This window comes from Trachypithecus francoisi, unplaced genomic scaffold, assembly GCF_009764315.1.
Source record: "Trachypithecus francoisi isolate TF-2019V2 unplaced genomic scaffold, Tfra_2.0 Lachesis_group19, whole genome shotgun sequence".
Classification (NCBI taxonomy): Eukaryota; Metazoa; Chordata; class Mammalia; order Primates; family Cercopithecidae; genus Trachypithecus; species Trachypithecus francoisi.
The window spans coordinates 50340019-50412107 of record NW_022681464.1 but is presented as its reverse complement, the minus strand read 5'-3'; the positions used below and the strand labels follow the sequence as shown (position 1 = coordinate 50412107).

At 39.3% G+C, this 72089-nt stretch overlaps 1 long non-coding RNA gene across 1 annotated transcript; it reads left to right on the top strand.

Moving 5' to 3' along the window:
• Window positions 1-34448: 34448 nt before the first annotated feature.
• LOC117064223 lies at window positions 34449-43363 on the top strand. The gene is made up of 2 exons (XR_004429332.1): window positions 34449-37703; window positions 41619-43363. It is a non-coding gene; the product is annotated as an uncharacterized LOC117064223 (long non-coding RNA).
• Window positions 43364-72089: the final 28726 nt, after the last annotated feature.

Here is a 72089-nt window from a genome sequence, read left to right as displayed (position 1 = left end):
ATTACCATGTCTAAAATAAGTCTTTAAAACCTCCCCTAAATTTAGCCACAATCCAGTCTCTCACTACTCTATCTACCTACCTAAGTCTCTGTATATCTTCCTTTAAATAAGCATAGAAAGACAGCAATCCATCCACCCACCCACCCATTCATCCATCCATCTATTCACCCATCCATCCATCCACCCATCCACCCAGCGACCCATCCCCACTACCCATCCACCCACCCATCCTCCATCCCCCCACCCATCCGTCTATCCATCCATTCACCCGCCCACCCACCTACCTATCCACCCACCTATCCATCTTTCCCTTCCTCCCTCCCTCCACCCATCCATCTATTCATCCATCCATCCCTCCACATATCCATACACCCACCCACCCATGCATTCATCCATCCACCCATCCATTCGTCCACCCACCCATTCATCTATCCATCCATCCATCTGCCTGCCCACTCATCCATTTATCCATCCAACCATCCATCCATTTACTCATCATCCATCCATCCATCCATTCATGTATCCATTCATGCATCCATCCATTCATCCGTCATACATCCACCATCCATCCATCCACCAGCACACCTACCCATCCATTCATCCACCCATTCATCCATTTACTCATCATCCATCCATCCACCCACCCATTCACTCATCCATCCATCCATCATACATCCACCATCCGTCCATCCACCAACCCACCTACCCATCCATCCATCCATCCACGCATCCATTCACTCATCCATCCACTCATCCATCATACATCCACCATCCATCCATCCACCAACCTAGCTACCCCTCCATCTATCCACCCACCCATCCATCCATTTATCCGTCCATCTATCCATCCATCCATCCATCCGTCCATCCATCCATCCGTCCATCCATCCATCCACGCATCCATTCACTCATCCATCCACTCATCCATCATACATCCACCATCCATCCATCCACCAACCTAGCTACCCCTCCATCTATCCACCCACCCATCCATCCATTATCCGTCCATCTATCCATCCATCCATCCATCCGTCCATCCATCCATCCGTCCATCCATCCATCCACGCATCCATTCACTCATCCATCCACTCATCCATCATACATCCACCATCCATCCATCCATCCATCCTCATCTTTACATAGAGACACATGTATATATCAATATCTCCATACAGAGAAAGAGATAAACCTTTCTTTGCAAATTAACCGCCGTACTTTCCTTTCCAACGTTTCTGTGGAGAGCACAGGGTTCCTGCGTCAGGATCCTGCAGGACACGGGCTGAGGCTTCCAGCTGCCGGTCACGGCCTGGGCTCCTCTCCCGACACGCGCCAGCACTGCCCCCTGCTGGCCGCCCGGGAGCACTGCCCGCTGCCGCGGCGGAAGGAGACCCGGGAAAAAACCGGGACCGCGAGCAGCTGGACGCTTTCTCCCTGGGGCTCAGCCACACATTTCAGTCACAGTTACAGACTACGGGGGATTTGAATCCTTCGCTTTAGTTTTTATTAAGAAATATTGAAAATTCCATGGCTTGCATTTGATTTGTTGTTTCTTCTTCTTCTTCTTTTTAAAATATATGTAGAAATTGGTTGCAAGGAGCAACCGTAGTGAGGAGCATGGTGACGAGCATGGGTTTGGCGCCAGGTGCACCTGGTTTGATGCATTGCTGCATCATTGAAAGCTTAGACGAGTTTCAAACCCCCTCCCAGCCTTGTTGCTCTCATCTGTGAAATAGAGATAATAATAATGCTTGTCTTACAGGGTTTTGTGGGGATTAAATGTGATCAGAAACTCAAACCTCCTAGACATCATCCATAATCAATAACTATTAGCTACGACTTACTATTAATGCCTTTAGTTGTTAGTGTAAGTCATCATCCAGCCAAGCCGGGTGACCTAGGTGGGGAAGGAGGGAGAAACCCCTGGGTGTGCCCTGCATGCTGCCCACCCGAGGATATTCCCAGGCCTGCCTGCCCCACTTACCAGGCCCCTGCTGCTCCCTGACCAGGCAGAGGCAGAGGCAGACGTGGGGAGGCGGAGGGAGAGGCTCGTCCTGAGCCAGCTGAGACCATCTGTTGCCCCCTTGGGTGAGGACACGCAGGAAGGGTGAACACATGAGGCTGTTCTTCAGAGAGAGCTCTTGATGTAGTCTGGAAAAATCCACAAGTGGGTCTACACCAGCAACACAAAACAAAACAAAACAAAAGGTTAATGCTGCCGAGGCTTCAGGTTCTGTTTATAGACACCATGAAATAGACCTGGCTCTTACTGGAATTTCTCCACCCACAAGAAGGTCACACGAATGTGTCAACTGAAGCACTTCATACATAAAAGAGATACACAAATAAGTAGTATACTCAGAGATCTGACATGTTAAATATGTATATTTAATTAATAAACCTACTTGCTCATCATCATCCCGTCTGTAACCTCTGGGTGTTGAATGGATATTAGAAGTTCTGTAATCCACTGTCTAGGTATAACTCGAACATTTTTTCCTCTGAAAAGGTAATAGGAATATACATGGAGAATGCCAAGTCCAAACTGATATACTCCTAAAATATCATAGCACAAGGACAACATTATAGCACAAGGATAACATCATAGCACAAGGATAAGCTATATAACACAAGTTAAGAGAGGCCTCAAGAATGTCTTTAAGTAGTTACCGTAAGCTTGTGAGGCTGTGCTGGGAGTGCCTCAGCTTTTCGTAGACCAGTCCTGGTGCAGCTGTGGTATGCAGAGGTGACACTGACCAGCCAGTTGAACTCCCTGAAATCCCACATCAGTCAATTGGAGGTAATAATATTTACTTAAATCCGGCAGACCACTGGTAGAACCTTATGTAACCATTACACTGACGTGTGTAAGGATTATTTCATCCCTTGGAAATGCTGATGACATACTTTAAGTGAAACAAAAGTAAAGATTTATAAATATGATATCATTACAGCAGTGTAAAGTAAAATAAAGAAGGGAAATGAAGCAGTAGTGAATTCAGCCATGGGATTATTAATAATAATCTTTTCTTCTACATTTTATGAAGTGTATTTGCCATGTTTCTGATGTAAAACATTAATTTATTATAAATGTAACATTACCGTTGGTTTAAAGTGAGCATCTTTGATTACAGAAAGAATAATCCTTTATCTCTAAACAACAGGCTTATTTTAGAAATAATACAGAACTTTATCAAATATCTTTAGATTGTCTACTCATATAGATATTATTTTTGATCAAGAGATATATTCTATTAGGCTATCAAGTCAGTCTTACATTCCTGAAATTAAGATATTTAATGTTATTATTTTAATATACTATGAGGCTCATTCAATATTTTATTCATAATTGTTACAGATCTACTCATAATTAATATTGGTCTTGTCAGAACTTAGATATCAAGACTTCAATCGTTTTATAAATAGGATTGATTTTCAGATTTTCATCATTATGTGTTTTGAACCAATTATTATAATTTTATTTAAAACTGTAACATTTTGCAATTTTTTTTGTAACAAGTAAAATTTGTTCCTTGATAGAACTCAGATAAAACAACTTTAGGTAAAGTAACCTAAAACTTTAGTGGAAATAAACTGTGATTACTTCTTCACCACCACCCCCAACCAGATGTACACATATTGGCTTTATATTTCTTTTTGATGCAATTTACAGTTTCACAGAAAATAGTTTATTTATGAATATTTAAGATGAAGAGACTCAAATCCTGTATGTTTTCACATCCTGCCATTTTTCATGATCTAACATAGCAATGAAGAGATTAGTTTGTAATAATGTATTAGCTAAGAACACATTACACCTATAAAATATATTCAGATTTCTGGAATCATTCTCAACAAGCTTGGGTATCATGTCAGTCAGGGAGCAGGAAGGCCATCACATCAGACATATAACAACCTCACTCACATACACGTGTTGTTGTTGTTGTTTTAACTGAACAACATGCCATGGGTTCCAGGGACAGTGATGTGGCTTCCGTCTCTGTTCCCTGTGTCTCCTGGTCCCACACCCCCATGTGTGCTGGCTACATCCAAAGACTGGTAGCCCGTTAGATGCAGCCTGTCTAAGAGCCACATCCAGAAGAGAAAATATCCAGATGCAAAGAAGAGTCTCCGTTTTTTCTTGGACGTGAGAAACGCTTCCCCGAAGCTCCTGATCAGATTTCTGCTCCCACCTCACTGGCTCCATGCCCCCCTTGACGCACTTGGCCTGAGGGTGGGGCTACCATGATTTGTCCCTGGAATCTGAAAGGGATCATGTGTTGGGGTCATCCCAGCACCCAGGACCTTCCAAGGCTGGGCGATGTGCCCAGGTTCACAGGGAGCACTGAGAGGTTATTCTCGGTGCTCTGAAGCTGAGGGGCACAAACCCCACTGCTACCCAGGCAGAGACAGGTGCTTTGCACAGTGAGGCGTGGATGGAGAAGCATCGCCCTCCTAAACACGGGCCCCATCGAAGTCTCTGGGTCTTACATGGTGGGCCGCCTATCAGAAGGCCACGGTGTGGGATGCACTGTAGACAAGGATCAGCCGAATCCTGATACATCAATTTAAAAGCTCTAAGTAAATTGCCCGATCCCAATGCTGCATTGGGAATCTGTGCTTCCATATTGGCCCCCAAACTTGATTGTATTCTGAGTAAACCTCCCTAGAGTCCCTTCTTTCTCCTCCAACCCTAAGATGAATTAGCACTAAATTCTCCCACCAGGTGGCAAGAGGCAAGGGCAAGAAGAGGGCCCTCCTGTCCGGTTGTGCCACTGGCACGTACAGATGATGCTGCCTCCTGGCTCCGGATGCCTTGGTACCTTTTGGAGTGGCCCCACTGCTTCATGAGTTTGGCTGAACCTGTGGGTTGATGAAGAGGCTTCCCTGGCTTTCCTTTTTTCACAGCGAGCCGCTCTCCCTCTCATCACAGAGGGGAAACTGTGGATACTCCCTGGTCGCCACCAGTTCAGCCCCATTTCCTGACTATCTTACAGTGGCTGGCAGAATAATGCTTCTCCTTCTCTCACCAAAAATGCCCACAACGTCATCCCCAGAAACAATGAATATGAAGATGTCAGCTTGCAAAAGAGATAGAATTAATGATGCTAATCGGCTAATGTTAATTTAGGGGGATTATCCACGTGGAGCCAATATACCATGGAGCCCTTTAAACATGAGAAAGAGGCTGAAAGCTGCAGGCAAAGAGAGATTGAAGCTGCCAATCCATCGCGTTGACTGTGCTTCTGGCCAAGGAGTCCAGGTGGCCTCCAGGAGTTGGAGAAGGGGAGGGGCTGGGGGCTCTGCTGAGCCCCCAGAAGGAGCAGCCTGCCGACATCTGAGTAGCAACCCATGAGTTCCATTTCAGACTTCTGGCCTCCATCACGGGAGATCATGCATTTGTGTTTCAGGCCAGCAGGGGTTGGTCTTGTAACGGTGTGATAAATATTGTGTAAAACCTATATGCACACACTTTGCTCCCTGACATTGGAGCTTTAACGCAGTTCAAGTACAATAAGTTGCCATTTATTTAATTCCATGTGCCAATTGACTTGCATAAATTTTTTCTAACAAAACCACAAATAAACCAAACATCACTGAGAAGATATTGATACCCAGGAAAGAACTGAAAGAATTTCATGAGGAAAAAAATAGAAAGAAATTATTAAGAATCAAAACAGACCATTTCTTGTTAATTCTGGGATCTTGTAAGGTTAATTGTAAGGACCTTGCAAGATTCCAGAATTAACAAGAAATTCAGGAAGACTTATTCAGAAATACTTACTTGTATGAGGTGTTTTGAGGTCAAGGCCAATTCTTGAAATAATAACCTTGAACATAGTATATTAAGTGGTAATGTATTCTAAAATGTTCATTAAAAGTAGAATCAGAAGTTAGACATCAGGCCAAAAAGCCTCTAAAGTTAGAGGGAAAGAAAACTGTTAATCAGATTAAATTACTGTGAAATGTGCAGCCTATCTGCAGCCTCTGAGGCTCTTCAAGAGGCCAATATTGGGTCTGATATTGAAGCTGATGGAAAAGTTGGAGCTTAGGTCACGCTTATAAAATTTCCATGAGAATCAACTGAAGGATGAATGGACAATGAACAATGATGGACGACCTTTCCGAGGATTCTTGTCCACAGGGAAACAGGAGATTTTCAGGAATGGACAGGGTGCAATCATAAGGAATTGATTGGGATGGGCACAGAACACCAGAGGCAGCACTGACAAAGGTGGTGTTTTATTGTTTGGAAGTAGCAGCAAATGAGGCTAACAGAAGTCTAGTTAAATGTCTGATGTTAAAGGAGAAAATATTTTATTTTTGCAAGTCTAGATGGCGATTTTAAATCCCTTCAAGTAAAAAATATGCAAATACTCTTTTAGTAAAAGCTATAAGAGTATGTCCCCTTTTGGGGAATAACATTTTAACTGACATTTAATAGCAACTAGTTTTTCTAATCAACATTAACGTTGCTGTGATTTTTATTTTATTTAGTTAAAAAAAGTCATTTTATATGTGGAATTGTTACATTATTGTAGCTCTGCAATGAAGATACAACACTCTATGGAAATTATTCTTTTAACATTTTCTTGCCAAATGTGTTAGCACTGAATGTATTGTCGATGGGACAACACTGCATGCAGCCACATTCTGCTGGGGTAATGGAGTTAACTATCCGTGTGTAAATGCATGGCTAAAGAAGACAAGGGGGCCGGGCACGGGGGCTCACGCCTGGAATCCCAGCACTTTGGGAGGCCGAGGTGGGTGGATCACAGGGTCAGGAGATTGAGACTATCCCGGCAAACGTGGTGAAACCCCGGCTCTACTAAAAATACAAATAAATTAGGTGGATGAGGTGGCGGGCACCTGTAATCCCACTACTCAGGAGGCTGAGGCAGGAGAATGGCGTGAACCCGGGAGGCGGAGCTTGCAGTGAGTGAGCCAAGATCGCGCCACTGCACTCCAGCCTGGCAACATAGAGAAACTCTGTCTCAAAAAAAAAAAAAAAAAAAAAAAACAAGACAAGGGAAGATTATGCAGTATGACATTCAGAAACTAACTGGATGAAACATTTTGAGATCAAAAATGTTTGAGTGTTATATGATGTAAATAATGAGTGTGCTGCATTCTACTTGCTTTAATTGAACTTGTTTGAAATATTTTCCCTCCTCTTTTGGCTGGGCTCCTTTGCATCAGACGTTCTGACTTTGTTCTGTGGCCCCGGGTGGGCTGAATGTTCTGAACATTGTTTGTATGTCTGTCAAGTGGGAATGGATAAGGGCCACTTGCTTAAAGAGTTTCCTCTGAGGCTCCTAGGGAAGACGCGGTCACACCAGCCCAGCATGACCTTCAGTGCCCCGCCTGTCCACATTTCTTCCATGATTTGTGCAGCAAGCCTCACGCTTATCCACAAGGAACTATTTTTGTTTCTGGGATTGCAGATCGGAGCTTGCTCTTAGGTGCTTTTTCATAACCACTAATTGAGCTATAATGATTAATTAATTCACCAAACATTTTTAATGGATCTTCTGCATGTGAGTTGGCATAGTTGGTCCTGAGAGGTCTATTAAGAGAATTAAGAAATAGCTGTTGACCCCAAGGACATAGTCCTTGTCCTGTAGTGGTGGGAATCAAGCTTGGGCTCACATGAACGTGAAGAAACAACCATTTTTGTTATTATCTCTTCACGACAATCTTGTAAATTGAGCATAATGTGCTATATTATAGCCTCTGTTTCAGAATGATGTGGAAACTCCTTTACTTATACACATAAATGTTCATAAGAATTTGGAGCTAAGCAACATTTAGGCAAACACATTGTAGTGCAAAGGGAAATTCACAGAGAAACCGGATTCCAGAACACTCCTTAACCATCTATCATTAAAAAGATAATAGGGGTAATTTTGTATGTAAAGATTATTAGTCTGCTCAATTACAACGTAGAGTTGGCACTGCCAAATCCTGAGGCAAACAATCATTTTCTTTTTATGTTTTCTTTTTTTAATTTGTGATGACTATGAGCCACTTCTTGGAAAAGAAACTGCATAACAGGTTTTGGGTCTAGCATTGCTGTGTCTGGGGCACTAAGTTTATTCTGAGGGAATAAATTATTTGCATCTATAAGACCTCATTCAGATACTACCTTTCCTTTGCTTCATCCAGTGACACATAATTCTTTTTTACCTGAGATTCACCCAAAAGTAATTTATGTTTTGCTTATGAATCTTTTTTTTTTTTTACAAATTCATGAGATTATGATCATTGTAAACTTTTATTTGTAGTAAAAATCAGACACTGTAACTGGACTGAAGTTTAATGATAATTAGAAACATCGGTATGAATGAATTTACCTAGGAACAAAACGATGGTTTGTCTTTATAACAAATTATACAGATGAGAGCAACACGCATGGTTTTACAGCCTTTGACGAAGTGCTTGTAATGAGCGGCAGTTTTGAACAGCTAACAGGTGCTGCTGATGTGCTGGCAGCTCCCTCATCTCCCAGCCAGGACTAGTCTCAGGAAGAGAGGCACTGTGGGCCAGTTACACCTAATAGAGCAACTTAGAAAACACACGTAACCTCAGGCTAGGGGAAGAGTCATAAATAGGAAATGTATCTCAACAAAGTGAAAGAAGGAATGAGCTGTAGGAGCCAATAGGACTGTCGTTCTTCTTAAGCAGCAAACCCTTGGCATCTGATCATTGATTTTCATGGTGTTCAACACGGGGCTTGCTAGAGCATGTGCCAGCTTTGTGAAGGGGAAGGTTGCTGGCTCCTGGGAAGGGGACTGGAGGAAACATCTCCAGCACATCCCATTGAGTAGAGAAAGTGACACAGAAAGATACAAGGAGTACAATAATTTTTGGAGACAGAACTATCGAAGCTGCTACTGAACCAAAGACAAAATGGAGAAAACAGATGATACCACAGAGCATAGTTAGAATTTCAGAACCATAATACGTGGCCTCAGATTGGTAACCTCATTGGCATGAGGTTATTATCTACTGGCATTTACATGATAGAGAAAATGCCCATAGATAAAGAAAGAATAAAAACTCAAAAGCCTAACTGGCCTAAGCAAGACAAGAACACTAGTTAATATGATAAAAGAACTAAGGTTAGCCGTTGAAAAGAAAACAATGCGAGCACAATGCTGTATTTCATGCAAGAAAAAGATGGCTCAAGAAGTAACTCAAAAAGTTACAAGATAAACTAAAGATGTGGACTTTATGTCTGCAGAACAAATGAACCCGAAGGTGCACCGTTGTTCGGGGGTGTTCTGCAAATGTCACGGAGGTGCCACGGAGGGGAAGTCAGGGCAGTGGGAGGGGGTGCACTACAAGAGATCCAGCTCACAAGGGCAGAATTTCTGTAGGGAAATATGCTATGCATTTGCATGGGGCTGAAGCCTATGGAAGCGCAACTAGCAACTAACAAGCATCTCAGAGCAAATGAAGTGGAGGGAAACGTAAATGGCGGCATCGCTGAGTTTTGCTGCTTAAATGAGACAGAAATTGCACCACATTGTTGTTTTGTCTATCTTATTTTCTAGGCTTGGAGCTCCTTGGGGAAAGAAGTTGCTCTGTTGGATTTGGTGTTTTCTGCATGTAACACAGCTCCTGGCAGACACCAGGTGCTTTAATGAATCTTTCGTGCTTTCGGGGCCGTTTTTCAACTGTCTGAATGTTCCCAATTGCATCGCTTTGAGGAGCTTGGTAATTTAGCTAAAATTGCAGCTCTGTCCTGAGAAAGCATCAGATAGCAAACATATCTCCATGGAGAAGAATTATAACCAGGCCCAAGGCATGTTAGTGTGGAAGCAATTAAGTACATGGACCAAAAAAAAAAAAAAATAGTGGAAGTATAATGCAAACACGAAGGGCAGCCGAGCAAGACCCCCAGGTCTGAAGTTTCCACCTCTGTGCTGTGAGCAGGACCCAGAAAGGCTGCCGTCCTGAAGAGATGGTTCAGAGGTCGCCCTCTGAGCTGCTCATGTAAGGGTGGGTCCTCCAGGTAGCCTCATTTCCCTGCTATAGGAGCCACGGTATCAGAGGGGAGTTTATCAATGAAAAAGCCATACAAATAAATTTTAGAAACAACAATGAAGACCAGAACTCTTCATCCATCATCTTCCAGTGTGTTTCACAATCCTTGTTTTTTGCAGAGTTCAGCAGAATCTCGCTATTAGCACTGCAGCCTCTCTGTGAGGAAGCTGTTTCATGCCGTCACCTGCATCAGGTCCTCTGCCCATCTCTCTCTCTCGCTGGGTGCAGAGGATCCAATGGAGAGTGCTGGGGCTGCCTGGTGCATGGTGAAGTCACTGAGGAAAGGAGCTTGGGGCCCTGAATGACTGGGTGGAGTCCTCTTTTGCCCCCTGCCATCAGCTCTGTTGGACTGGATAAGAGAAATGGAAACTGTGTTGGATTTCACCACTGAGATTTGGGAAATTGCTTTTTATAGTAGAGTGCCTATGCTAATGAATATACAAACAATTCTAACTACTCTCCAAATATTTTCATCATTATACATGGTCCTGCCAATGGGCCAAAATGATTGACTGCCTCCCACTGTTGCCAGTGCTGTCCATTAGCAATCTTCTTAAAAAGTTTGCCACCATTGTCAAGAAATGAATCTCAATTGATTTAATGTGGACCTAGTTAAGAATCGTATTGAAAACCATTTCATGTGTTTATCAGCTTTTCTTGTGTGAATTGTCTGTCTCCCCTCCCCTCTTCTTTTCTCTCTTTTTTTTTTTTTTTTTGAGACAGAGTCTCGCTCTGTCGCTCAGGCTGGAGTGCAGTGGTGCGATCTCAGCTCACTGCAAGCTCTGCCTCCTGGGTTCACGCCATTCTCCTGCCTCAGTCTCCCGAGTAGCTGGGACTACAGACATCTGCCATCATGCCTGACTACTTTTTTTGTATTTTTAGTAGAGACGGGTTTGCACCATGTTAGCCAGGATGGTCTCGATCTCCTGACCTCGTGATCCTCCCATCTCGGCCTCCCAAAGTGATGGGAGTACAGGTGTGAGCCACCGAGCCCAGCCCATTCTCTTCTCTTTTTTTGTGAGACAGAGTCTCACTCTGCTGCCCTGGCAGGAGTGGGGTGATCTCGGCTCACTGCAGCCTCTGCCTCCCAGGTTCAAGCAGTTCTCCTGCCTCAGCCTCCTGAGTAGGTGTGTCCCAACACATCCGGCTATTTGTGTGTGTATGTGCGTGTGTGTGTGTGTATTTTTAGGAGAGAGAGGGTTTCGCCATGTTGGTCAGGCTGGGCTTGAACTCCTAACCTCAATTGATCTACCTGCCTTGGCCTCCCAAAATGCTGGGATTACAGGCGTGAGCCACCACACCTGGCCTTGTTTGTATTTTCAAGGTGTAGGCTGCCTGGGACCTGCTGAACTGGGAGGGAGCCACTGTTTGGGGTTTCCTGCACCCTGATTCTGATTTCTCTCTGTCGAGAAGTTGTTCTTGCAGACGCTGGGCTTGGATCAAGAACCAGGAAAAACAGTCTTTAAGCAGAAATTAAGTGATAGCTAGTATTGGTTCTCCCAAGGTTGTCATGAAATCCTAAGAAAACAGAGATGGGGACTTCCTCTATCCTGGCAGAACCCTCCTTGGGTGACCACTACCATCGGCAGCTTTTCCAGGTAGAGCACCTCAGGCTGAGCAAGAGGCAGCCCCACAGCACCCTGCCTGTCCTCATCCCTGCAACAGCTGTAAGCATAGGGTCTGCCTCCTCCCTAGAGTCAGGGACTTCGGGCAAGTCTGTCTGTGGGTGTATTTTCTTCCCAACATGGCTGGGTTTTTGTTATTTTTTCAATCGTATTGTTCATCTCTTGTTACTGATTATCCAGCACATATTTATTCATTTAATGCACATATAAATGTAGTATGTAAATATATAATCTCTATTTATATATGACCTGTTACAACATGGCACAAATATGAAGATATAAACTTCATATACTTTCACTCATGATCCCCTTTGTCTGCCCGGTATATTGAATATAATTTCACATTTGTCATTTATCTTTTGAATGTTTTCAGTGCAGATATTTTCACGTTTCTGTCAATGAATTGCCGACTTTTCTGGTGAAGCACCACACCCAGAAAACACTCGTTTCTGAAAATTTCAACATTTCCTGTGTGTCTTGTGTGTGAGGAGTCAGGGGGCAGGACCCGGCCTCCTTCTCCAGGCTGGCCTGTGAGTCCTGGGGAGCAGATGCTCCTTCTGCGGGATCCCCAGGCCGGCCGACCAACGGCACCGCAGGCCAGCGCTGGGCACCCCGGGAGCGGCCTGGCCTGGCCCATCTCGCGCACTCGGGAATGAGCACTCCGAAGTGGGGGGGTCAGCTTTGCTCCTCAGGGCTGCAGGCGGATCCTGCCGCACGGGGCTGATTCCACCTGCGACTGAGGCCACGGTTTCCCACGCGCCACAGGGCAGATGCGCTCCCAGGAGGATGCCCTGGAGCGCTCCCAGGAAGATTCCACTCACCTGGTGCAACCCACTCCGCTGCCGCAGTTTTGTTTACAAAATCGCTTCACACAGGGAAATGAAGCTGGCCTCACATGGGGGTCACGTGGTTCATGTGGTTTTAAAACACGTCTGACAATTCCAACACCGCTCCATGAAGCTGCAGAGACTAAGTGCCCGCCCTTGAACTTGGGCAGTGATTGAATAAGCATTAGGCGGGGAAAGGGAAGGGCTGGTTGGAACCGAGTGTGTGATTGTGCAGGTTTCTCTTGGGAAACTGTCTCCGGAGCCTTTCGGGCCATCTGAGAACTCGGGCTTCCTTGAGCCTATTGGAGGGAAACTACATGGAAAGAGGAGAGGGGGATGGAGCTTGGCAATGACTTCACGCTCAGCATGTCTGCTGCACCTGCCAGAGACTCTCAGATGGAAGGTGTTAGCTGAGCCCAGTCACCCCCCAGAGCCGGAAGAGATAATAATCAGCATCGAGGTTGTTTTGCTTCATTCATTTTGGAGCAGTTTGTTATACAGAAACGAATGACCCAAACAGTTCTTATGCAACTTTTACCAGCACGACCAGGACAAACTTTCCCACAAACAGACCATGCAAGAAGACGTTTAGACAACAGCCATAACTCCACAGACTTCTTTCCGATGAAGGGACCATACATCCTGTTTTCTCCGGGGTATCCTGGTTTACATCCTTTGTCTTTTTGATGTCTTTTTGCACTCGAAAAAGTTTGTATAAAAAAGTGCATGCTCTTCCTATTTCATGCAGGTACTGGCTGCTCCTGTGGCTTCACGAAACCACTATTGGCGCTATGCTAAGCCAGCTAGTGAAGATCCCGGTGCAGAAACAGATGTAGTGTGTTGGGTAGAGCCATGTTCCTCTGAAAGGCACATTCATGTGCTTGTGAATGGGACCTGACTGGGAATAGGGTCTATGCAGCTGTGATCAAGATGAGGTTAGACTTGAGTAGGATGGGGCATAATGCAGGGACTGGTGTCCTCATAAAGGGTAACTTTGGACACAGAGACACTGACACACAGGAAGAAGGCTGTGCGGTGACAGGGGCAGAGACTGGTGTGGGGCAGCCCCAAGCCAGGGAAACTGAGGCTTGCTGGGAGCCACCAGGAGCTGGAAGACACTCAAAGGATCTCCCGTAGAGACATCGGAGGGAGCCTGGTCCTGCCAACATCTTGATTTTGAACTTCTGGCCTTCAGAACTGTGAGAGAATAATTCTCTGTGGTTTGCAGCCACCCGCGATTTGTAATTTTTTAAGGCACAAAGACAAATTAGAAAATGAACACAAGCAGCAAACACATCTTCCGCTGACTAAGGCGATGGATTAAAGAAGAAAGTGCAGCCAGGATCAGAATTTTAATTCTGGTGACAACCGTCTGTCTCAGAAACAGATGCTGTCCAGAAGGGGGCCAACCCGGCCACGCTGAGCCCATGCTGAGGCCTCACGGTGGGCATCTTTCTCGCAGGCGTGTCTGTGTGAGCACCGAAGCCTGCGCCCCACCCTCCTCCCCGACGTCCCCTCCTCCCCGACGTCCTCCCCTCCTCCCCACGTCCCACCCCCCCTCCCCTACGTCCTGTTATTCTTCACTGCGAGATTTTGCAGAAAGTGTCGTGCTCTTTCCTCACTTGTGGAAGATGTGGTCCTGGATCCCTTACTCAGCAATGGAAAGGAAGATTGTTTACAACTATTGTGCTTTCCCCTACATTTAAAAAAAGTGTTTATTTTTAAATTGTTTTTAGAGATGGGGTCTTGCTCTGTTGCCAAGGCTGGAGTACAGTGGTGTGACTCTAGCTGTCTGCAGCCTTCAGCTACTGGGCTCAAGCCATCCTCCCGCCTTGCTACCGGAAGGAGGGCCTTGAGTGTAAGTTGTGCAGATTCTGGGTGTTTTGAACAAAGAATTGGACAAAATGCACAAAGTAACAAAGGAGTGGAACACAGGAAGGAAGCAACCAGTGCAGGGGTTGATTAAAGTGAGAAAGCACTCCTCAGGGTGGGAGTGGGCCTGACTGAGCAAGCAGCTCAAGGGCCCAGATACAAAGCTTTCTGGGTTTTAAGTATTTCTTTTGAGTTTATTATTGGTCACCCCTGATCTGGATGAAGGATTTGGACGGTGGCTAATTAAAGGCTGAGGTGAACTGGCACCCTATGCCAATGAAGGGATGGCCATGCTTGGCTCTCGCCCACTCCAAGGCACTCTCCCTTTCTGAAACAAGGTGGAAGGGGAGTGCTGTAGGGAGAGCAGCCTTTGATCGTTTGCTACTGGGCCTGGGGAGACAGCGGAGTGGGGTCCCTTTTGGTTTAGCTTTAGGAAGTTTGCGGTAATTGGCCTTAGGCTCCCTGCCTCCAGACACAGGTATTTTCCTTTTGATCTAGGTTTGGGAAGTCAGCATGACTTGGCCTCAGATTCCCTGCCCCCAAACCTTGGTGTTTTTCCTTGATTCAGCGTGAATTGGCCTTAAGTTTCCTTCCTCCAGACCCAATTCTCCCACCTCAGTCTCAGCTTCCCAAGTAACTGAGACCACAGATGTGTGCCACTATGCCTGGCTAATCTTTATTTTTATTTTGTAAAGGTGAGGTCTTGCTATGTTGCCCAAGTCAGTCTTGAGTTCCTGTCCTTAATCAGTCCTCTTACCTGGGCCTCCCAAAGTGCTGGGATTACAGGCATGAGCCACTGTGCCCAGCCATTTCTCATGTGTTTAAGGCCGCTCCTGTGGGCACCTGCGCAATGGATATTGATCTCCATTGACCCAGCTCACATAAGGAGCTGGGATTTGTTATAGGCCATTCATTTGGGGTTTGTAAAAATGACCTTCAACTAAACTTGGGAGATTGACAGTTGACTACTTGCTTTCCCATTCTTCAGAAGAATTCAGGGATTCACCTGTCAGTTTCCATGGAAACAACCATGTAATTATTTTTAGCAGAAGTCCTATGTCCATTTCCTGTCCCCTAACACAACTAGAGGTGAAATCTCAATAAGATTCACAGCCATTGTGCTGTTCATGAACATAGTCAGTATCCAGGCAAGCACCTGCCATAGCAGATGCCCAAATCCAGCAGGTGCTGGTGCTGGTCCTCTTATATCAGCCGTGATTGATCGACATGCTTCTCATTTTAGTTATGAAATATAATTAAACTCTGAAAATGATTGATATTCAACTCTTAAGTCTGAAGTATCTTCCTCAAGGACATTAATAGGAAACAATCTGATTATTAATATTTTCTGCTCTGTCAGTGGGTCAATGTCTGTGGCTCAGAGCTTGCAAGTGTCTTGGAAATATACTTAAAAAATGTTTCCATTAACTTTCTTTCCAAACCATTTATAAGATGGATTGGTTTTGGGTGGTTTTTCCAGTGGCTTCTCCTGTGTCTCACTCTGATGCTCTTCGTCTGTGCACAGTCCCTGACTATGGGGAGCTTGGAGAGCATTTGCTCTGCCTCTTACACTGACAACTCTTTATGAGGCTTTCCCACAAACACCAGCTTACACAAAGGCTCAGGTTGGTACCCAAGCGCTGGCCAGAAATACAGCATATCTTTTTCATGGCATATCTCCCCTCAGATGGAGGCCAGGGCACCATGGTCGGGTGGGAGGCTGAGGTGGGCAGATCACTTGAGGTCAGGAGTTCAAGACCAGCCTGGCCAACATGGTGAAACCCTGTCTCCACTAAAAAATACAAAATTAGCCAGGCATGGTGGCGGGCAGTGTAATCCCAGCTACTTGGGAGGCTGAGGTAGGAGAATCGCTTGAACCCGGGAGGCGGAGGTTGCAGTGCAGTGAGCCAAGATCGTGCCACTGTACTCCAGCCAGGGTGACAAGAGCAAAACTCCATCCGCCCCCTCCCCCCAAAAAAATATATAAGGGTTTAGTGCCTCATTAAGGAGGCATAAAAATGAAAACATAGAATATTATTTTTGAAGCATAAGTTTATTTGATTATACTTATGGATAAGGTTGGATTTTTACTTACGTATAAACACTGTAAAAAACTGTAGACCTGCAAGGAATTCAGACTAATCTTCCAGTTTTAACAATTACAAACATTTTGGCAATCATGTTCATCTACTTTACACTTGTTTATTATGCTTTGCCAAGCAAACCTAAGGGACTGTCTCGACCAGCCCTAAATAGTTCTCCATTATACATTTCTAATGAATAAGAACTTTTAAAGTTGAATCACCATGTCACTATATCTAACACAATTAAGTCCTTTATCTTATACTGAGCTATTAGTCATTTAAAAACACTTTCTAGTGAAACTATAAATATTCATGATACACTAAATGAAAAACATGATTCACTTTCTCTGAGAATTATAGTAAATATAGGTACCTATTTGCACTGAAAAATGAGACAGAAATGCAGAAAAATGTTAATAACGTTTAATTGGTAGTGGGATTTTTGTATTTTTCTTCTTGATGATTTTCTTAGTTTTCTGAATTTTCTGAAATAAGCATGTCCTTATTTATGTCTAAAATGTTATTTATACATAGGAGTTACAGAACATTTCTCTTAGCACAGAAACGTATTTAAAAATATTTAATGAAACATCAACATGAATAGCCTTATAGCATCCATAATTTGTACGATATTTCTCAAACACTTTTGCTCCATTAAAGGCTTTGTTTTGATTTTGTGTATACATCTGCAACCTATTGTATTCGACACTGGTGCATTAGAGACATAAAAGTTTCACGTGTATCCAATTACATCAATTTAGCCTTTGTTTAGTGAGTGACAAGTCTACCAAAGCAACCAGCTCAATGTCATCTAAAAGGTAAGTAGAGAGAAAATATGAGGAGGTTTGTATCTGTTCTATGATTGCTTAGAAGAGAATGAATGTTAATTCGGAGCTCGCTGCAGAGCAGATTTACTGGAAGTGGCTTTGGAAATAATCAAAATAATGAACTAGCTGGAGGAAGAGCAACTTACCAATTTAACACTTGCTCATAAACTTCACTTTGCCGGAGGGAATTGAAATGTTTACCAGAGATGCATGTCCAGGCCTTCCAGAGCTCATGCTGAGGTCTCCTCATTCACCGTCAGCCTTCAGGTGTTGTTACCTATGCCAGGCATAAAGTGTCCAAGTAGCTGATTTGGGAGACTTCCTGAACAAGCTTCCAATCAATTTAGATTTGTAGCTGATTTTGTTTAATCTGAAGACTGCTACACCTGACTTTGCTTCTGGCTTGGTAATTTTCCCATTGCTACTGAAAATCCATATTTAATTTTGAAAAAAAAAATCACTTCAATTTTCTTGAGAACATTTATTCCTATTTAATTTTTGGCTTACAGGTCAGAGAAAATAATTTTTTAACTTCTTCTAAAAATGTAATACAGTCACAGAACAGCTTACAAGTCTGCATAAAATGTAACAGGACCGTCAGGTTTAAGTAATCCAATATGCCTTTCAAATATTTTAATTTACAGCATTGTGGAAAATGATTATTTCTTAAAACCATAATCGTTTCTTTGGTAGTTTTTATTCAGATTGCAAAGAAAGTCTTCTGAAGATAATTTATCTATAAATTTTATAATTTGGTTTCTTCATGTCCTGTGATGTTAACTTAATCTGCTTAACATTTATTATGTACTTAAGACCTTCCTTAGCATTTCAGACAGACTCTAACCTATAAACTCTTATTTTAACTATGACTACTGATCATAACAGCAGTGTCTATTTAGGATAATGACCTTGTGGCTGGGTTTCATTAACTCACACTCTGAGTGATTATGCAATAGCACAATATTGCACTTTAGGGAACTTGTATTCATCTAACTTGCTGAGCTTCATAGCATACCAGTACTTTTGAAGCTGTCTTGTTAGGAGGACAGGCTTTTAAACACATACACATATAAAATGGACTTTTAAAAATGAGACAAACAGGCCAGGCATGGTGGCTCACACCTGTAACCCCAGCACTTTGGGAGGCTGAGGCGGGCAGATCACTGAAGGTCAGGAGTTCGAGACCAGCCTGGCCAATATGGCAATACCCCATCTCTACTAAAAACATAATTAACTGGGCATGCTGGTGGGTGCCTGTAATCCCAGCTTCTCTGGAGGCTGAGGCAGGAGAATCACTTGAACCCGGGAGGTGGAGATTGCAGTGAGCCAAGATCATGCCACTGCACTCCAGCCTGGGTGACAGAGCAAGACTTTGTCTCAAAAATAAAATAAAATAAATAAAAATGAGACAGACAAAGAAGTCGTCTATTCGGAGAAACCCTGGAATTATTTCCCAGGTGTAGAGGAGAGCTTGCTAATGGGTAGGGGGGAAGTTGCAGTAAAAATTAAGCGACAATGGTAGCTCCTTTTCACTGTGCTAGTATTCAGCGTGGTGAATAATCAGTCTTCACCAAAGCAAAAACACAATATATATCATTATTTAATGTTTTTAGCCTTTCAAAAAAGAGTGCTGTAGAAGAATTTTAAAACTTCTTTTAAAAACATTTAGGCCAGAATTCTGGCATTTAAGATAGAAAGAAGGCAACTTGTGATTATCCCTGGATCCTTGTGAAATGAAATGAAGCAGAGTAGCAAAAGCCCAGAGTTTTGCGAATGTCCACCAAGTCATGCGTGCCATTGACAATGAGCTACCGCTTTAACACGGGAACTCTCCAGTTATCTTGCTGATATTTGCACGTTCTTAAACATGGCTTCATTCCCAACAATGTGTATTGTAATTTAATATTAATTTTATTCCTCAAAATATATAAAATAGCTTTAAAATATATTACCAACATTACTATAACAAAGAGAACTGCTATATGAATTTTAAGCTTATGTGAACCTCTATTTGACTTTAGAATATATCCCACTATGGGAGTGCGCTCAAAATACTGTGTTCTAAACTCCCTGGAAATGCCTCCTCTGCTGTGGCTGTTGTCGTTGATTGTGTGACCAACTTGATAGACTGGTTCATGTTTTCTAGGTTTCATTTTAACTTTAGAACTTGCTCAGTTGAATTTGGATTTTATTATAGTTTTTACAAATGTGAACGATTTTTTATTATAAATACTAAAATATATAAATGTTTTTATTCTTGTCTACTGTTTCTTCTTTTTCTCTAAAGGTAAACATTTGTATAGTTTTGGTTATTCTTCCAAGTGCTATTTTTTCAGATTAAAATAAATACGTGTAACTCGACAGATAATTAGGATTCGCTCTGTCTCCCTTTTATTTTTTCTTTGTCTCTTGATTTACCAATTTATCTAGGTAAATACTTTTACGTGGATAAACGTAGACATACAGAGGTAGATGTGACCTTTCAGCTGCTTACTTTTCTTACTTAGCAACATACCCTGGAGGTCATTTCCAATTAGGGAGATTCCCCCCTTCCTTTTGGCAGCTGCGTAGTACTTCATTGACTGTTTTTGAACATTTGGGTTTCCAAAACTTTGTTACAATAAAACCACTTGGCAATTAGTAGCTTTCTGCATAAGTCAGTTTCTATTTTTTCTATTGCAACTTTTGGATAGATTTATGAAAGTGAGTTTGTCAGGAGAAAGGTTAAATATACTTGTAGTTTTGGATAGGTAATGAAAGTGTCAGGAGGAAGGTTAAATATACTTGCACTTCCTCTCTATGTGGGCAAATTGAACTCCGTAGAGAATGCTACTGAGCATTCTCTGAAGTCAAAGATGAAAGGGTCTCTTGGGCCAACAGAATGTTCTGCTAATGTTTTGGGGTCTTGACAGTAAACTAATAATGGTGTACAAATGAAAATTTTAATTTGTATGTATTGTACAATTTAGCTTTCAATTGGCTTAAGGGAAATTTCCATTTATTTTCTGTGAACTGCCCATTCATATCTTTGGTACATTTTTCTAACAGGTTGTTAGTTTTCCAAAATTATCAATATTTAGGAGAATTGTCAACTTTATTCTGACCATAGTTACTTCAGTTTTACAAATGAATTTTAGAACAATTTGTAAAATAGAGGAAAACAGTTATGATCATTGGGATCAAGATAAATTTTAAATGGACTTAAATGAAACCTGATAATATCCAGTTTTCCTTTCCAAAAACATGGTTTGTCTTTCTATTTATTTACATTTCTTTTGTTTAAGTATATGTGAAAGTTTTCTTCATATAAGGTTCACAAAATTCATTAAGCTTATATTTAGCTATTAATTTGAGTCAGTATTGGAAATATACTCTTTTCATCAGTGTTCCAAATAGAAGCCTGCTTTTCTGTTAATTTACTATGTTTCTGCTTTGCCACATTTCTAATTACTTGTGATCATTTTTATCGATGATTTTTCCTAAATATTTACTGATGCGATATTTGTTTTTTGTTTTCCAATTCACATCCTTTTGTCTTAGTGTTGCTTTAAAGGAATACCTGAGGCTGGATAATTTATAGAGAAAAGAGGTTTGTGTGTTTGACTCATGGTTCTTCAGGCTGCACAGAAAGCACAGTGCTGGTATCTTCTTCTGATGAGGGCCTTAGGCTGCTTCACTTATGGTGGCAGGTGGAGAGGAGCTGGTGTGTGCAGAGATGACATGGCAGAGAGGAAGCAAGGGTGGAGAGGAGGTGCCAGGCTCTTTTTCACAATCTGCTCTTCTATTAAACAAGTATTTCTTGAATACCTACACATGCCAGGTATTGTTCTAGGGTCTATGATACATCAATGAATACAACAGGACAAGATCTTGGCCCAAAACATGAAAGTTGAACTGAAACTTAAGAGGAGGAGTTAGCCAAACAAGTATTTGAGCAATGAGTGCTTCAGAAAGAGGATTTCATTGGAGGAAGGTGCTAAGATGGACCGTGCCTGGTATGCTTGAGAAATGGAAAGGAATCCATTCTGTCAGGAGCAGACTAGACAGAGGGAGCAAGGAAAGAATGTTGGACAGGTGGGACCAGATCTGACGGGTGCCTGTTCTACAAGGAGTTTATTGTTTCTCTGAGATGGAGAGTGGAGGATCTCCCTATTGTGGCCTACAATCTAAAGGAATCTTTCTGGTTCTTTTTTTGAGATTGAACAGCAGGAGAGTCATAGTTGAAGCAGAGAAATGATCAGGAATAGTTACAATAACCCAGCAGAGATGACCATAACTATGTGCACTTTGTAGCAGTGGAAATTTTAAAAAGTGGTCATATTCTGAGTATTGTTTGAAGGTGAGGCAACAAGATTTCCTGATGGCTTGGATATAAAGTGCAAGAAAAAATTCCAAATGTTTATGGAGATGATTATCTTGTACAGATAAATGACAATGATAGGTTGGGCCTCTGGGTTTAGCGGGGTTCACACACTTCCTGATAAATTCAAATATTTATTTCTTCAGATTTTGAGATTTTAGATGAATGAATATATAAGTCATTTACATGTTTTTAAAATACACTGTTTGATGCAATAGAGGAGAAATAATCTTAGTCTATAACAAATTGGAAAAGAAAAATTTTTGATTTGTGTTTGCATACAGTTTTTTTTCTAACAAACATACCCCTAAATCCTTTGAAATCTTTGCAACACTTGAATTCACAGTCATGAACATTGCAGAGAAATAGGCCACTTTTGTTCATGTCATCAATTTTGGATCATATTTTGGAAAACAAGTATGTAATACACTTTTTTATTTTATTAAAATTATTTTAAAATAATTTTAAAAATTGAGGTGACAGAGTTTTGATGTTATTATCCAAGTATAAGTGGGTTCTCATACTTGGAACATCCAAAATACACTTAGTAAAATCAGTTTTTTACTGGAGAATTGCTTATACTTTCTACCCATGACATCCTTTTTGGCAACTACAGTATTAATTACTCTCTCTGCTAGAGGCGAGATATGAAAGAGAATAGAAATTGGAGCTTTGTTATACATTGGCACACTGACCATGTAGAGCTGACATTTATATAACATATTATTTTTGTGGAATGCATACGTGTCACGGTAGAATGAACTTGGAGAGCTAGAAGACTAAAGAACTGAGTTTCAATTGTGCAGTGATTTTATTGTGTTGATACGAATCTGTTCTCCTTTTAACCCTGAACACTGAACCTTGATTGATACGGAGACAAAGAGTTTCAACCCCTACTCTATTTCTAAAGTATCAGCACTGCAGAGTTTTGCTGCATTTTGAAGGGAACTGAAAATTTCTAAACCATTAAACATTGTAATTTTTTTCTCATCAAAACTTTAAATTCTTTCTTAAATGAAGAACATTTTGAGATGATTAGATGAAAGCACGAAAATGGGTCGTCAACTTGACATGATCTTCTCTGAGAGACCATGAGGAAAACGAGACTCAAGCTGATCACTTTCTTAACACAGAATCCCGCAAATCACCCTGCTCATGTCTCCAAGCTACAGATTTGACTAAGCATAAGAATTTGAATATATTCTTGAACCAATTCGAAGAACTCTAATGTGCATTCTTCTGTTTCCCACAATACAGACGTCGCTTCTCTGACAAGCGGGTATGTGCTCTTTGAGACTCTAGTTCTGGTTCGGTTTGTGACCTTAGGCAAATCACATTTTTTTCTATCATAGATTTCTCATCTGTAAAATGATAATGCCATGTTCCCTCACATCGAGACACAAATGACTGTTTAATAGCTGTAAGGCACCATTACACTAAACAGCCTAAAATACTAAAGAGAAACAAAAATACAACAAAACTGAAGGCTCATCCACCGTTACGCTTTGGTAGGATTGCTGACTTCTGTCACTTCCTTCCTAAAATTGCCAAGCTGAATATGTTTGTGAAGAGATGGACTAAGATGAAATACGTCCATGTAACATTTTGTTTCCCTTCTGCCTTTCATGTATGCATGGATACCAACCGATACCATGTTCACCTGCCGTTCCCAGAGACACTGGACCTCTCTGACCTCTAGGCTCTAATCTCTGTGCCTAGGGTATCAAAAAGCTAAGTTTCCTCTCCTGAAAATCCTGCATATTTGGATAAAGTGTTTCTTTATGAAGGTAGCCAAAATGTTTACCTTTGTTCCTAGGCATAATTACACAATGGTGTAGAATATGCAAACATTGTGTAGCTATCAATATATTGGCTATTGTTTCTTCCCCATTGTGGCTTTGGAGAGGCAAAGTCACTTAATGGATATACAGAAACGTTGGGTCATGCAACGTAGCTGGCAGGAAAATTCCCACCTGTCCCCAGACTCATTCTCCACTCCTTGGCTGACGTCCATTTCCATGGCCTCAGAAGTTACCATAATTCATCACTGATCAGAAGACCTTAGCTTGTTTCTATCGCCCATTTCACAGATGCCTCAGCCCCACACCCACAGATCCGAGGCTGGGCTGTGTTTTATCTCTGCCTCCTCTATCTCTTCATTCCATGGTGACATCTGAAATATAGAAACTGATCTACTGTATTCATAATCTGAATTTCTCTAATTGCCTATTTCTTTTCTATTAGTTTTTCACACAATGTAATTTATTTCAGGTCTTAGGGTTTCATTTCCAAATTGAGTTCCTCTTGAGAAAGATTTTTAGAACTTTCTGAAAAAGGCTACCTGGCTCCAACCAAACCCACTGCATCAGCCCATGGGGAGGATCCCAGGTACTTATATCTTTTAAAGCTCATGGGTAATTTAACAACCAATGAGGATTTTGTAGCTTAGGGCAGTGTTGCTTTACAAATTGTGCAGTTTTGCAAATCATATATATCAGAGTCTCCTGGAGGTTTTATAAAAATGCCAATTCCAAGGCCAAATCCAGAACAGATTGCAGGATAGCAAGCACCCTCACCTGAAGCCAATGAGCCCCAAACCCCTTCTCTGGTTGTCAGTGGAACGGCGCAGGAAGTGCTCTGGTCTCCTTTGGCTTTCAGTCCTTTGTTGACATCCTGGTTCTATACAACCTCACAAAACCTGTGTCCTGTCAGGGTCAGAGCATATCAAGCCACTGTGGGCAAGATCACAGTCCTCCAAAAAAAGAAACCTCCTAAGGAAGCACGACTCAATCATGAGCTACGTGTACCCAGATCAATGCCTTCCCCATCCCACCACGAGGAAAATTGGGAGGTTGCCCAGGGATCCATGTGTTCGAATTATCCAAAGCTTTCAGACTTTCTTCTACATATATGGCAAATGTTGTTATCCTGGTGTTTACATATAGATATATTGTAATTGATTGAATATTATTGATAAAATTATCAGAATGTTATGCCTGAGAGAGTTATATCATGAGTATGTACATCAAGATTAATAGAATAGGTGCTGTTCTGTCTAAATATTAAAATCAGAAATAATATTTTCATAATGCCAATGTATTCTCCCACAATTAAGGTTAATAGCAAAGAAAAAGTTTCTTCACCTCACTCAAGTCATCACATGTAGTATCACCGATAGTGAGAAACCCTCACCTTATTTTCTCCTGCTGTGGCATATTATGAGGAAGTCAGCTTGTGCTGAATTGTTCTTGCCAACTTAGTTTAACTTGAATCTAATCAAGACGTCAGAGTTAATATTCAGCTTGGATAAATCAAGGAGTCAGATAAACAAGTTTAAAAAGGAAATGAAAATAGACAAATCTAGAATCTAAAATAAATTAAAGAACAATTGCCCTGGTTGCTTCAAAAAGTAAAAAACATCAAAAAATTACGTGGTAAAACTGTTCAAAATTAAAAGAAGCTGAAAAGATACAATATTCAGACAAAATATTTAAAAAGATTTAGCTGTAAAAGTCACTTTTGAGGTAATCAGAAACACAGGCATATGGCTGGATATGGGATGATATTAAGGATTTGCTGTTAATTTTCTTAGACTTGATAATAATATTTGGCCATGCTGGGAAATATCCTTATTTTTAGAAAATAAAAGCTGAGGTATTTATTGTGTTATCATGATGTCCATAACTTACTTTCAAATGACTCAGAAAAATTAAAATACATGCATATTCATAGATGGATAAACATCTGGAACAAATATGGCAAATTATTAACAAGTGTTATATCCACGTGGTTGGTATCAGTTGATGCCTATGTCATTCTTTCACTTTTTCTGCATTTTTGAATGCAGAAATTTTTTTTAATGGAGCTCTGGAAATGGAAATTCATTATAGTAAAACAGAATAGACTGTACTCTACAAATAGGCTTAATTATATTTTGCAATTGCCAATAAAATATCAGAATAAAAGGAAGGGAAAAAACTGTTGACTCTTCCCATGGTAATAAAATACAGCAATAAAGCAGGCAGATTCTTTTCTCCTTTTTAGTAAATAGTGATGACCTCTTGAGGTCAGGCCACCAGCCTTTGGCCAGATGGCCAATTTCCTCCGAAAACTGGGCATTCAGATCCCTGGGATATAATGTTCCTGTTGGAGTGAAGGTGGCCTGAGGGGCACCGTGCTATTCCCCTGGGCTTATAATAAATTCACAAAATACAGCCTCTCTCTGATGATATGATTCCAGAACACTCTCCTCCGTCTTTGCAATCTCCTTTTGACAAGTCACACGAACTTTCGGGATGGAGAAAAACCACGTGCTTCAGGAGCACAAAATACAGCAGAAGCAGAAATAATAAACAGCGGCAAAAGCAAAGCACAAAACAGACTGCAAAATGAAGTTGACTATATCTTTTTTTTTGTCTAACAGCCATATGAAAACAAATCTGATCTGTTTGTTTATCTTGACCTTTTTATAAAGGTGAAGTGTGAGCAGTGCCTGTTTGATAAGGATGTGATATTGCTTTCTTAATTGTAAATAGTATTCCTAATTGTATTAAGTACAAGTTTATGTCAACTATCGCTATAAGAGAGTAGCTTTGATTTGTGTTGTTCAGTTGCCCTATTTCTGTGAGTTCACTATTAAAATTATGCACAGTGGTCAGGCCTTCCCCCACTTTTTCTGAAGTACGTTATAGCTGTGGTCTGAAACATTCCACATTCATTCGTATTCCTTTATTTAATTCTCATTCAAGATTTGTTTGCTCTGACTGGTATTTGGTATTGCTAATGTCTCACTTTCATTATCAAGAAGTCCATAAGTTCTGAAGAAACCAATAAATTTACCATTCAAAATTGTGTAATGTGTCTTAAATATAGTAAGTGCACTTATGCATTTCAAATAGAAAGTGTTACTTCAATATTAATTAAGAATTTTATCTTTCACACCTGCTCGTTTGGGGGAATCTCCATGATTATCCAGGTGGTCTTTTTGAAATGTCTAAATAATCTGGTGCATATTTGGCACATGAAATTTTAGACTACTACTGTAACCATAGATCTGTTTCTTGTGTGAAACCGTAGAATTAATTATGTAATAAAATAGTCATCTACAAAGTCATCACAAAATACATAAAATTAGCATAGTACATTGCTCTGTTGATGAAACTACAAGCTTTAACATGTTGTTTTACAGAATGAGTATTGTTTAATAAAGACCTGTCATATTATGTGGTTTAAATACAGATAATTTATTAAGCTTATGGCTTCCTTTCCATACATAAATAATTAAAATATTAAATATTAATTATGTATTTGTAGTATCTTGTGAATTGCATCATTCGAATATAACTTTTACATAAATAAAAAAGTAAACTACTCCTTACAAAAACTCATTATTTATTTTCTGCTTTAAAGTCATGATAAACAGCAATGATGATAAACAGCAAATCATGATAAAGTCATTTGCTTACTGTATCATCATTATCCTTTTTAAAACATGGAGATAAAATTTACAAAGAATGAAACGTACAGAACTGACATGCACATTTGATGAGTTTAGACAGATGTTCACACGCCAATCACTGTGTGGAATATTCCCATCACACCACAAAGGTTCTCCTGTCCACACCAGCGGTCCTCACTGCTCCACGCTGCTCTGATTCCCATCCCTGGGGATGCATTCATTTTGTCTGTTCTTAATCATCACATAAATGAACCGTATCATAGGCACTATTTTGTGAAGAGCTTCCATTTCTTTTAGAGTAAGTCTGTGGCATTCATCCATATAGATGCGAGTCAGTAGTTCATTCTTTTTAGTTCATTGTGTAAAACACAATTTATTTTCCCATTCTCCTGTTGATAGACATTTGGTTTCTTTTCAGCTTTGACTATTATAAATAAATCAGCTATAAACATTCTTGAACAAGTTATTTTGCCAGTGTATGCTTTTGTTTTTCCTGGATGGATATTGAGAAATGAATTTTTGTGTGTGTTTAAATGTACACGAGAAACTTTCAAAGCATTTTCAAAAGTTGTTTCATGGCCGAGCACAGTGGCTCATACCTGTAATCCCAGCACTTTGGGAGGTTGAGGTGAGTAGATCACCTGAGGTCAGGAGTTCAAGATCAGCTTGGCCAACATAGTGAAACTCTGTCTCTACTAAAAATACAAAAAATTAGCTGGGCATGATGGCAAGTGCTTGTAATCCCAGCTACTCTGGAGGCTGAATCAGGAGAATCGCTTGAACCGGGGAGGCGGAGGTTGCAGTGAACTGAGATCGTGCCATTGTACTCCAGCCTGGGTGACAAGAGCAAAACTCCGTCTGAAATAAATAAATAAATAAATAAATAAATAAATAAATAAATAAATAAATAAAGGTTGTTTCATTGTGCAGGTTTAACAACCAAGGATGAGGGTTCTGGCTGTTCCAGATTTTCCGAGTATACATTTCTGTAAGCTTTAAAAGAGATACACATTCTAATAGGTACAAAATGTTACTTTACCATCATCTTAATATACATTTTCCTAACAACTAGTTGCATTAATTTCCTGTGGTTGCCATAAGAATGTACCCCAAACTAGGTGTCTTTTTTTTTTTTTTTTTTTTTTTTGAGGCGGAGTCTGCTCTGTCGCCCAGACTGGAGTGCAGTGGCCGGATCTCAGCTCACTGCAAGCTCCGCCTCCCGGGTTGACGCCATTCTCCTGCCTCAGCCTCCGGAGTAGCTGGGACTACAGGCGCCGCCACCTCGCCCGGCTAGTTTTTTGTATTTTTTAGTAGAGACGGGGTTTCACCGTGTTAGCCAGGATGGTCTCGATCTCCTGACCTCGTGATCCGCCCGTCTCGGCCTCCCAAAGTGCTGGGATTACAGGCTTGAGCCACCGCGCCCAGCCTAGGTGTCTTAAAATAACAAAAATTCATTCTCTTAGTGTCCTAGGCTAGAAGTCTGAACTGTAGATGTTAGTGGAGCTGGTTTATCTGGAGGCTCCAAGAAAGACAAGGTTCAGTGCCTTGTTCTGCTGTCTGGCGGCTGATGGCAACCCCCGCCTTCCTTCATCTTGAAGATGGAACCTTCTGTCTCTGCCCCTGTGGTCACGTGGCCTTCTCTTCTTCCCTTACTCTTCTCCCTTCTTATAATGATGCCAGTCATTTTGGATTTGGGGCCCCTCTTATCCAAAATGACTTCATCTTAACCGAACTGATTAAATTCACAAAACTCTTTATCCAAATTAAGTCACATTCTGCAGTTCTAGAATTTTGGAGTGATGCTATTCAACCTGGTGCACTCGTGTTAAACACCTATTCATGTGCTTACTTGTCTTTTGTAGATGTCCTTACATATTTTGTTTGTTCAAGTCTTCTGCTTTCATTAATTTTTTTCTGGGGAAAAAGGTTATTTTATTATTGATTTATAGATATTATTTTATATTCTTAATAAAAGTTTTTGTCACATATATGAATATGTTGAGATTTTATAAATATATTACACACATACATATACATATAAAATCTCAAATGATATGTTTGAGTCTGTGTCTTGCCTATTTATTTTTAACAATGTCTTTTGATGAAAAGAAGATTTTAATTTTGCTTAAGCCCAGTTTATTATTTCTTTGAGTGTGGTTAGTGTACTTCATGCTATATATGTCACATTATGAAGATATTTTGTGCTTTTTGTCTAGAAGAATTATAGGTTTAAGTTGTATGTTTATGTCTCTTGTGAATTAATTTTGTGTATGGCGAGTAAGGAGCTGAGCTTCATTTTTGTTTCTATATATAGTACACTGATTTCAGCAATATTTCTTGCAAAGGTTATCCTTTTCCTGTTGAATCTCATTATCAAATTTATTGGAAATGTGTTAGCTCTAGAAGTGTGAAACTTTGTTTCGGCACCTTTGATTTATTTGTTTATGCTTTTGCCAATACCACATTGACTCAATAATAGTAGTTTTACAGTAAGTCTTAAAATCAGATAGTAGTAGTTCTCCACCTTTGTTCTTTTTCACATTCATTTAGCTATTCTAGGCCCTTTGAATTTCTGCATATATATTTTAAATTATCATTTAAATATTTATAAAAAGCCATCTGTCGTTTTGATTAGTACTTTCTGAAATCTATAGATCAGTTTAGTGAGAAAAGAAATCTTAGCTATTCTGCAATGAATACATATTTCAAAAATATGTTGCACATGATAAACATACAATTTTTATTTGCATATTTATACAGTAAAAAATTAAAATGAAAAAATCTAAAGCAAAAACACTGTAGAGTCTTTCAATCCAGGACCAAGATCTGTGTCTTGTGTTATTATTGACATCTTTTAAATGCATTGTCCTTTTCAGTTTTGAGGTCTTGCATATCTTTAGAACTTTTGACTGTAGTTAATAACAATATAATATATTCTTGAAGGTTGCTGAGAGAGTAGATTTTAGATGTTTTCACAAAAAAATGATAAGTCTGTGAGGTAATGCATATGTTAATTAGCTTGACTTAACCATTCCGCAATGTACACATATTTCAAAACAACATGTTGCCTATGAGAAATGCATAGATTTTTTGCTGATTAATACAGAAGAATAAGTTGAGATGATTTATGCCGACAAAAACACATTTCTCACTTCTGGTACTTCTTTTCATATGGAAAGATACTCATGCGATATAAGCCTTGATCCGGCCCACAGCTGCACCGCTCAAAGTTAAACAGGAAACATGAGAGCGGACAGCTCTGTCTTGCCTTGGATAATGGGAGATCATTAGACATTTCACTATTAGGCATGTTACTGGTTTTAATTAGATGCCTTAGTTTGTTGATTTTTTACTATAAATTGGTATTTAATTCTGTTAAATAATTTCTGTACCTTTTCTTTATGTGGTAAATGGCAATGATTTAGTTTTGAATGTTAAATCCACTTTCCTTTGCTGTGCTGAGATAGACTTTATTTGATCATGATGCATTATTCTTTTTTTGCATATTGCTCATTTCAATTTGCATCTGTATTTTCTGAAAGTATTTTCCTGATTTGGTGTTAAGGTATGCTGCTTTTATAAATTGAGGGGAAATAGTTCTATCTTTATCTAACTCCTGAAATACGTTGTGTAACAGTGGTGTTATTTCTTCCTTAGATGTTTCATATAATTCACCAGTGAAGAATTGGATATAGAGTCTCATTTTTGAAAGGGACTTCGATTTAGTATCTTACTTTAATAGATATAGAGCTATTCCAGATTTTTTATTTATTCTTCATTTTGCTAGTATATATTTTTAAGGATTTTGTCATATTATCTAAATTGTACAATTTATTAGCATAAAGTTATTTATAATATTATTCTATTATCATATTAATAATTATAGCATCTGCAGTTATGCCCTGTAATTAATATTAATGATTCTTCTTGATATTTGATATTTATATTTTCCTGATGAATTCACCATTTTACCAACATTAAATGTCTCTCTTAATCTCAGAAAATCCACCTTGTATTGAAGTCTATTTTTGCCTGATATTAACATAGCCACAGAAGCTTTCCTATGATTTCTTGCTTTTTCTTATGGTTTCTGTAATTTATTTCTTACACTTCCTTTTATTTTCAACTTGTCTTAGTAGATTTGTATTAAAGGTTTGTCTCCATTGTGGAAAACATATAGTTGAATTTACATTTTTTCTAATTTGATAATCTCTGCTTTTTAACTGGTATTGTTTAACCCATTTATTTATTATAACTTTATATGATTGAATTTGGCGATCATATTATTTTTTATTTTCTATTTTCCCATCTTTCTTTGTATTTCTCATTTCCTCCTTCCTTGCCTTATTTTGTGTCATGCTGGTGTCATGCTACGGAAGCCCCTTCTGGTACCACTCCTGAAGGCTATGCATTCGTTCACCTCCCCTTTCCTATTGAGAAAGAGGATCTCAGGTCACAGGAAAGCAGTTTCTTCCACTCATACAGGGAATAAAAAATACCGCCACCCTCCACCACCCGATACAGATTGGCTTCCTACTGTATTGTACTGTAAAACCATGTCTCTTTGCTCTGGTCACTACTATGGAAACCTCCTGTTAACTGAAATAAAGAAGGTAGGACTTGGACTCGAGGAGGGGAGACATTAAATCCTGCTCAGACTGTGTCATCGAAGACCTTAACCAGTAGGAATGTTTTTTGACCTCCTGAGCCTACTTTCTTATTTGGAAAAATAAGTATAATGACGTGGTTAACATATTATCTGAATGCCACAGGTAAGAGGCATCCTGCCTCATCATTTGCCTCAACTCTGAGGATATTCAAAAATCCTCATTCCAGAATTCTTCTAGTTCTATAGTTACGCCCTCCTTCTTTCTGCCACGGAAAGAGTTGTCACTAACCTTTACCCCTCATCCATGTTTGGGTCTCATTTGTGTCCCAGTAGTTTTTGTGTCAACTGTGGATGGTGCAGCTATTTTAGTCCTTAGATTAAAAGAGAGAGGTATTTTAGCTTTTAATGGACTCATTGAAAGAATAACCTCTGCAGAAGACATTTCAAAACAAATTAAAAATACTACGATTCAGTATAAGAGTTTCTTTTAGACTTTAAAATTAGTTGAATATATTCTGGCAGAATGATATTTATTTGTGGGATTCCTAACAGTCCTAACATATCTGTAGGGACTTTTAAACACAGAGCCAGTAAATGTGGTATTCTCTAAGGTCATGAAACATAACAAAAAGACCCAAACATCTAAAAACACCAGCCTGTGCTATTCCTTTTTGCTGTTCTATTTATCATCATCTTCATCATCATCACAATCATCATGATCCCCATCATCCTTTTTGTCCAGCAATTACGAGAAAAAAAGGCCTTTTAAATAAAGTTTTCTGTTAACTTATATTGAAGGTATTAGGTTTTCTAAAAGTTGGTAGACATCCAATGAAGCTAAGAGCTAGGCCATTTATCCTATACTACCCATCATAAATTTAATCTATCAGTCATCAAATATCTTCTAAATGTCTGGGATTATGCTATGTGAAGCCTGAGTGCTCTAAAGATGAGCGCTCTCAACTCAGTGAAATTCAATTTTAAATGTGTATGTTGAGAATCTACCACAGGCAAGAGACTGTTTAGATACCATTGAGAATACACAAAGCTGCAAAGCCTTCTTCTCAAGAGGAGTTTAGTGTTTAAAAGGAGTGATGATATGTAAGCATTGGCATAAAATCATATATAACCCTCCAACTGTACCTAACATGAAATCACAAGTGTCAGAGGGTCCACAGCAGAGATTCTGTTTGTCTGTTCTTTAAAAAATCATCAAAAGACATTGTTAAAAAATGAATAGGCAAGAAAAAGACCCGAATAAATTATTTGAGATACAGATATTTCTGCCTAATGCTTGAAAGTTGAGCAACACAGGTTTTGGGGAAAATATAGTTTCGGTTATAAAGGACTAGAACTTCACTCTCTGATTTTGTGATTTCATTACAGGAATGGGCAAGTTCTTACAGAATTTAACATTGCCATTCTCACTAAATATTTTAAACATATTTAGTAACTGTTCTATTTTAATATCTTACTTACTTGGTGAAGATTACTTGAGTATGAAGACATCATTAGCCAGATAAGTGATCAGAGCAAGGCTGCTATATTTGTCTGTTCTCACATTGTGTAAGAAAAGACCCGAGACTGGGCAATCTATAAAGAAAAGAGATTTATTAGGCTCTCACTTCTGCATGGCTGGGGAGTTCTCAGGAAACTTACAATCATGGCAGAAGGCACCTCTTCACAGGGTGGCAGGAGAGAGAATGAGTGCCAGCAGGGAAAATGCCAAACACTTATAAAACCATCAGATCTCACGAGAATTTACTTACTGTCAACTGCCCCCATGATTCAATTACCTTCTACTGGATTGCTTCCATGATAACGTGGGGTTTATGGGGATTATAATTTAAGATGAGATTTGGGTGGGGACACAGCCAAACACAGCAGTTGCCTATCTACATTCCTTGAATCTACTCTGCCCATATTTCTGTTATTCTTTCCCCAAGTTTCATATAACATACAAAGGGATCACTCCCTATGTCCCTTAGCAGAAAAAAAGTGGATTTGAAAACTGACTCTGGTATGTATTGCTGTGTACAAGTCAAATTGCTTATTTTGAGAGATAATACGATTTCCTGCAGACACTAATGGTAAATATTGTAAACTAAGGATGTAAGCAGGTTTTAATCCTTTAAATTTATTCTCAGATAATGGAAATTGAACAAATAGCAAATAATCATGCAGTTGGATTGCTGCTTGTCTATAACTTATGGTTATTCAATTTCATATTTTACACTGCAGTGCAGACAACACTGAACCTTTCTTGAAAAGCAGCTTCAGCTCAGATCTTATCTCAAACATCAAGAGCCTTGACTCCAAAATGGTGTGAATTGGCTGCCATCTGCTGGACTGGGACACATAAAGGTGAATTCTAGGTTTTATGTAGTGTCCAGGAAAATCAAATCCCAGTCTCAAACAATATGATCTTAATTAATTTTTCTGAGAATGTCAACATGAACATATAGTAAAGATTGAACTTAATTACAATTGCAATTTATTGATTGAAAAGGCACTTCACTATATTCCAATGCATTCAAGATCATTACAAAATCCTGTTATAAATCAGGGTGGAACATATCACAAGAAAATGACATATGAAATAATTTATATAAGGACTTTTAATATGAAATGTCTTTAATACAAAAGTATTGTGTGTGTTGAGTGCCTAATATATTTTAAAAGCCATTGTTAAATATTGTAAAGCATAAAAATACCCATCAGATGCAAAAATCCATTTCTTTGTTGCTTAGAAAAGAGGACTCAGAGGGAAGCAAGGTAAACCCAGGTAAACCCCAAGACAGCGCCATTGAGAAGGTGCCTTAAGTCAACAGCACAGATGTCACCTCTAGGGAGTGCATGGGCCAGGGTTCGTGAGGACAATGGTCTTCAGCTTTGGCACACGTGGATGTGTGGATGGAGACCCCAAGTGGAAGTTGAGGATTCCAGTGGTACATATCATAAGAAAAATCAGGAGTCTGAGGAGTTAGGAAATAAGTAGAGGGTGAGGTTAGCTGAAACACTGGGTGTGAACTGGGAGGTTATTGGGAATAAAATGGGAGAGGTAGGTTGGGGCAGGTGCATGGAGGGGCTTGTAAACCACTACCAAGAGTTCAGGCTGCTGGAAGCTTCCAAGGTAAAGCTGGGATTCACTTAGACAAAACGCAACTGACTTGACAAACTGAACATCCTGGGCAAAAAAAAAAAAGTGTTTGTAGAGAACATTTGTGCTATTTATTCAGCACTTTCCATGACCCAGGCCATATTCTAACTGCAAGAACACAGAGAAATAAGAGGTATCTCCTGCCCTCCAAAGCCTCCATTCTCAGAGCAGAGGTTTCTCAGTCAATGGCTCTAATGCGTACACTGTGGCAGAGCAGAAATGTGGACTCTGGAAGCTACTGCAAGAACATGAGAAAGAAGCACCTGCCTCTGGCTGGAGATGTTGAACAAACTCCGTAGTGACAGGTGCACAGTCTAGGTGGGAAGTGTAAGCAGAAGCGTTGCAAGCACAGAGGCCAGGGAAAGGCACCCTGGTGGCTCCAGATTTTATAATGTCACGAAGTCCTAGGTGTGTAGCTCAAGCCCAGGAACAAGTCCAGTGGAGTGGACGCCTGAGGCACTGCCATTAAATATACTCAATGTGTGTCAAAAAGTCTTGGGAGTAACACAGAGATGGTCCGCCACTTTGACACTTAAAACTGCATATCGGTTAGGGAGGTACAGTTTAAAAATGCTGCTGGAGAGACAGCTTGGGTTTAATTTAGAACTTGTCAGCACACAGATGGCAATTAAGCCATCCAAGAGGTGAAATTGCATGTGTAAAAGATGCATTGCAGAGAAGGCGGCCCTGACTGCCGTTTACTGAGAGTAGGTCAGGCACTAAGGGCCGAGGCAGTCCCCTGTTACCATAAAGAGTTTCACAGACACCACATCCAGTAAAGTCACTCTGTGATGAGCATAGGAAAGATGAGCTTGAGAACACTGGCCTGGCCGTGCAGACGGCCCCACGCCCTCCTTCCCGGGTTCGTCTACACACTGTGGCTTCTTTAACACACTGGCCCGTTCATTCTCTCTACTCCATAGATGAAATCACGGAGAGAACAATCATAGAGTTTCCCCAGCTGTTGACAGTGCCTAGTCTGGAGCAAACCCATTCTTCCGTGAATCCTACCCCTAACGCCCTAACGGGACCCCGAGTCCTCTAAGAATTCCTATTTCTCCCTCTTACCAAGACACCCTGTGCCCCTCTGGGGGTGCACTTCTTGTTGCAGTGAACCAGGAACTCACCTTGACCTAAGACAGGGCCAACGGAAGGAGGACAGGGAAGACACCACAGGTGGAAAGAATTCAGCAGTGCAAGTTCTTTCCCCGAGGACTGAGCTTCTCAGACTACAGGTAATCTTCAGTGCTGAAATTATATTTGTTTAGGGAAATGTAAGAAGAATTTGGAGCAGGCAGGGACCAGATCATGAAAGGTATCATTATTTAATGCCGTGGTATTTTGATTGTGTGAGGGGTTTGGAGAGTGAGGAGGCATTGCAGGGTCTTATCTAGGGAGGTGGAGTGGTCACTTTAGAGACCCTATTCTGGAAGCATCTACATATGCATCAGGATCTCCCAAGGATGTTAAAAAATGCAGAAGACGATCCAGTGGAGCTGAGATCCTGCATTTCACAAAGTTCCAGGTGGGGCTAGCATGGTGGTTCTTGAGGGGTGGTTTCTGCATCACAACGTCAGCATCACCTGGAAATTTTTAGGAGCTGCAGATTATCACCTGACACCAGACCAAACTGAACAAGGAAGTTGGGACCTGGGATCCTGCAATTGCCTTTAAAAAAAAATTAATAGCAGGTTGTGACAGTTAATTGTATGTGTCAGCTTGACTTGGGTAGATGCTTAAACGTTATTTCTAGGTGCGTCTGTGAAGATGTTTCCTACTAAGTCAGCATTTGAATTGGTACACTGAGTGAAGAAGTTTCACCCTAACCCATGTGGGAGGCAGCATGCAGTTTGTTGAGGACACAGATAGAACAAAAAGCAGAGGAAGGGCAAATTTCCTCTCCCTTCTTGAGCTGGGACCACCATCTTCTCCTGCCCTTAAACACTGAGTTCTTGGTTCTCAGGCCTTCAGAGTCAGTAACATACACACCCCCTACACCACCTGTCTGGACTCCTTTGGACTCACGTGAATGATACATTGACTTTCCTGGGTCTTATGCTTACTGATGGCAGACGGTGGTGTGTCTCAGCCTTCATGATCACATGAGTCGATTCCTAAAATCTCCTTCTCTATGGATCCTACTGGTTCCATTTCTCTGGATATCCCTTTAACTCCAGGTGATTCTGATGTCCGTTAAAGCTTGGGAACATTATTGTTATTGGCATAGTTGAAGCTGGATGGACACAGATGTGGTCCCAGAAGATGCTAAGAAGGAAGAGAATTCTGAGGAGTCACAGTAGTGTTACACAGCCCAGGGCTAAGAGGAACTCCCAGAACTTTCACCTGCAGCTCTCTGGTGAGATGTCAGCCATATGAACAAACCTGCCCCTAATAGAGGCTGGGAGATACCGGGCAGCCATAGCACAAGATGTGTTTGGTTGGACAACTAGCTCTTTCCATCCTGTGTGTAATATTTGGACAAGTTAATCAGGTGCATACCTGTGTTCAGGCAAAGGAAGCACATTCAGAGAGAAATTAGCCTCATTAATACAAAATTATGAAGTGAGGGTCCTAAACATATCATGCTTCCCTACTCTGAGCACTAAAATCTTAACTCTAGTATTAATGTCTACCCATCAAGGTGTCTATTTTGCTATGATAGTATCTCCTAGGAAGGCTCTTTAACTTGGAGTCTATTGGAGACAAGGGAAGAGTTTGCGCAGAATGACTGAATCCACGCACTGCAGTGAAAACGTTCAACAGTTCAAAGGACACTATAAAGCTCACGTAGTGGGTCTCGCATGGGTCCGCAGGGTCTTCTGCATGATGGGCTGGTGAAAATGTAATGACAGTGGCTTTGGGGACATTCCTGAATCTGCTACAGACTTCATGCTCCTCTTCATCCCTTCCACCTGTGCTAGGAGTCTTGCTGTATTTCAGGGCACTTATGATAAATTTGTATTTTTTGAATGTGCATTTTCTCCCCATGGCATCGTTCAGAGCATCACTTTTGTCTAACCTGCTCCATAGACAGTGGGTGGGATTGGGTACCCTGCATCTCAGTGCTGCCCAGGAGCTCATGCCCATTGGCCCGCACCTGTGCTCTGGCTGACATCTGTACCTTTGCTGGAGTCAGTGCTCATCGCTGAATCAGGGAAGGGGAATTTTAGAGCTTGGTTTTCAGGAAGTGTCCCTTACTAGTTGAGTTCAGCACAGGAAAGGGCTCTGTTTGAGCAAAGCCATAGATGCTGGCAGAGAATCGCCTTCCACAGCTCGCCTGAAGCAAAGTTTGAGTTGTGTCTGTAATTCCCTGCATGCCCAGGACTCACTGGATGTCAGCTGGGGTATGTGGAGTTGTGCAGGGCACCACCTTCATCCTTCAACATAGTAAGGAGGAAAGGCATTTACAGAAACAATTTCAATAAAATGAGATAACATGAAACCAACATACAAAATCAGTTATTTTTTATGCACTAACAACAAACTCTTTGAAAACTAAATAAAGAAAGCTATCACATGTACAATAACATAAATAATTAGTAATAAATTTAACCAAGGAGGTGAAAGATCTACACACTGAAAACTGTAAAACTGATAACTAGATCTGCACACTGAAAACTAGATAAAAGAAACTGAAAATGACATAAATAAATAGAAAGATAATTTGCATTCATGGATTGGAAGAATTAAAATTGTTAAAATGTCCCTCCTTCCCAAAGCCCTCTACAGGATCAATTAAATTTCTAACAAGATTCTAATGACTATTTTTTTTTTTTACAGAAATAGGAAAAAACTTCCTAGAATTCATATGGAACCACAAAAGACCCAGAAGAGCCAAATAAATTTTGGGCAAAAAAAAAAAAAAAAAAACCCAAAATGGTGACATCACACTTCCCGATTTCAGAATATACTATAAAGCCATAGTGATCAAAATAGCGTAGCACTGGAACACAAACAAATATATAGACCAATTGAAAAAACAAAGAACTCAGAAATAAATCCACACATTTACAATTAATTGATCTTTTACAAAGATGCCAAGAACACACAATGAGGAAACAATAGTCTCTTCAATAATTGAAGAAGCAACAACAAATAATAATAGAGCATTTGACTCTTATCTTACTCTCTATCCATCAGTTAACTCAAAATGGATGAAAGACGTAAATGTAAGACCTGAAATTATAAACTACTAGATAAAAACATGGGGAAAACACTTACTGACTTTGGTGTAGGCTATATTTATTGAATATGCCATCAAAAATACGCAACAGAAGCAAAAAATGGCAAACGGGATTGCATGAAACTAAAATGCTTCTGTACAGACAAGGAAACAATCAACAGAGTGAAGAGACACCTGTAGAATGGAAGAAAATATTTGCGAATCATACATCTGACATGATATGAATATTTAAAATGTACACAAAACTCAAACAACTTAACAAATAACCCTATTTTTAAAGATGGGCAAAAAATCTCAATAGATATTTCTCAAAGAAGACATACAAATGAACCATAGATATATGAAAAAATGCTTAACAAGACTAATGATCAAGGATATGCAAATCAAAACCACAATGAGATATTATCTTGTTCGTTAAAGGGCTATTACCAAAAAGACAAAAGATAACAAGTATTGGTGAGGATGTGAAGACAAGGAAATACTTTCAAACTTTTGGTGGGAATGTAAATTAATACACTCATTATGAAAAACAATATAGGAGTTCTTCAAAAAATTAAAAATAGAACGACCGTATAATTTAGCAATCCTACTCTGGGTATAGATCCAAAGGAAATGAGACCAGTGTGTTGAAGAGATGTCTGCACTCATATAACTGCAGCATTAGTCACAATAGCCAAGATATGAAAATAAACTAAGCATCTATTAACAGATGACTGGTATCTCCAGAGACAGAACCAATAGGAGATTTTATGTGTGTGTGTGTGTGCGCGCACGTGTGTACATGAGGAGTTATACTATGGGAATTGGCTCATGCAAGTGTGGAGGCCAAAGAGTCCCATAGCCTGCCGTCCATGAACTGGAGAAACAGGAAAGCTGATGCTGGCATTCAGTCTAAGTACATAGTCTGAAGAACTGGGGAAGCTGCTGGGGTTATTCTCCATCTGAGGTTACAGGTCTGAGAAGTGGGGGATAAAGGGGAAGCCCCATAATCCAGAAACCCAGGAACCAGGAGCTCCAGTGTCTGGGGGCAGAAGAAGAAGGATGTCTCAGCTCAAGGAAGAGAGCACATTCATCCCTTTTCAGCCATTTTGTTCTCCTGGGTCCTCAGTGGTTGGGAGGATGCCTGCCTACGTTGGTGAGAGGGAGCTTCATTACTCAGTCCACTGACTCAAATGCTGATTGCTTTCTGAAGCATTCTCACAGGCACACCCAGAAACAATGACATTCCTTAGCTCAGTCAAGCTGATACATAAAATTAACCATCACAAGTAAATAAAGAAAAAAAAATCTGGAGCAAAATCCTGCTATTTGCAGCATGGACCAATCCGAATGTTGTTATGCTAAGTGAAATAAGCCAGCACAGAAAGACATGTATCACACGATTTCATTCATATGTGGAATCTAAAAACGTTGAGCTCAGAAGCAGGGTAGAGTGGTGGTTGCTAGGGCTGGGGAGTCCCGGGAGAGGCATTGGTCAAAGGAGGCCAAGTTTCAGTTATAAGATGCATAGGTTCTGGAGATCTAATGTACAGCAGGGTGATTATAGTTAACAATACTCCATTGTGTACTCAAACTGCTAAAAATGGATCTTAACTAATCTCCCCACCTCCCCCGACACACACATGTACAAGGCAAACATGTGAAATGATGGATGTGTTAACTAGCTTGATAATAGTGATCATCTCCCAATGAATACTTATATCAAAAAATCGCAATATACGCCTCAAATATGTGTAATTTTAATTTGTCAGTTATACCCAATAATGCCGAAACACAACCAACTAAAAACAAAGTATTAATAAAATGCTCCGAACAGTGCTTGGTTCAGGGTATAGTATGATTCTAAAACACAAACCTAATTTCATTAAACTTGTCAGGTAATGGAGACCTGTGTTCAGGAACAAAATCTCTCAAAACAATCTGAAATGGTATTATATACCATTCTGGGCAAGCAAGGAAGATTTTGAATAACCCCGTCAAAAATGGGTAACAATCTTGCTTAGATTCAAGCAGGACTGCTGTAATATTCTCAGCATTTTTATACTTTCCAGGTTAAAGCTGGTTTGTTTTGATCTTGTAGTTTTCATAGGATTTCAAAAAGCCAAGTTTCTCAAAGCGTATTTGTGTTAGTCTGTTTTCACGCTGCTAATAAACACCCAAGACTGGGTAATTTATAAAGGAAAGAAGTTTAATTGACTCACAGTTTCACATGGAGGGAAGGCCTCACAATCATGGCGGAAGGCGAAGGAGGAGCAAAGTCACATCTTAAATAGTGGCAGGCAAAACAGAGCTTGTGCAGGGGAACACTCTTTTGTAAAATCGTCAGATCTTGTGAGACTTATGGGGAAACTGCCCCCATGATTCAATTACCTCTACCTGGCCCTGCCCTTCACATGTGAAGGTTATTACAATTCACGGTGAGATTTGGGTGGAGATACAGCCAAATTATATCAGTATTGTTTTAAACAAGAGGGCTTCAAGTGTCATGTCCTTGCTAATGATACAATTCAAAAACAAGGCTTCTAGGTGTTCCACCCTTGATGCTCACCAGCTGGAACACCACGAGGTTTCACAATAGTGAGTACTTGATAAAAGTCACTTGTTCTTGTTTTTTAATGAGATATTACTACAAGGGATAGAGAAAGCAGTTTGTGAAGTATAGTGAGTAACTGGCTAAAGGACACTACTGAAGAGACCGTGTTTGAGTTTAATGTCAGTATTTTCATGTCTTTTTAACAGTAGAGAATAGGAAAGTGTGGAAAGGAAATTTTTCTTATTAATTAGTTTATGATAAATTCTAGTAGGACAAATAAACATGAAAGGGTGGAATGAATGAAGGCATAGATTAAACAGGTTAGGCTATGAGTGGAGAATTGTTTTAGCCTGATAATAGGTATATGAAAGTTGAGTCTACTTTTGTCTGTGTTAGAAATTTTCCACAATAATAGGCTTAAAGTAAATGAGTACAGGAAAAACTTAGGAGAAATAACTCTAGCAGAAAATTTAAATATTTGTCAAATAATTTTAAAGGTTAAAAATATTCATTAGCCAGTAATACAGGCAGAGTGTTTTGACATGTCCTCAACGTCATTAATATCTTTTGCTTTTAAATAAAACAAAATGAAAAAACAGAACTCATCAGCAAAACAATTCAGAGATTGATAGAAAAACCCCTGATGATGTAAAATAGTTAAAAAAATGGTCATTATAAGTTAGTATAGCAATAATTTCTATTAAAAAAATAAATCTATTTACATGTCTTTTACCCAAAGTAGCATTTTTTTTGCTAAGAAAATATATTTTTGATTAGTAAAGAAATTAAACATGGAGTATTTACTTCTCCCAGAAATACATCCCAAGCTCACATTTTATATTCATTGGAACTAAAATGACAATTTCTAAAGCGTGGTTATTTTTTTCTAAAGATGTGTATTTGATGACCTTTACTCCACTAGAGGGCTCTGTGGATAAGAGAAAATACTTAAAATCATAGCATTTAAAGCCATCTTAAATGTATGCCATTTTACCAATTAATCTCTTGGTAATTCTTATTTCATATTCAGATGTAACTTATTGCTTCTGAAACTGAGTAGTATAATTAATATCTTTAGATATTCTTTTTCTAATTAATTAATTGCTGGTATTTCTTCTGAGAAAGATTTATACTATAATAAATCTGTCCTTTTTTTTCTTCATTAGGAGTTAGAATCACCAACACATATAGGCAGTACTTATTTCCGAATATAAAATACTTTGATGAGCCAATGAACTACTTGATAATTCAGATGTCTGCTCACTCATAATTTAATACTACTTCAAGATTACTTTGAAAACTTTAATAACAGTATTATAATATAAAAGGTATGGGTTCTTAGATGGGAGTTACATTTGCTCGGGTATATTTCCATATTTGTAAGAATATTTTTGTCTCATCTAATTTTAAATGACAGAGGCAAGGCTTTTACATAAATAGTAGCATGTTCTGGTATCCATGCCTGCATTTTAAGCAATCAGGATTTTTAAAATTTTTACCTGTGGATGTTACAGGCCCCACATAGAGGGGAAAGGGAGGATTCAGTATCCAATGTTCATACAATGTATTATCTAGTAGGCCAAGTTTTCCACACAAAATTATAAGGAATGCAAATAAATAGAGAGGAAAAAAAAAAAAACAGGAACAAAGCACACAGGAAAAAAGAAGTTGACATAGAGTGTCTGTGAGAAAGAACTGATTCAGATTTAAGCAACAAAGACTCCAAAGCAGAACTTACAAATGCGCTAAAAGAATTCCAGAAAACCATGCTTAAAGAAGTTAAAAAGATACAATGAGAATGATGACACATAGAGAACAGCAGTATAGAGAGATTCAACTTACATAAAAAGCAAAAGAAATGGAAATCCTAGATTTCAAAAGCACAATAACTGGAAAGAAAAATTCACTAAGTGGCTCAATGGTAGATTAGAGATAGCAAACAAAACACAACAAAAACCCGGAAAGACAGACTTACCAAACATGAAGACAAGTATCATCCATCCAAAGACCAGAAGGGAAAAAAAGATGAAGAAAAATTAACCTCAGAGGAATATCAGACACCATGAAACCCACCAACATACGTGTGACGGGAGTGCCAGGAGAGGAAAGAGAGAAAGGAGTAGAAAGGATATTCAGAGAGTTAACAGCAGAAAACTTCTCACATTGGATGAAAAACATTAATCTGTATATTTGGGAAGCTCAGTGAACCACACAAGGAAAATGCTGAAAGCCAAACACAAATGGAAAATCTTGAAGGAAGTAACATAAAAGCTCATCATGTACAAGGTAACCCCAATAAAATTAAGGTATGACTTCCTGTCAGAAACAATGAAGGCCAGAAAGCAATAGAATAATAGAGTCTGAGTGCTGAAATGAAAAAAAAAAAAAGTGTGTTTTTAACGCACTGTGCTCAGAAAACTGGATATCCCATGCAAATGATAAAGCTGCATCCCTAACCCACATCATATACAAAAGTTAACCTGGGCCGAGTGCAGTAGCTCATGCCTGTAATTCCAACTCTTTGGGAGGCTGAGGCAGGTGAATCGCTTGAGGCCAAGCGTTTGAGATCACCCTGGACAACATGGTGAAACTCCATCTCTACAAAAAATTAGCTGGGTCTGGTTCAACAGACCTGTGGTCCCAGCTACTCAGGAGGCTAAGGTAGGAAGATCACCAGAACCTGGGAGGTTGAGGTTCCAGTGAGCTGAGATTGTGCCACTGCATTCCAGCCTGGGCAACAGAGTGGGACCCTGTCTCAAAAAAAAAAAAAAAATTAACCTCGAATCAATCAAATATCTACATGTCAGAACTAAAACTCCAACAAAAGTATCAGAAGAAAATGTAGGCATAAATCTTCATGACCTTGGCAATGGTTTCTTAGATATGACACTAAAAGCACGAGCAACTGATAACAGAAGTAAATAAATTAGATTTCATCAAGGTTTTTAAAAATGTGCTTTAAAGGATACCATCTAAAAAGTAAAAAGATAATCCACCAATGGGAGAAAATATTTGCAAACCATGTATCTGATAAGGAGCTTATGTTCAGAATATGTCCGAGAATTCAGTAATCAGAAGGCAAATAAGCTAATTGAAAAATGTGTGAAAAGTCTGAATAGCTATTTTTCTACAAAAGACACACAAATGGTCAATGAGTACATGAAAAGATGCTCAACATCATTAGCATTTAGGGAATGCAAATCAAAACAGCAGTGATGTACCTATTTACAGCCTCTTGGGTGGCCATGATCAGAAAGATGGAATAGTAAATGTTGGTGAAGACATGGAGAAGGAACCATCATACCCTGCTGGTGCAAACATAAAACACTGGAGCTTCTTTGAGAAACAGTCTGATAATTCCTCAAAAGATGACCAAGTGACCCAGCAACTCCATGCTCCATTATACACTAAGTATATACATACATTATATACTAAGTATATACATACAAGTATATACATACATTATATACTTAGTGTATATATACATTGTATATACTAAGCAGAAATAACAGTACATGTCCACACAAACATTTGCATATGAATGTTTACTATTCATACCAGTCCCAAAGTGGAAATAACTCACATGTACATTACTAATTAATGGGTAAGTGGATTATTATTCCGCTGTAAGAAAGAACGCATTACTAATACGTGCTACAACACGATGAATCCAGTGAAGATGCTAGGTGAAAGAAGTCGATCACAGAAGACCACATACTGTATGATTTCATTTACATGAAACATCCAGAATGGACAAGTCTATGGAGACAGAGAGTGGATTAATGCTTCCTTAGGGCTGGGGGTGGAATTGGGTTAAATTAGTGATGACCGTTACAGCGTGCAGGGTTTCTTTCTGGGGTGATGTAAATGTTCTGTAGTTGATTATGATGATGGCTGCAGAACCTTGTGAATATCTTGAAAACCATTCAACTGTCAACTCTAAAAGAGTGAATTTTATGGTATGTGAATTATATCTCAAAAAAGTGTTAATAATAAAAAAGAATAAATAAATCACTAGCTGGCATTCTGTAGGCTCCATGTATTAAAATGCCTTTAGTCAAAGGGTTAATAAGTAAATATAATTGTTTTACCAGATTCTCTTGCTAATGACATTTCCTAATTTCAAACTTTTTGTGTGAACTTAATTAGTAATTTCTAATTTAATAGATAATATACCTTCCCTTTATGTATTAGAAGCCCAGAAAGTGAGAAGAAGCTACTTGAGGCTGTAGTTTAGGAATACTCTTACAGTGTTAGCTTAAGGGACATGGCAGTGAAGTGCAAACTGTGAGCAACAGGACAAAGACAGCAGGAACAGTCTGGTTTTCATTTATATAGATTGAACTAGGAATTTTACTCATCCTTAACTTCTCCAAGGGTAGCTCCAGGAGACTTCAAGATGGGTGTCTCTGGGCTGGGGAACTGGCTCCCTCCCGGGAGGCCTCTGTGCTGTGCATTTGTGCTCCAGCATGCTCCGAGTGTTTGTCCTCCTGGAAACATGTTCCTCAAACACGATGGGTGCATTGCACGGTGACGCCCAGCAACGCAGTTTGCCTGTGCTTGAAGCAAGTTTTAGTGAAAGAAGTTCCCCTGTCATTCTCTCATTCCCCACTTCAAAGCATCTGCTCTTGCTGCCTTTCTTGTTGGAACAAGGTGTTCCTGGCTCTTTGCAGCTTCTAGACCTCAGTTCAAACTCCACCTCTTCCTTCAGAGAACGTTTCCTGACCTCTGGGTCTAAAGTAGCAACCTTGGTTACTCTTGCATACCCTTAATTCATTTTCTTCGTATTTATTAAAATCTATAATTATCTTTTTAATACCTTGTTTAATTGCATATTTTATTATTTTCCCAATAAATACCAAGGTATATGAGAGTCAGAGTGTTTCACTTTTGGTCACTATAATTAAAGCATTTAAGGAAATATGTTCAGTAAATATTTGTTGCAAGAATACAGAAAGGATGAACGTATCTGCTTCTACACACCCAGAACATCAGACGAAATGATCCCTGTTGCCATTGCTGAAGAAGGTAAGATTCAGTGTACTTGGATTTTACAGACAAATGAATACTTCATCTCCATATGAGAAGAACTTTCTAAGTCTTAAAGCTTCCTAAAGATGAGGTGGGTTTTCAAAATGTTTCAACAGGTGCTAGGAAGTATTTTAACAAACTTTGAAAATGTCTAAGTTCATCCTAAACATCCAAGTGTAAGAGTCTAAGAAATATTGGTCTATTTTTATTCTTTGAAAAGGGATGGCTTTATTTATGTAGAATTATAGAATTACAGGGCGGGAGCTGGGCACAGGCTAGACAGGCTTTTAGACTGAAATGGATAACCATTTCCCATAGACAATGGTTTTATTTTCATTTGTATTTTTTTAAAAAATAATGTCAAGCATATAATAAAGTTACAATAGGACCAGCTACTCCTATATACTCTTTTTATATTTTATTTTATTTTTTTTTTTTTTGAGGCGGAGTCTCGCTCTGTCGCCCAGGCTGGAGTGCAGTGGCCGGATCTCAGCTCACTGCAAACTCCGCCTCCCGAGTTTACGCCATTCTCCTGCCTCAGCCTCCCGAGTAGCTGGGACTACAGGCGCCCACCACCTCGCCCGGCTAGTTTTTTGTATTTTTTAGTAGAGACGGGGTTTCACCGTGTTAGCCAGGATGGTCTCGATCTCCTGACCTCGTGATCCGCCCGTCTCGGCCTCCCAAAGTGCTGGGATTACAGGCTTGAGCCACCGCGCCCGGCCTACTCCTATATACTCTTTACGCAGTACCCCACCCCCTAACTAGTCTAAATTTACATAACTAGCTACTGAACAAGTTGGAGACATTGTGCCCCTTTACCCTTCAAAGTGTATTTCCTAAGGAGGGAGATTTTTTTCTTACATAACCACAAAACAGTTAACTAAATCAGAAACATTTAGCACTGCTTCAATGCCATCATCAAGTAATCAATTCATATACAAATTTGCTCCTTCTGTCTCTCCACTGTCCTTTAATCTAGAATCACTTTTCAGTCTTCCTTGTGTCTTTATAATTTAATACTCTTATTATTCTGGTGCTTGTTTTTCATATGATGAAAGCTGTCAGTAGCATTATTTTATGTCTATTTGTGGATATATAGATTTTGGGGAATAATACCTCGGAATAAAATAGTTGGATCAAAGAGTAGAGGAATGTTAACATCAAAAGAAAGTGTCAAGCTGTTTTTCAAGATAGTCATGCCTCTTTCATTCCTGCCAATCATATATGAGAGTTTGGTTGCTCTAAATCCTGAGCTAACGTTTAGATTTCTGGTAACCTCAATCTTAGCAATTCTGGAGCATACTGCAGCTTTAATTTTCCAAATGACTAATAATGTTGAGCACTTTTCCTTGTTTTATTTAACTATCATTGTGTCTGCTTTTGGGACATGTCCCATGAGGCCTGTGCTCATCAAACCTACTGGGTTGCCTTCACTTTGTGTAGGCATTCCTACATATTCTGTCACCACTTTCTCTGTCAAACATACATATTGTGAATCTTTTCTCCCTATCTGTAGCTTACCTTCTTATTTCCTAACCAAGATTTTGATGAACAAAATGTTTCACTTTTGATGAAATATAATTTTTTTTTGACACAGGAATTTCACTCTTGTTGCCCAGGCTGTTTTGCAATGGTGCTATCCCAGGTCACTGCAGCCTCCACCTCTGGGGTTCAAGCAATTCTCCTGCCTCTGCCTCCCGAGTAGCTGGGATTACAGGCACCTGCCACCACGCCCAGCTAGCATTTTTAGTAGAGACCGGGTTTTACCATGTTGGCCAGGCTGGTCTCCATTCCCTGATGTCAGGTGATCCACCAGCCTCAGCCTCCCAAAGTTCTGGGAGTACAGGCATTAAGGCACCACGCTAGGCTGATGAAATACAATTTTTTGAAAATATTTTTGACCTCTTATGTCTGAGAAATGCATAGTGGCAAAGATATTCCCTGTAGACTATTCTGAAATTTTCTAATTTTCACTCTCCTGTTGAGTTCTACTATCAATCTGCTGGTGCTCCCTGAAGGAGTAAAAGGTTGTTCCCCAGGCAGGGCCCCTGGGTGTCTCTCCAAGGTGGGGGCCATGGGCTGAGACCACCCCTGTATCAGACCCCCTGCCATTCCAGTGTCTTAGGTGGCGGAGGGGAGTCTCGGGCCCACAGGGAGGAAGAGGCATCCCCGAATAGGCTGCCCTCTGAGAGGGCTCCCCTGGCTGTGTTCTGCCTGAGGAAACAAGTCTATGGGATGGGATTCTCAGAAGAACCAACTCTGCCAACACCTTGATTTTAGATTTCCAGCCTCCAGAACTGAGAGAATACATTTCTGTCATTTTTTGTTGTTGTTGTTATCCAGAGTGTGGTAATTTGTTGCAGCAACCCAGAGAAACTCGCATGGACCCACTGGCACCATGCTACCTTCCTGGACTCTGTGGCTGGGACATGGGTAATTGAGGTCACCAGTGTCAGTGACTTGTCAGAGGCCCTGAGGTAGCACCTGTCAGGGATGCTGAGGCAGACGCCCTCAAGAGGTGTGCTGGCCTCGCCGTGAGGAGTCACAGGTGCGCCATTGGAAGGGTACAGAATGCCCGGGGTGGGTGGCATGGGGACATGAGCTTTGATTCCAGACAACCTCGATCTTTCTTGCTTACAAGCGGCATTAGGAGGAAAGATCCCTGAATGGGTCAGGGTGAAGGTGAAGTCACAGTTGAAAGCATTATGCATCAAATCTGGAAAAGGGGAAGCCAGTAGCCTGAGGGACTGCAGCGACAGGCTAAGCGTGTGTTGACTCTCAAAGAAGGGAAATAGTAAAGTGTGTCATCTGCTCTTGGAGAAGGTCTCAGAGAGTGGACATCACGAATGGTGTGGCAGGAATAAGGTCATTAAGAAGATGAAAGGGGCTGGGACCCAGGGCTTGGAGTCCAGGGGTAGGCAGCTTCCTTCCAGTGTCATGGTGGGAAGATAGCGGAGAGATGGGGAAGAGCCTCGGGGTGTTCAATTTGCTGGTGACAGGGTCTGGCTCCTGGCTGACACTTCTCAGTGGGTGTAGACCAATTCTCCACTGGATACCAAGGCCAAGTGCCCTCCCAGTGATCCCCTGAGGAAGTGGGTAACAGCATCAGGACAGAGTCCACTTCTTTTCCAGTCTTGAACCTTTATGGGTGTGGCATAATTTGGTTTTATGATGTCTCCCCCAAGTTCCACAGTTGCTAACAATTTTCTAACATGCAATTGGAGAACCCATCAGCAAACTCTCAGGTTTCACAGCTCACAATGTTACTGAACATCCCAAGAAAATCCAGCACATTCCAAAAGTCTTCCCTTACTGTTTCCTCACTTATCCAGGACTCCACCTTTCTCTTAACTAATTTTCTTCTCTACTTTGCAACTAGAAAGACATCCTTTTTGAGGAGAAAAGAAAAATGTGAGGTAAGTAAACTCATGCAAGCATGTTCCAAACTGCGTGTGAAATGGCGTGGTTGTTTTCTCCCTGGCCTCACCCCTGGGGTCCTCTGACCCCTCCCTTCCTGGGCACCAAGGCCTCCTGGTTTTTCTTTGGGGTCTCTGTGGGTCCAGCCCCTCCTGGAGTGCTTGTCCTTTGATAACCTTGTGACTTGTGCCCTTGAGGTTTTCAGTCATGTTCCTCCTGCTTACAGGGTCTCTGAGAAACCCACAACAATTTTGGTTCTGTCACCGCCACCTCCAGCATTTTCTGCCTCCCTTTCCTGATTTATTTTTTTTCTTTCTAACACTTATCACTATCTAAAACACATCATAGGCCAGTGATTTAACTTTATTCCTCTTCCATGATTTATTTTTTCTTCTTAAGATTTATCACTATGTCAACTATGATGACAGCAGCGGTCATATAATAGTTGCTTAATAAAAGCTTGTTGAATGAAAGGATAAAATAAAGACTGTGTAGAGCCCTGCCCAGACAAATGAGGATGTGGCTCATGCAAGAAGTTCTCAAGGGTCAGGAAAGAAGAATATTGGGGGTTGAAAAGTGGACAATTGGAGAGGTGGGGTAAGCAGGCCAGGGATGGGAATTAGAATGATGAGGCATGAGTTTCAGGGCTGGAGATGAGGCTGTGATTTAAAGAGGAAAATGTTACGGTTTCCAATGGAAAAGAGCTGTAATAAAGAAAAATAAATTAATTTTTTTAAAACTAAGTAGTCTACCCCTATTGTAGGACTCTAGAAGACTCTAGATTCTAGAAGATCCAGATATAGATGTAGTTCCTGGAGCTGACGAGTGGACATCTCAGCCTCTAGAATTAACTGGAGGCTTACCAAGAGGGATGATAGGTTTGGTTTACATGTTAGTACGAAATTTGGAATATATTTCTCATTTTGTGCACACACACAGATATGTATATGTGTGTGTGTATATATATATATATCTTTTAAAAAATTAGAGATAACATTGTATACTACTGGTAATGGCATTAGACAAATGCATCCCATTATGTTTTTCACGTGGGTCACCTGTGTGCCTTTCACTTCAGCTCCTCTGAATTTCCGTGATCTAGCCAGTAAAATGCTGAAAATATAAACAAAGAAATGCAAGCTTTCAACTGCGTATATAAACAAACACAGAAATAGAAATGTTCTTCCATTCCCATGTAGGTTTCTTATAGCATCTCTCCCTCCCTTTTCATTCATTTGCTTTTATGGTGGTATGCAAGCACTTCGGTTTTCATGACTAATGTGTCTCTCTCTCTCTCTCTGTCTGTCTGTCTCTCTCTCTCATTTTCTTCTCTTTCAGAGCCTTTGCATGTGGAACAAATGTGATGTTGTCTCTAAACTTTTGCCGTCTGCCTTTATGGAAGGCTATCACTCACCTACTCAAGCCACCTGCTGTATCCATTGCACAGCAAGCAGTGGGGAGAGACAGGATCAAGTTCCTCTAAGTCTCTAGGGGCTGCCATAACAACAAACATATTTTGTTAATTATTATTTGTTCAAGAATAGCAACAGTCTTCTAGGTTCCTGTTTTGTGAGGGTTGCTGGTTCCCGTGAAGCCTCTTTAGCCTGTTCCTTCTGATTTCAGTTTAAATGCTTGCATATCCCACACATCTTTGGGTGTATCTTATGTGCCAGGAGGCTTGTGGGAGCTTCCACAAACATTTCATCTTCTTTTAAGTGAGAAGAAGTTACCATCCTTCTCCATGTTTCAGAAGTTGAAGCTGGAGCTTGGAATCCAGGTGACTTGCTAGGTGTCACACAGACTTACCAGGGGCAGGAACAGGGTCATCTAGTTGCAATCCCACTGTTTCCCTCTTAGGAAGTGAGCACATGGGAAGGGGAACATGTACAGGAAAATAAGACTACTTCTGGTGGTGGCAAGTGAGCAAAAGGAAATACCAAGGCATACTTTATTAAGTGCATGAGCAGTCCTTTTTATTAGAACACATGGAAAACAAAGATGATACAAAGATTTTTTCACTTCCTGGACATTATTGACCTTCCAGCAAAATGCTGCATAGCAGCTGCGAGCAGGTACCCCACGTTGTCATTTCTTTCTTTCTTACTATTATAGATCACCGAGTCTTATGTAATTACCCACAAAATTGCTGGTGTTGCTTCATGACAGGTGTGACAAATCCTCAGTAAGGTCCCTTTGCTTGTCTAGAAAATGATTAACCTCTTCCTGCAGCCGTTGCATGTGATAGTTAATATATGCAACAAAATATATATACATACAACTTCAGTGCATGCCATTTAACAGCATTTTCTTCATAGGTCAAAGTGTGCCCAGCGTGACCTCACCCACTAACTGCATTAGTGTAAAATTTTAGGCCAAAATAAAATAGTGATCTAAAATCATATAGCTTTGATCCACTGTACAACATGGATATTCATAAGACCCCTCCATAAATGTTTGGTCCAGATCTTTCTTCCACTGAATGAAGTTTGACAATTTGTGACAGGACAGAAAAGAAATTCATTATATTTAGTAATAGAAAACCTATTTCTCATTTTTCACGAGCCAAGCAGCCTCAATGAAATTGCCTAAGCCGCCACATCACCCTCCTCCACCTTTGTGGTCTGTGAGGTCGCTCACAAGGGTCTTCAATTTCCTTATGTTCACAGCTTGGCATCTGGTAATTGTCAGTATCAGAAAACATAAGGGGGCTATATATTTTTTCCTCAGAAGAAATATTTCTGATTTGAAAAGAAATAAATCTGTCAAGAGGAAAATATTAAAAATAAAAAGTGTGACTGTAATAATCACTTCGATGTCACAGCCAATTTTGTTCATTCGGACTGGGGAAGGAAACTTCCCTGCCCCCCCAAAGGAATTGTCAAAGTAAGAGAAATGGAATTTTTATTTCAATAACCACTGTGGTTTAAGGGTAATTTATGTATAAGGAAGCACAACAGCCTCAAGAATCAAATTTCCTTAAAATATTATTTTGTATTCTCTCTGCTACAAGGCTTAGTGAAACTGATGGATCAAAGTGAAGAATGACTAAATTTGTTTCTCTAAGTTACAGTTTAACAGACACTGTACACCGTGCATAGCACTGGCAAAAGAACAGGGTTTTGCATTTTGCAAAGGGTTATAGTCAGAGAATAATATTTCTTGAAATTAAATAATCCTTATAATGTTAACACGAAAAATGAAAGAAAAGCTAGTTTTGTTTGACCTGATCCGGAAAAATAGCAAATCTTTCACTGCCCACACCCCACCACCTGCCACAAACAAACCCTTGGGCTCAGTCACTGCTGTTTTCATCAATAATAAATAGCAGTGCTACGTGTCATTTAAGTTTTTTTCTTCTTTTTTTAGTATGCATTTCCTCAGAGAAGATAGAAAGAATGTTCAGGCATTTAAATGAGCAATTTAAATTCTTATTTCTTTCTAGAATGATCCCCGGCTATTGCTAGAACTATCTGTATTTAGGATTGAAAAACAAAGGAAGAAGAATAGATAAAACAACTAAATCACGGCTTCATATTTGCTCAGCTCCACACAGGAAATATTTATCACTCTCTCCATAGCAATTCTCACTGATCGCATGGACTAACCCGAGACACCCCTGCCGCACGCGGTAGGCGGTAGGGAGCCTGCCCCCAATCTGCGAGTGCGTCTAAGGCTTGTCCTTTCCTCCTTTCCTCCTTTCTTTCTCTCTTACTTTCTCCCTTTCCTTCTCCCTTTCTCTTTCTTCTCTTTCTCTTTCTCCCCCTCCTTTTTTTTTTTTTTTTTTGAGACGGAGTTTCCCTCTGTCGCCCAGGCTGGAGTGAGCAGCGCCATCTTGCCTCACTGCAAGCTCCGCCCCCCGGGTTCCCGCCATTCTCCTGCCTCAGCCTCCCGAGTAGCTGGGACTACAGGCGCCGCCACCTCGCCCGGCTAGTTTTTTTTTGTCTTTTTTAGTAGAGACGGGGTTTCACCGTGTTAGCCAGGATGGTCTTGATCTCCTGACCTCGTGATCCGCCCACCTGGCCCTCCTGAAGCACAGCTTGTCCTTGGTTCTTAATCACCTTTTGCTGATGAGCACCTTGTTTCTCAGATGCTCCATTTGGTCTTACCGCGATGGGATCACAGGGTCCTCTCTTTGCATATGGAATCCTTCTCCATGGCAAATACCATTACTCAAAGTTACTGAAGATTGGTAACTACTTAAACACGATATATTCCCCAGAAATTTTTCAGCATTTTTCCACTTTCTGAAAAAATCAACTTACGGAAAGGAAAAGACCAGGCATTTACCAACTTCCAGGTGCCAAAGTTCCCAGTTAGACGATCCGTAATTTTTATTTTGTTTTATTTTATTATTATTATTATTATTTTTGGTGGAGTCTCACCCTGTCACCCAGGCTGGAGGGCAATGGTGCAATCTTGGCTCACTGCAGCCTCTGCCTCCCAGGTTCAAGAGATTCTCCAGCCTCAGGCTCCAAGTAGCGGGTATTGCAGGCGCCTGCCACCACGCCTGGCTAATTTTTTTGAATTTTTAGTAGAGACGGGGTTTCACCATGTTGGTCAGGCTGGTCTCAAAACCCTGGCCTCAAATGATTCGCCTGCCTTTGCCTCCCAAAATGCTGGGATTACAGGCGTTAGCCACCATGCCTGGCCGACAATACGTAATTTTAATTCTAAAACAGAAAACAAAGAAAGAACAGCCATCATAATTGTGGGAAAGATGAATTAAAAGAAAAAAAATTTCAATCTTCATTAATGGCTACTTCACTTTATTTTGAGATTAAATACTACATTATATTTGGGGTCTGAGGGGAGATTACATGAGATGTTAATATACGTAAAAGTCCCCATTTGTTGGCCTGGTGCTAAAGGCATCCTCAAAACATGTTCTGTTCTTTATTAACCTCAAGAGATGGGGACATGGTCCTAACATCTGTGGTGTTCTCATGTTGGTTTATGTCTGACTTTATTTCTCAATGTTTATTTCTATCAAAGGATAAAATATGGGAGTTGTTTACACATTATAATTTTTATAATATATTTTCTAACACTTGAAAGTTTAAAAACTTTTACATTTAAAAAGAAATTATAACTACTACTCAGGCATTAAAAAGAATGAAATCATGTCTTTTGCAGCAATATGGATGGAACTGGGGGTCACCATCCTAAGTGAAATGCTTCAGAAAAAAAAAGTTAAAAAAACCACATCTTCTCACTTCTAAGTGGGAGCTTAACCACAGGCATACACTGATATCGGGAGTGGAATAACAGACATTGGCATCTCTGATAAGTGGGAGGATGGAAGTGGGGGAAGGGATGAAATACTACCTATTGGGTACAGTGTTCACTATTCCAGTGATGGTTACACAAAAAGCCCAGACTTCACCTCTATGCAATATATCCATATAACATAACTGTGCTTATGCTCCTAAATCTATACAAATAAAAAAATAAACTATGATACTTTAATATCACATTTTTCCTGTGTTACAGGCTACTGAAATGTAAATGTAGATTAAAATGAATTCGTTATTTTCTCATTCTTATTTCCAACAATAGCTTATAATAAATACTCTAATATGAGAATACATTATAGCTTTTAAATGAGACTAGAAAACTATCAAAACACAAAAGTAGAATCTGTAAGAAACAGTGGCTCAGAGGAGTGAAACATGAACAAAATGTAATGAGCAGAAAAGGACAGGTCTGACTTGGCAAGTCTTGGGTGGATGTCTATGTCAGGTGAGGGTGCACCTTGAGGTAGCCTGCTAGTTGTCTTTGCTTGGAGAGGGAAGTCTGGTAATGACTTTAGGATGTATATGCACAGAGGAGGCAAATGTGAAATCACAGGGTGACCTGGGAGCAGAAGAATTGGCACCAAGCAAAGAACGTGCCCAGATTGAGATGGAAGCCCAGCGTACACTTAGTCAATGTTCCATGAATAATCTGTGGATCAACTCAATAAATACACACTGAGCCACCCTCAACCACCTGCCACTCATTGGCCAAGTACTAACAATGCAATGAGAAGAAACCATAGTCTCTATCTTAAATGTGGCTGCTATTCTCAAAACCGAATTCCTGTTTTAATCAGTAAAGGAACAGAGAGCTGTAGATTTCAAATGAAAGCTTCAGTTCTCTTGCAAGAAGCCTACTACTATACATAATTTTTGGAAATGTTTTCTCAAATGTTCTTAAACTACAATAAGAAAGTAATGTATTTTTCAAAAGTAAATTTAAAACAAATTAAAAATGAAGTTTACAAAGAAATGAGCATACATGTGATAAGGAGAAACATCAGAACTGACAACTTTTTCTTCAGCCTGGATATTTAGTAAAAATGTCAGAGACACAGTAAGTATTCAAACAATGGCCACTGGATAAAGAAACAAAATGTCCTAGATTTCACCAACACAGCATAAAATCTGAAGGTTTCCCTGTATTCTTTCACATTATCTTTCCTCTGTCGAATGAAATGTTGATATAGTTGGCTGTGTCCCCACCCAAATCTCATCTTGAATTCCCATGTGCTGTGTGAGAGACTCAGTGGGAGGAAATTGACTCTTGGGGGTGGGTCTTTCCCATGCTGTTTTCATGACAGTGAGTAAGTCATGCAAGATCTCATGGTTTTAAAAATGGGAGGTTCCCTGCACAAGCTCTCGCTTTGCCTGCTGCTATCCATGTAAGATGTGACTTGCTCCCCCTTGCCTTCTGCCATGATTGTGAGGCCTCCAAGCCATGTGGAACTTTAAGTCCATTAAAGTTTTTATTTTGTAAATTGTCCAGTCTTGGATATGTCTTTATCAGCAGTGGGAAGACAGACTAATACAAATGGCTTAATGGTAAATATAAGGGATTTTCAAAAAAGTTCATAGAAAATATTTCATTTAAAAACCATGCCTAGATTTCAAAAGCTTTTTGCATCAAAGTAAACTTGTACTAAGCTGTTACAAGATGTCTGAACAAAATCTAGTTTGAATCACTCAAAAGCATAAGACATCATTTTGAAAAGAACACCTAACAGGGCAAAAAGGATTCTGCTAAAACTGAAGCATGAACGCATATCAGATTTATAGTGAAGCAATGGTAACATCACTGGTTGCTTTACAAGAAGTTTGCAATGACAATGCCCCAGATAAATCAGCAGTTTACAAATGGATAATGTATTATATAAAGGGACAAGACAATGTTGAAAATGATGGCCACAGCAGCAGACCATCCACATTAATTTGCAAGGAAAAACTTCCTGTTTGTGTCCTCACTGAAGGGGACTGATGATTAAGAGCAGAAACATGAGCCAACACCGTAGACATCTCAGTTCATTCAGCTTACACAATTCTTACTGAAAAATTAAAATTGACCAAACTGATCATGGAATGGGTGCAAAACCACTGTGTCCAAATGAGCTGCAGACAAGAGCAGAGCTTTCCATGGAAATTTTAAACAAGTGGGATTAAGTTCCTAAAGCATTTATTTGAAGAACTGTAACCAGATATGAAGTGTAGCTTTATCAGTACAATCCTGAATACAAGACACAAGCAAAGCAATGGCTACCAAGAGGGGGAAATGGTTCAGTCAAAGCACGTTGAAATAGTCAAGAGCAAAGGTCATGGCAACAGTTTTTTGGGATCCTCAAGGCATTTTGTTGGTTGTGTTTCTGGAGAGTAAAATAACAATAGCATCTGCATATTATGAGAGTGTTTTGAGAAAGTTGGCCAAAGTGTTAGGAGAAAAACACCCAGGCAAGCTTCACCAAAGAGTCCTTCTCCACCACAACAATGCTCCTGCTCATTCTTCTTATCAAAAAGGGCAATTTTGTGAGAGTTTTGATGGGAAATCAATAGGCATCTACCTGACAGTCCTGCTTTGGCTCCTTATGGCTTCTTTTTGTTTTCTAATCTTAAAAAAGCATTAAATGGCACCCATTTTTCTTCAGTTAATAATATAGAAAATACTGCATTGACATGGTTAGATTCCCAGGACACTTAGTTCTTTAGGAATGAACTGAATTGCTGGTATTATTGCTTCTGACCTTGTTAGTGATGCTTATATTGAGAAATGAAATTTGTATTTTTTATTTTTATTTGATAATTTTATTTTGAGATAAACTTTTTGTAGTCCTCTAGTAGTAGGAAAAAGGAAGGGGCCACAACAACCCATAATTCAGATAACTGAATTTTGGGTCTTATAATCTTAGTCGATCTTCATCCCAAATGAATTGAAGTCATCTGTATAATTTTCTTAGCCTTATCAAATAAAATAATAATTATTAAGGCATGTTAAAGACAATTAGAAACATTGTCTTTAACTTATTAACAAAAGCACTGTTATCATTACTATGTTTTCTTATTTAAAGAAGATATTAGAGAACACAGACTCTCAAGTTCAACTGCATGAACTTTTGTTCCAGCTGCCATTTATGAGTTGTCAGTAACTCTATGATTAAAACGGGGACAGTAATGGTACTAAGCTCACTGGGATGCGTATGCCTAAATACACACAAACACACACACACATATTTCATATATAAATATTATTTATAAGTCTATTGTCCCATGGTAGTTTATTTGAGCTGAAGATATTCACGTTCAATTTTTCTCTCAACACTCAATTATAACCAAAGCTATTATAACACATGTTGAGCATTTCCCATGTCCAGGCACTTTTCCATATGCATTTCAAGTACTAATTCGTTTAGTACTCCCCAAACCTGTGAATTAAGTGGTACTGTATTCCTGTTTTAAAGATGAGGTGTCTGAGACAAAGAAAATTAGATTCACTTGCTAAGATCACAAAATGTTGGGATTTCTTTACCATGTTTGTTGCCCTTAACTATTGAACAACCCTACACATGCATACACATGAGCATGCACACACACACACACATACACACACACACTCATGCACACACACAGACTCTCAAGGGATCCAAAGCCATATCCAACATGTGTTTGCTGTCTTGTCATTTTCACACCCCAAGGAAAAGGAAGGCTCCCTTTTCACTCTCCTTTCCTGGGATGCTGAAGAAACTGCCCAGGTTCAGAGACAAGGGGAAATCCTTCAGAGTGGTCTTCAGTGTGACACTGTACTTGACATGTTCTAGAAAGCAATATGGGTCCCACCTGGGGCTAAGTGAGGAGAAGTAAAGGTTCAGTACAGAAGGTAAGGTGCTGTGGGGTCCCCACTAATGGAGAAATAGCCTTGCTGTAATTATGTCCCAGGTCCATGTTACACTGGTGAACTATCTGTGCTCAATCAAAAAGCGTTATAGAATTCAATAAGCATAGATTAAAGTAAAGCACTTAATGCAATCCAGAATCTGTTTATTTTTAAACTCTTGTTCCTTAAATTTACCAGTATGTTCATCAATTACAGTTGACAATCTGTCCTCCAATTCCTTTGTCTAAGAATAATCACCCTCACTCTACTTCAGGAACTCAATTGATTTTTCTCTCTATAGTTTTAGCTTTCTTCTTTATATTCTGACTATTGAGGCCATTTATTAAAACTACAATCAAAATATTGAATATATCTCAATACTCCCCAGTACTGAAATATCTGTTTCAAAGCCTAGATAGTTGGTCCTGAGAAAATCCAGGATAACTCACTCTTCCAGATTTTTTAGAGGAGTGGGGGTATTTCTTTTATTAGTCTGTTCAGGGTGGATTTTCCTTTTACTATTAGGTCAGGTTCACATGATTCATGTTATTTATCTATCTATCTATCATCTATCATCTACCTATCATCTATCTATCTATCTATTATCTGTCTATTTATGTATCACCATCTGTCTATCTATCTATCTATCTATGTATCTATAATTTATCTATCTTTCTGTCTTAATCCATGTAGTGTTACTATAAAGGAATACCTGAGGTTAAGTAATTTATAAAGAAAAGAGGTTTATTTGGCTTATGGTTCTGCAGGCTGTACAAGAAGCATGGTGCCAGCATCTGCTCAGCTTCCAGAGAGGTCTCAGCCTGCTCCCACTCCTGGTGGGAGGCAAAGGGAAGCCAGCTGTGCAGATCCATAAGATATGTAGGTATAGATCTGTATGTCACATGGATCTCTCTCTCTGATAGATCTATATCTATGAATCACATGCATGTGTATCTCTATCCATGTGATCATATGGAGATGTGAGAGAGGGAGCAGGTGGGGAGGTGCCAGGCTTTTATTTTAAAAAGCTGTCTTGTGGGAACTGACAGAGTGAGAATTCACTTACCGCACCTTCCCAGGGCATTAACTTATTAATGAGAAGTATACCTTCCTAACCCAAACATCTCCCATTGGGTCTCACTTTCAATTGTTAGATCACATTTCAACATGGGATTTGGAGAGACAAACATCCAAACTATAACATTATCTATTATCTATCTATCTATCTATCTATCTATCTATCTATCTACCTACCTACCTATCCACCTATCTATCTATCCATCTGTCCATCTATCTGTATCTATGTATCTGTCTATATTTATCTTTGTCAATTCTCTCTGTATAAATATTTATCTATACCTATCTATATCTCTATCTCTCTATCTTGATCTATCTGTATCTCTATCTCTACCTTTCTATATCTCTATTTATCTTTATTTGTCTATCTATACCTCTTTATATCTCTATCTCTATATATTTATCTTTATCTCTCTCTTTATCTCTCTATCTGTATATCCCCCTCTCTCTCACTCTCTGTCTCTATCAGTCATGTTAAGGTACAAAAATACCCAAGCTTGTGACAGTCTAGCGGAATAAGGTCATCCACCTGATGTTCCTTCTGACAAAACAACCATAAAGTGAGATAAATTCGTAAGAGTTGTGAAGCTCAATAAAAAGTGCCATTGGAAAGGGGCAATGTGGATGTGTTCCTAAAAGGCAGAAATGATGATGGAAGGGAGTGTACCCTGCTGATATCTGCTAAGGGACTCTGACTTTGTAAACACTGAGTACTGCATAGTGTAGAGTAGGCACCTGCCCGCACATAGCAGGTTTAAGAAAGAGCCCTGTGAGGCCGATGCCTCCCACTGCCCTGCACAGACCCACTTCCAAGCTCAGGCTGGCAGGACACCCAGAGGCCCTTTTTTGTGGGGAAGACAAATTCCCCTGCTGGATGCATAGGAACATTTCTGAGTTCCCATCACACAGCTTCATCAGGCCATATTTTCACTGTATAGTGAAGCCCACATATCCACACAGATATTTCACCAGTAATGTGTATGGTATTCCCATAAGAACCAATCATTGGATAGCCTGAAGCGTGAAAAATAAGTAAATCAGTATTTGGAATAGATAATTTAGGAGCAAAAGAAGACTTCAAATTAAAATCCAGTCACTAATATTCTCTAAGGATAAGATAAAATTGTCATCAATAAAATAATAGATGTTATAAACCAAGAAACAACTTGAAAGCAAGAAAAAACTTAATAATAAATATATGATAGATGAGTCTTGGAATACTTATTCGAAGAGTTGGAAGATAAAATCAAAGAAATATCCCTAAAAGAAGTACAATAACACAAAGAGATTGACCAAGGGAGATAAGCAATTTTCAGTCTTTGAGGTCCATTGTCCTTTTAGTAGGAGTTAGAGCAAAATGGCATGGAGAAAACACAAGAGGGTTCCATCAAATACAAGGTGGGAGAAGACATCCCAAAACAAAAAGATGGGTCTCCCAAACCAAGACTTCACCATGGCCTCAGTGCAGCGAATGAGAGAAACTCACCCAGGGCTCTTCTCTATGACAGTTTAAACACCGGCAATAATGCTAAAATGCTAAAAGCTTCCAGGGAGTTAAACATGGATCACAGGCATGATCCTAGGAGTTAGAAAAGCATTTATTTATAGATAGCAACTCCAAAAATCTGTAAAATATTTGCCTTGTTTAGAAAGAAGATAGTGACTGATTCTAGGTGCAGATACACACACACACACACACACACACACACACACAAAAGATTAAATTCAGCAGGCCAAGAGGTACACCCAGATACAAATGGCAATGCAGTTAAAAACAAAGTGTTGAGGAAGGAAATGAAAATTACAACATAAAGTAAAGAGCCATAGAAATAATACAGCGATGTTATTCAAGACAAAGCATGTTAAATGTTAAAACTACTAAGATAATATGGCAGCAAGGTGAACCTTCATGTGCTGCTCAACACAGCTTCAGCATACTATGGGAATAGTGGCATCTACAACAAAATGGGATATTTTAGAGTACTTCTTAAAACATTAGTAAGTCTTCTTGAAAAAATATTTTGTAAAAGCAGCACAGTATTTGAATTATGCAATGACTAACAGATACAAATTATGTTCCTCAAATTAATATTTTTTCAAACAACATTAATGAAAAAATGGTCATGTAATAGATATGAAAGATAACATCAATAAAGTCCAAAAGCGTACATGATCTATAACCACATTGCAATGAGGCGACAAAGGAAGAATTAAAATGGAATGCTAAAATTCTATCTACATGAAAATATATAATCTGGGACAGAAAATTAAAAATTATCTATAAATGTATTGCAAAGGTGCACCCATGTCAAATATTTGAAATACAACATAGAAGGTCGGTTAGAGGAATGCCTGGCTTATTTCAATTATCATAATGCCGTCTGTGTTCACCCATGTTGTCACAAATGCAGTATTTCCTTTATTAAGGCTGAATAGTGTTCCATGTTGTATATATCCCACTTTTTAAAATCCATTCATTTGTTCATGGACACTTAGGCTGATTTTTTACCTTGGCTATGGTGAATAGTGCTGAAATAAACAAGGGAGTGCCAATATCTCTTCAACATACCAATTCCAATTCCTCTGAATATATACCCAGCAGTGAGACTGCTGGATTGTATGGTAGTCCTATTTTTAGGTTTTTTGAGGAACCTTCATAGTGTTTTCCAAAATGGCTGTGCTAATTTACTTTGCCACCAACAGTGTGCAAGGGTTCCCTTTTTTTACATCTTCATCAGCACTTGTTAAGTTGTGTCTTTTGGATAATAGTCATTCTAACAGGTGTGAAGTGATTTCTCCTTGAGGCTTTAATTTGCATTTCCCTCATGATTAATAAGATTGAGCATTTCCTCATGTATCTGTTGGCCATGTCTATGTATTTTTTGGAGAAATATCTCTTCAGGTCATTTGCCCATTTTTTAATCAGGTTGTCTTTAATCAGATTGTATGTTTTAAACCTTTTTCTCAACTCCTTAACTTCATAAATTGGAGCATTTTAACATAATCTCAGGTCTTTTCAGATGTCTTTCAGAAAGTAATATTTCTGAATATTATTTATGAAAGAAATTTCATAATATTTTGTGTGTTACGAAAACCCGGATGCTGAGCACTAACTCCTGTGTCATCAATGATTTTCTGGCGATTCACAGGGAAGAACAGGAAGCACTAGGCGCCGCTGCAGGCGCTGCGGAAGTGTCCGCCAAATGAACCTGCGGGTGGTAAATGCAGAGTCGTCAGGAGTGATCGCAGGAAGCAGTCGTGTAACTCCCTCCTGCTTCCTCACATCTGCTCTTTTCACTCCTCTGTCCGTCCTCGGGTGTTTGTAGCTGCTGTTGGAGAAATGCAATTTGTTTTTGTCATGATGAGGACATCACCTTTCCCTCATTTTTAGAAACTCTTTCTTCTCACCTGCGGCTCTGTCAGGAAGTCCCTGCAGGAGAACTTCCTGTGTGGAGCCTGGAGACAAGGGCTGGAGAGGGCGGGAACTCATGCGTCCGAAGAGCCGTCTCAGTGTGGGGGACGAAGAAACTTCAGGCCTCCGCGTGCCGTGCTGGCCCTCAGGACACAGCCCCCCATCCACATCTTCCTACCTGTGAGGTCCACAGCCTGGAAGCACCAGCACTGCTGGACCCTGTTTCCACCCCACGGAGCAGGGGCTGCCGCCATGAATTTGTGTATGTAATAACAGCGATGTCTGTGCCAGGCGTGGAGGCAATCACTATACTTCAATGACTAATTAAATGAGAAAAAAACGCAGTCAAACTGATTGATTGGATTCCCCAGGCATGTGTCTGAATTGACTGAATTCAGTTAAAATGGCTGCACTGATAGTTCCACATGGACATAACCTGCCTCCAGTTTTGTTTTTCAAACCTTTGGAAACGTTTAACTTCCCAGACTGCCTCTAGAGAAGGCCGACTGGAGAACACACGGGGAATGTGTCCCCAGTTTTGAACTGTTGTTAGCCCGTTTGTCAAAGCAGAGCATGATGGGGCGTGTATAGGAGGCGAGTGGAATATGCCTAGAGAAGTATCTCCCTTCAATGTTTATTATTTAGCCAGAACAAGAAAATTAGGTTGACTAGGAAAATGGTTTTTAACATTTATTCTTAGCATAAAAGAAGAGGCCCATTTTTCAGTCTATTCCTATAGAATTCAATTAAAGGTCAGGTTTGTAATGGAGATCCTAATTATTAATGTGTTGCTATTTTAATTATTGATAAGTTGAAATATTTACATAATGGATAAAGAAAATGCCCACGAACAGGTTGGGAAGCATTTGGAGAGCCTTCAAATATTTTATCAATATCCTTCTCTTGGGATTGTATAGATGATTTTTTAAATACACTCACCTAAAACATTTATTTAAAGTATTATAAAGGTAAAGTTACTGTTACTATTACCCATCAGACCATTAACCACATTACATCTATCATGGATCTGAAATATTTTTAGAAAGTGACTTGTAGAGAAATCATCAAAAAACAGTAAACGTATTTTTAGTACTTTATGCAACTCTAACATTTATTTTTAAAGAATAATTTAGTTCATGATTTATTTTAACCATACCCAGTGCTCATGAACTTCATCCTGCAAAGGTACTGAATCTAATTCTGCGATTGGAGTTTGGAACAGGCAGAAGAGTGCCACATACGTGCAGCTCTTAAGCACGTGCTATCAGAATTTGCTTTTCTATGTGCAGCTTAGAAAATTCTATTTCTGGCATAAAAAATAAAGCTCCTGCCAAAAGTAGACAGCAAATAGATCATGGGAATGATAATGTTACCTCTAACGTAATATGAACTTCAACTCCAAGGAAAGATGTTTCCTGGTCGTTTGCTTTTTTTTTTTTTAACGATGATGTTATGATAACGTACAAATTTTCTTTCAAATTTAAAATGCCATTAAAAGTTTATTATCAGTATAATTTGATTCATTTTGACTAAACTGTGTAACCTCAAATATTGAGAATAATTTTCAATGTTATTTATATAAACATGTAAAAATTATTGTCCCTAAGAATCCATCAATTCCCTCTTTTAAAAAGAGAAAAAAGAGCAAGAATCTTTCAGCCTTAAAGAAATAATTTATCCAGGGATGTTTGAGGGCAGGATTAGTGATACTGACTAAAATGAACTTTTCAATACCTAATGTGATATTTATTAGGGCTCAGTTTAACCAATGTTAGTAATTATAAGAGACACAAAATTCACTATTAATTAGTTCGTCATGAATTATTTAGGAATAGGTCTTTAAAGGAGGGCCATTTTCAAGCTTGTTTTCTATATTTTGTGTGGATCTCCTTCCTACACTTCTTTACATTAATCTCTTTTCACCTGGTAAAATTATCTTTTATTGTTTTCCACAGCTACTAAAGTATTTTGTTCTCATGATTAATATCAAACCATAAGTTTTTTGTTAGGGGAGGGATAGAATTCACTGTTTATATGGAAGATACTATGTTTTGAAAGAGTTATTTTTAATTCTAAAAGCTCTTAAGTTTAAAATATCATTTTTTTCTGATGAAAACAGAGTACAAGATTTCAAATTAAAGAATTGTCAGCAAAACCTTACCTTTCAAAATATGACTGCATTAAGGAAATAGCAGTTAGTACAATTAACTCATAACTTGATGCTGAAGAATATCTTTCCTTAGAGATTTTTCTTTCTTGAGAATAAACTAAGTGGAAAGTAGTCTCATGTATGGATAGATGAAGGGGATATCTGTTTGATTTGGTTTTGCTCATATGGTTTAAAATTTATATGACCTATTTATGGCAATTTACCCTAATAGGTTCATTTATTAATTCAGTTATTCACACATTTACTGAGCACCTGCTTTATATTTGGTTTTATTTGTAACAAGACACCTGGCAACAAAGACACCGGAAACGACTGCAGCCAAGTCTGACGATGCTGTTTCCTGTTCCAAAGGGATAATACATCACAAAGGGATGAGGAGATCATAATGATGAGAGTGTGCTGGAAAGGAAAATAAGAGGCAAACTTTTCTAATTAGAATTCCTATGGATGGGAATCATGTGATTGTTTATTTATTTATTGGAAGAGCTCACTTAGACTTATTTAGGTAGATTTTAAAATAATTTGCCTTGCTCAGGTCTCCATATACAGGAAAATATAAGTGAAACCAGTTAACATGTCCATAAAGATTCTTCACCTGCTGACTGAGAGGAGGCTTTGTGCTCAGAGTCGGGAGGGCTTTCTCTGTGCAAGTACCCTCACTGCCCCCATGTGCATCGCCCTGCCAGCATTTCTTTAAGAGGTGCTCCAACGTCATCTAACATCGTTTCAAAAGTCACTGGTGTTTCTACACTCCTCTGTTGTAAAAATATAAACAGTCTTTATTTCAAGCAGTCAAGTTCAAATGATTAGAAAACAATCAAGGGATCAAATCATCTCAAAGCAACAGCCTTTTTGTTGAGTTATTTCTTAATGACGTTTTCACCATGTTTTAAGATGAGACTTCCCATATATCACAAATATGCAATAGCGAGGCCTCTGTGTTCCATGAAGAGTCCCTTTAATGGAGTTCAATTTGGTCTACTTACTGTTTCTTAGTCACAATAACAAAAATGCAAAATAGAGAGCTTGTGTAATGCATATCTTTTATGATTGCAAGCATGCCATTAGCTCTGGAGAAACACGCTGGCTCAGAACCGTGAAAGAGATTGAGTTCTGTGGTTAGCACAACCACAGACCACAGGTGTCCTTAAAGGCTGAGGTCTGTGTCGAGGTCAAGGTCAGGATGCCAGACAATCATTTAGGAGGGAGAAAAATTCTTCTTTAAGGAGAAGGGTTTATTGAGAGTGGTTCTTGGTGGGTTTAATAGCAGCCATAAAACTCAACACATTCAATTTAGTGTTGTTTTGAGGAAATGAGGAAACGATATGAAAAACACAAAACCAGAAGGCTTAGAGTGGCGCATGACAAAACAGTTTTACCGATTGTATGAATCAATTTTAAAACATTTACTTCCATTTTAAAAAGTCATCCTCAAAGAATAAAGACTTGAAAGAAGTGCTGTCAATGTCTTCAAAACTGTCATCCATTCTACTAGAGTGGGCAACAGAATGAAGATCTTTCAATTCTGAAATACAGTTAGGGTGGAATCGGGGCTTGTCTTATAATCCAGGGACACCTGTTAGTAACGTGATGTGCTCCCTTACACTCAACTGTTACTTAAGTTCCAAGAAACGCAAGAATTGCGGACAGCATTGTTGACATGTGGGTCAGTGACATTGTCACTCCTACGCACTCTGTCTCAGTCGTCAGGCTTCTACTGAAGTAATTGATTGTGTAACTTTTGTCCACTCCCAGAACATGGGCTCCATCAGGGCCACTCTCATGCCTGTCTCCGTGACCCCTTGATCTCCAGTGCTGAGTGCTGAGATCATAGTAGGTCTCTCTCCATTTTTGTTGGTTAAGGGAATCCCATAGTTGTGAGAAGCATTATAAGCAGTTTGTTTGCATCACTGTGATAGTCCCTCACTTATTTTCCATCTGTTCCTGTGAGAGTTTGTTGGGTATCCACTCAGTCTAGTTGATGTTTTTATACAGGAGAAAACAAAGTTGTGCATTCACAGGTACAGGAAATTATCTTGGTTTCCTAACGAGGAAGGACTGCTGGACCCCTTGTCCTGGAAGGCAGGCTGCCATTCCTCCTTTGATGGGCCTTCTCTCCACCTTCCTGAGCCCTTTCTGTGTCCATTTCTCTTTCCTTTTCTTTTCTTCTGCTTCCTCTTTTGTCTTCTCAAAGGCAACATGAGTTGCTTCTCTCTTCTCTCACCCTGGGTCTCCCCAGCCTTGAGTCATCTGGAAGGTCCTGTGTCATTGTTCTAAACTCTCTCTCTTTTCTGCTATGAAGGATGCCATCTAGATGAGTTACAAAGTTTCTGCAAATTCTAAAATTTTATGTGGTCATATATGAATTTTAGAATTCAGTCATATATGACTGCGCACAATTTTAGAATTTACAGAAACTTTGTAACTCATCTAGATGGCATCCTTCATAGCAAAACAATAACCCACGACCTCCCAGATGACGGTGTGTTCCAGACCGACACACAGAGCCTCTGCCGGTGTCTCCTGGTGATGATGAAGGTTTACCTGGGGACGAAGACAAATGGTGAATTAAACCAATTGTCTTTAATAACAAAATGTGTGAGGAAAAATACCGTCTGATTTAGGAGGTTTAATTTATAAGATAGTTTTAAAAATAGGTGACTGTGAAGCAACACTAACACTGTTATTTGGTGTCTTTTCAACATTAATAAATACATGACAATTAACTAATTTAAGCATTTTTATTCATTCTGCCTCTAAACACTTTAGAATTCCTGAAAACAAGGCACTTTCTTCTGTGTTAAAATGTCATATCACATGCAGTTTTAAATACTAACAGGATTATATGATATATATGAATATCAGATTTGCGAAACTGAGGACAACTTTGAAATGAGATTCCAAATGAATTGTGTTAGGTTTTGATATGGAAATGTGTTCTACAATTCATCACATCCTAGTACAGGTCTGTGTCCTATGTAATACACATGGAAACGGGGCAGGCCCTCCTCCGGTGTGTGTCTGTGTGTACAAATGCTTTATTTTCCTGAATTCTCACACAAAACAACTTCAGCCAAAATATGCCAATGGGAAGGCTTGGTCTATGGCTGATTTGGAAAAGTGGCCAAGCTACTTAACCTGTAAGTTCTCACTTGTAAAGCTTCCCCGGTCCTGCTGAGAGTATAAATGAAAAGTTGTGTTTCACAGAGGGAGCTCCTTGGAAAATAAGTATTAATTCAAGATATTTTGTTTAGTGTGAAGCATAACACCCATTTTTGACCCCCTGGAGAATCGCTTTTAAAGCAAAAAAAAAGAAGGCATATACTTGCATACTCCTTGAAGAGCATGTATAATTAATAACAGAATCGAGGTAACATTAGTGCTTAGGAAGCATCTGAATATTCTAGAAAACAATTTTATATAAAAGGAGATTAATGTCATTTCATCAGTGTCATGACAATTGATGTATAGGACAAAAATTACAATACTGTCAAAGATTTTTAGCCACTGGAATCACTGAAAATGTGTACAACTGTGCTCAGAATACTTCAAATTTTTCTCTGCTTTGTTTATATATTTTCATCACAATAGAGTCAATGAAACACTTTGAAATTAATAAAATTTGGAAAAAAGGAATGAATTTGAAATGTTGGAGAAAATGTATATTTATTGCAGCATATGTAGTAAATTCATTATTTCTTCCTTCAACTATTCTCCGTTTAATTAACTGATCAAAATCAAAGTGGATTTTAAATATAAATATTCATTTTCAAGTGGAAAATAATATGATTTCATCTTTGAAAAGTAGACAGAAATTAAGATCAGTCTCAAACCTTTTCAATATCAGAAAAAAAGAACATGAACGCTTCATGTAACTATTGTACGTTTTCATAATTTACTTAAGCAATGACACTGTTTCCTCAGGAAATATTATTGTGAAGAGGGAAAATAAAAAATAAATAAAAAGTGGGAAAAAAAACTGTGTCCTGAATCATTCATTATGTGAAATGATTACACATTCCTCTTTATGTGAGGAAATGTTTTAGAATTTCAACATTTAATAATATAAAAGTGGAGAGTGAGGTGGGAAGATTACTTGTGCCCAGGAGTTCGAGACCAGTCCAGGCAACATAGCGGGACCTACTCTCTACAAAAAACTTAAAAAAATAGCTGGGTGTGGTTATGCATCTGTGGTCCCAGCTACTTAGGAGGCTGAGGCACGAGGATCGCTTGAGTTGGGGAGGTTGAGGCTGCAGTTAGCAGTGACCACACTACTGAACTCCAGCCTCAGCAGCAGAGAAAGACCCTGTCCCAATAATAATAATATATATCTACATTATGTGAAGTAGTTAAATATATCTTCTTAAAGTATTTATACAATTAATTAACTATGGAATATGTAGTGAAAATTTAAGAAATTTTAAAGTCTTTTGTTTCTTGAAGCTAGATGGAAATGAGAATAATTGTGAAACCATCCTCAACTCCATAAAAATGAAGATAAAGTATTATCTAGCTGGTGAAAGAATCTTTTTTCCGTGTTTAGGTAATGTTTTATTTAAAAGATAATGTTTGATTTGGACTTACAAATATTATATTGTTATAAAAAGACGTTAGTTTCAATCCATAAGCTGAAAAAAAAAACAACAAAAAATGTTTACATCTAACCTCAAAACAACTAAAACAGTCAATCACAAATGGCTTCCATTTTGAGCAGCAAATTTTGCAAATTAGTTTATTTGAGTATCACTTACCACTGAATGAAGAAAAATTATTTGTAGATAGCAACATCTTGGGAAGGGTTAAGAAGCAAATTATAATTTTTTTTCTGTTTCTACATGTAAGCCAGTTTTTAAAAATATGGTTTAAACTGAAAGAGAAAAAACACAGTATCTTATTTGGATCAGGAACTTCTTCATTATATTTCATTTTCTGGGAAACATGATAAGCTCCTAATTCTTAATAAAATGTGATAAAGTACAATCAGAAGAACTTTTTTTTTAAGGCAATTACTTTCATTGTGTTGTTGATTACTTGATAATTGTATAAGACACGTGAACAAGTAGCTTACAAGGTGATTTCTTTCCTGTTAATCATGGTATTGTGGGTTAACCTAAAGACTGAAAAGCTTTAAAGCACATATTTCGGTGTAGGTTAAGGGTACCAAATTACCATTTAGTTTAGGAAGGAGTCATCCAAGTGTCCTAAGGAACAGAAATTGAAGAAAGAAGATCTGCATTTCCAAGAATAGAAACGATTTCCAAGAATGGAAAGATACCAACATGGTACCCAGCCATAAGGGAAGACCTCCATAATTACAGATCGCAGAGCCAGGAAACTGACAGAGTATAATTAAGGACAGAATAATCTAACACTTGTATAAAGTACAAATTAATAGGACCGTGTCTCCGAAACACAGCTAAGATTGAAAACCCAGAGAAGGTCAGTGGAGACAAAGAAATTTCCAAGTTAAATGAAAACAAATAACCCATGGAAACTGGTGAAAAGATTAAAATTTGCTTTTTATTAAATGAAAATTGTCAAATCACTCTCCAATGAATGAACAAAAACCAAATCAAAATACCAAACCTTTAATATTGGTATTATCTAATAATGTGCATTTAAATATAGAATAATATCATTTCATGCACTTGCTCATAGAGCTACATGGAAAAGTACCTGTAATACTAGGAATCCCTCATGATGAAAGACAAAGGCATGTCTTTGTTATAAGGATGATATTATCAACTAATTTTTGTAATGTCACAATTTTGATATAACAAATTTAGGATATGAATCATATAAATGAAATCCTTTATATGACAGCTGTCTGGCCACTGTGTTCTTATAGTAGTTCCTGAATCTGACCCATAGATCTTGACATAGATTTAACATGATTGATGAGACCAGGCACTCATCAGATCGTGCCAAACGAATCAAACAAGAAGCCATTCAGATCACATTAAAGTTTCTATTTTTCTCAGACCTAGAAGATATGTTATTTAAAATAATTTTTACATAGCTGGTAAAAGAATCTATTTGTTCATATTTAGGTAATGTTTTATTCAAAATAGTATTTTTGATTTGAACTTATGAATATTGGATTGTTATAAAAGGGAAATTGTTTTCCTTCCATGAGCTGAAAAAAATATTACAAAAAAAGAATTCCACCTATTCTTAAGACAACTAAAAAAACCCCGTCACTAATGGCTTCCATTTTGGGCAGTAAAAGTATTAATATAAT